Raw genomic sequence first — 72,089 nt, forward strand, 5'->3', positions numbered from 1 at the left:
TCTCTGTAGTCTCCTTTAATTTGGGAGCATTTCTCAGTGTTTCTTGTTTTTTTCATGATCTTATCATTTTTGAAGAATACAGGCCATTTTCTATAATGTCCCTCTAGTATATTCATCTGCTGTTTCCTCAGGATGAGATTCAGGTTTTATGTTTTCAGTGGTAACCACACAAATGTGTGCCCTTTTCAGGAGACACATGATGTCTATTTGTTCCACTATTAGTGATGTTAACTTTTGATCACTTAAAGTGGTGTCTTCCAGACTTCTTTACTTTAAAATTACAATTTACTTTCAGACAATGTAAATATTCAGTTTTTCATTAAATTTTCACCTATTAGTTTTAGCATCCACTGATCATTCTTGCCCGAAACAATCACTAGTGTTGTGGTAGTTGTCAGATGGTGATTTCTAAATATAGTATTCCTTGTACATTAGCTGTTATTCTATTTTAAGGAAAACCTTTCACTTTTTCCATTGATTCATTCATTCAGTTCTATCTGTATGAACTCATGTTTTCTTGCCTCATTCAGAGTTATAATTCATTACTATAATTATGTTGAAGCTCGATTGTCCCAGATTAGCTGGTGGGATACCCCACAATCTGTATCTTAGTCATTTCCCCACCATTCTTTCAGCACTTCTTTACTTTCTGGCAGAGCAAGATATTTCAGGCTCGTTTTGTGCCTTCTCTGCCGCAGCGCAGGAATCAGTAATTTTTCTAAGAAGACTTTTTTTTTAAAGTAGAAAATTTAGAAACCAAGATCTGAATGTTAAGTATTCTCATTGTTACTGGGCTGTCATTGCTTCTAGTCCCTTTTAGAGGACAAAATTAGCAAATATATATATATAAACATATATATAAATAAATATATATAAAAATATATATATATTTCTATAGTTATTACTATTAACCTATATGTGTAAAAAAACCATGAGTTTATAGTGATGTTTCCAATTCCAATCCAATACCATAGGGGTAGGGAGAAACACATCATTTGTTTTCTTATGCTTTTTTCAAAAATGTAATTTTAGTTAACCATAAGCTGATGCAGTGGTAATTTTGTTCTTAGAATCCCCAGCCATCGGTAGCTGCCTCTGGGCGCAGCAGCACTGCTGATAACTGGAGAGGGGGACCAAACTGAAGGGGCCAGGCTTGTGTCAAAACTCCATGTGGTGACAGCAGCAGCACCTACAAAAAGCACGTCACATACACTGGCTTATGCCAGGAACAAGAAGAACAATGATCCACAGGGTGGGGACTTTAACGTACTTGTAATGATTAGTGAAAGCTTCTTTGAAAGTGATATTTTTTAAATTACTTTATTAAATATTATATTCAACTTAAAGGCTTTAACTATCCATAATCACCATGATACAATATGTGTGTGTATGTGTGTATAAAAATAACCACTGGACATGCTTTAAGAAGTATAATTGTGTTTTGAAATCAACCCATGTGATGTGAAATAGGACTTGATATAAAAAACGAATTAATCAGAAGCACAAAAAACGGAAGGTTTTAATAAGACCCCATTGCAGATTCTGGAATGACTGTTGCATGCATGTCCCTAGTCATGTTGGACTTCTCCTTCAGTTTTGATTGGAGTAACGTGTGTTCTACAACGCCGATTCTAATGTCCATCTGAATGGTTTCTTGCTTCAGCTTTGTTAAGCTCTGTTTGATCTTCACCAAAGGAGCTGCAGAATGAAAACAACATGGAATAAAAATATTTATTTGGAGTATCATTATATTACAGAATGGTATAACATTTTCCTCACTTGGTCTTACGCCAAAAATAGGGTTAAAAACACAGCCAACAACTTACTGACATTCACATAATTTTGCTGTGGCATTTTAAACACCTGAGATGTTTAGGATGGGAAATGACACAGCATTTGAAGTACTGAGGCTGAACTCCCTGACTGTCCTAGAGGAGAGCTGCTAAAGGGATGTTTAAGGATGTCTTCAATATATTTTTTTTAATGGGCTGGTACCTCTGTCTGAAGGTAAAGGGGACGCCATGGGTGAACAAGAAAAGGAAGAATTACCTCTGAGATACAGACAATGGACTCATTCAAACATACTGCAAAACTACTACACATTCCATTTTGAAAGATCACTCAGTATACGAGCATCCCATCAGAAAAATCTTTCTAGAGCACAGAAAGGCCTTAAGCAATCACCACTGGGCCATGTCAAAGTAATGATGGAGGATGATTACTAGAAGATTATTAATTCTTCTCTCTTTGACCTCTGCCCAGTCAGGTCCACCGGGGAAGAGAAGAAAACCAGAGGTCATCTGATCACTGCCTTTGTGTCATTTGGGCATACACTTAGAGCTGTTTTGTACATAAAATGGAATAATGACTGTCTCTATTAAACCACAGTCAAAATCCATCACTGTTCAGCTTAAGCTTCCAGTGCACACCGCAGCGCTCAGGCACCTACACTGTCCATAAAGTGGTCCCCCAATAAGACAAGTGTCCATCGGATACTCTACAAAATCCTTACAACATTACTAATTATACTTCCTAAACTGCCCTTCGTAGACCCCTGGCAATTTTGTGGTTACCGATTGTACTTTCTAATCCCCTCAGCCTGTCCCCCATCCACACTGATGTAAATAACAAATTATTTGAGAAAAAAATCTATTAAAATTCCTCACAGCCCTTAAAAAAAAAAGGAATAATGAAGCTCATTTGATAAAAACAGAACAAAATATTTATTTAAATTGGCACAACAAAGTGTATATTTAAGTATTTCCAACTCTATCTCTGAATTAATACAATTTGAATATAAAACAATCCTAAATTATAGAAAAAAATACATCTCTTTCCAGCTGATTTATAAGAAAAACAGTATACTGATTATATGACATTATTTTGGTACCAGTACCTCTTCTCAAACAAATTCATTTTTAAAAGCAGATTCCTTATTTATTAATACCATTGTTACATAGATTTCTTGAAGAGACAGTCTTCTCTTGCTCATTTTCTCCTTACAATGAGTGTGTACTTACCACCATCAGTCATACTGCTGCCTTTTTCTTCCATTTCCTGCTTTACCTTTTCTAGTTCTTCTGTAACCTTTCATTGAAAACAAAAGTTTTCATGAGCATTGAAATTTAATGAATTTTCAAAAATTTTGAACGATGTATTAAGAAAATTAATTTAGATATAATACATACATAAAGGGATATAAAGATATTAGGAGTATTCTGGACACAATTTGAATAATAAGATAAAGTATACAGCTATGCAAAGCTTTTTATTACCTTTTGAGAGTTATCCTAAGGTTAAACTTCACTAAATTGCTTCCTCATTAACTTTTTCAGGTGGTAACATGATAAGAATAAAAATGACCTAAGTTGTTTTAGATATTAGGCACTCAAACCTTGCAGTTATCGCATCTACTGTGCCAGTCTCTAATAATCAGTTATTAATTAAAATTGTATAAACATCCTAAAAAGATTTTGGATTTATAAAGGTTTATAGCTATCTTTCTTAATATTATAGTTTTATAAGAGAATATGCCATGCCACCTGTATCTCTACAGGACACTAAAAATAATGTTTATACCATATGGCTATATATAAAAATATTCTAACTACTCTATCCAAACTATGAATTCCAAGAGGCATACTGGGCTGTCATATTGGCTCTTATTTGTACTCCACATCATACTCAATATTATACAACTATTACGCACAAAATTCCAAGCTAGCATTAAAATTGGTAGGAAATACCATCTTTAAAAAATTGAAAATGTTGATATGATCTAAAACTAAGCAGTAATTATTATAACTTAATAGCCTTTATTTTTTATCATACTAGTGAGTAAAAACTTCCTTGGGAATAAAGTGTTCATCCAAGTAAAGCAAATTAATTTTTTCCAAGCACCTGAAATGTTACAGCTGAGGATAACGACCTACTCCAAAAAAACTAAATGGTTCCCTAGACTCCCTTCAAGTGTTAATTTACCCATCCCACGTGAGCACTTTACTTCTATATAATGCTTTATTTGCGTAGAATCACCACAGGATTAGAGTCTAAATATTTCTAAAGTTATATTTTTAGTATTTTAAAATGACTATTTATACTTTAAATAATCTCTATAAAAGATGCTCAATTCTATTATAGAGAAGAAAAGTTTGTGACAATTTTGCTGGACTGTAATAAAAAATAAAGTTGGATTTTGGTCCCACATTGGCTACTGATCTTGTTTAAGGTATTTTTTTTTTCTCTCAGTTCTTTAGTGAAAAATAGGAATATATATTAGGTGTTACTTCTCTTGCAAGATGATGAAAATAAATATAACAATATATATAAATATTCCAGAAGTGCTCAGAAAAAATGGATTACAAGCCACTCCAATTTTGCGACAGAGAAATACTCAGGGTCACACACAAGTTATTAACAACAATCAAAAACAAATATTATATCTTGCAGACTAAAATTAAAATTTGTTACAGCTATTTAAGCTAGTGCTTTACCTACTCTGCTACATTTCAATTGTAATTATTATGTTTAAAAATATTAAGGAAGGTTATGAATTTCCTAATATCAGCAGGACGTATTTTGAATTTAATAGAACAACTTAAGGCATTTTATGGAAACAAGTAGTATATATATACAGAATTAATTCCCTGGTAAGAAAATTAGGGATTTTCTCCTACAGAAAAGGATTCAAAGCCACAGGAAATAATTATTGAAACAACCCATGGTTGTAGCCGTATTAAAGCATCAAGGCTGAACAGCCGGGCCCAGCTGACAGGTGAGAAGCTGGCAAGAGCACACAGCACGTACCTCCGCCAGCAGTCTGGTCCTTTCAGTTACTCCGCCATTTCCTTGCTGGTATCGCTCCCTTGCCTGAGGGAGAAAACATTTTGTTTAATGACAAATTCAGCACAGAAGCAGATTACTTAAATATGACCTCTTTGTGTTTGCAATTTCTACATATCATTTTATGACAACCTCCCTCCTCATTTGCGAACACATTTATGAAAGTGACATTTAACTGTAACACTTTTATGTCTCTAATAGGCACCATTGTATTTAACTAGATCACTATAAAATGATGAACTACCTTAACCTTCATATACTGACTGTGTAACTCGCATGGGCATGGTTCACAATAAAAACTGTCTTCAGCCATTCTTAAACAGTTTAGGAGAGTGGCTCTTGGTTGACCTAATTTGCATGCTATGCAGAGAAGACCAGTTCTAAAAAAATCAATCATAATAGAGCATCAGAATAAGCAATTAATAAGGATTAACAAACAGTATGACAGTATGGGCTATATTCTTGGGAACTAATCTAACAATCAATTACTTAATATTAACGTTTGAGAGCTACATGGTGGCTTTAATCAGAGATTTTACAGCATTTTAAAAGTAAAAATATCCATGAATGGAAGTACAGATGAGGAAATTAACCAAATAACATCGTGTTTCCCTGAAAATAAGATCTAGCCAGACCATCAGCTCTAATGCATCTTTTGGAGCAAAAATTAATGTAAGACATGGTCTTATTTTACTATAAGACTGGGTATAATATAATGAAATATAGTATAATATAGCATAGCATAACATAACATAATATAATATTGGGTCTTTATAATATAACACATAATAACATAACATAACATAACATAACATAACATAACATAACACTGGGTCTTATATTAATATTTGCTCCAAAAGACACATTAGAGCTGATGGTCCACTAGATCTTATTTTTGGGGAAACATGGTAATTAAAAAGTGAAGATTACTGTTTGGTCTTTGAGAATTTCTGAAAGTACAGAAGTATCTCAAGTTTATTTCCATTTTTCTCCTTCTCACCTTGTCTGCTGAAAGGGAAAAAAAAAAACATGCCTTCAACTGACATTTATTTGCAAGTGTTCATACTGGTCTTCAACATGAGGAAAGAGGGGCATAAATCCCAGAGGAAAGCTTTTAGATCCCTATTGCTGGGACAAAGAATTGCTGCTTTCAAAGGCTGAAGGTTTTATTTTAGTTTTTGGTTGAAATTCTAAAACTCCGCAAGGATTAAAAATTTTGCTCATTTAATTAATTAAGCTGCTTGTCTTTGAACATGTCTTACTTTTCATATTCTTTATTATGGGTTGTAAGCCATTATGGAAAAGATGTCTTCTCCCTGTGACACATGTAAATGCATACTATTCTTCTTCCTCCTACTCATACAGTAAATTAACCACAGACTTGGAAACAAAACCAGGTGTCCTGACACTCTGCTCCTGTTCTGAGCCATGTTCCCCATTTATTTAAATCGAATGAAGAAATGCATTTAAAGACTTCTAAGAGATAACTTCTATCACATATAAAATGGAAATGACAAGTTTTATTGCCTCGCATGGCTTCCCAAAAGGGGCAGAGAACTGATGTATAGAAAGCCCTCACTTAACGTTGTCCATTGATAGGTTCTTGGAAACTACAACTTTAATTTTAGTGCAGTCTAACTGAAATAAACAAGAGTTAAGTTCCTATGACATATTTCCGTATATCCATTAGCTTAGGGTAAAATTGGTTTTGTATACATCGTTTTGCTTAAAATTGCAGTTTCCAAGAGGTTATCAATGTTAAATGAGGACTTACTATACTGCTGTTTGTAGAACACATTTCACAATTGTCAAATGAAAAACGTGCTATGTCAAGTTTAGGGGTTAGGGTTATTAACTGGAAGGAAGTCCCTGGATATCATTCTTAAGTTACCTCGCTCAGCTGAGCTTGAGCTGCACGATACTCTTGAACCAAGTGCTCAAGCTGATTGTTGATGTACTTTTCTCGGCTGCCGATCTTTTCCAGAGTCCTAGTAATTTCATTATGGAGTTTGTCCAAAAATCCCTAGAAATTCCATGGGATTTTAGTAGATAATTCACAAATATATTTTTTAAAAATAGTTGAAAATGGGTTAAATCTCCGTCAATCCGTCCCACAAATTCTCCACCACTTGTGAAAAAGAAGAGTTTAACATTTTCAATAGCAAAAGAAGTCTGCAATGAGAAAGTTTGTTCATACTTTGCAAAATGTTGAAATTAAAAAAGTACCTGAAAGTGTTAGCCAATTTATTTGTTTTTATGCTATCTAAAATGGATGTGAGTGGAATGTGCATTATATGAAGTTCATAGCCAAAGTAGGTAAGAGAATAACATGACTTCCTTGTAACACAATTCAAAGACAGCTGGAGTATTCCAGTTGGAAGTGGGTCATTAAACTTATAGTTTTAACTTGGGACCCATAACTTCTCATTCCAATTTTGCTTCTTTGTGGTATTCTCCAAAAGCCCTTATTTCTGACAGGATAGCAAGCCTGGAGGAAACTGTGGATTCTAGGCGTGGCTGGCCTGGTGCTCTGTTATCTCTTAGGACTCAGAGAGGAAAGAATGATGAAATGTTTTTCTCTGATACACATATGCAAATAATATTACATACCTAATATAATATATATTATGGTGTTTTTATATAAAGTTACCTTTCTTTATAAACAAGAGTTAAGTTCCTATGACATATTTCCATATATCCATTAGCTTATGGTAAAACTGGTTTTGTATATATCGTTTTGCTTAAAATTGCAGAATTTTAAGTGGGTTTAAGTGTTCGGGCAGAATTTAAAATTGCAGAATTTAGTGGGTTTAAGTGTTCGGGCTGTTGAAATGTAATATGGTACATTCAATCAGTAAGAACCTCAAAGGCAAGGATTGTGTCTTTTTTTTCTTTCATGTTCTCCTTTAATAGGTGTTTCACAGATGAGTAAACGTACATTGATTCATCTGAAGAAATTCACATACCTTGGTCTCCTTTAGAGCAGATTCAATTCCACTTTTGTGCTGGTGCATTTGGTCAACATGGATTCTCCAATCCTACAGGCATAAGAGCATATAGGAACAAGTCAAAAATACATTTCCTTCTTTTCTCTACTTTTTTGAAGTTGTAATCTTTATTTTAATTACTTTGGTTGCTGCCCTATTTCAGATGGAAGAGTTTTATATATAGCTTGCAATCAGATTAGAAAGAAATATGTGTAGAGCACTTTAGGATAAAAGGTTCTAAATAAATGTAAATTATTTTATGTTCACAGAATGATGTCTGACAATTTGAATATAAATTATTCCTGCACTGCTGGTGGTTAATATTTATGACTACCCATCAAAATGAAAAAAAGTCTAATTACTAAAAAAGAAATACTTGTTTAAGCAGTAACTATTATGTTCAACAGAAGCAATTCTGGAATCAAGTCTCATATATCAAATATTAGTTTGTCCCTTGGAAATTAAAAAGGGGCCCTCTTCTTCAGTAATATACTGGAGCCTCTTTCTTAAGAAAGGAAGTTTATAATAATTATTAGAGCTCATAGATTTTAAGATGTATTGTACCACTATTAGACTGATCTGAATTAGTGTGCATATTTGACATATCCTCCAACATTTCAATTTCCTGTAAGACATCTCCACAACTGTTTGGTTTACGTTACTAAAAGTAACAATTTTGAGACTTGAGAAATACCTATCATAAGAGAAAAAATATTATGGTAAGTTGAAATGATGGAATCAGGATATTCCTCAATCACACATATCTATTTGCATACCCAGATTCTCCACTTTGTTTATCTACAATATTTTGTGAAGAGAAAAATATTTTGTTACTAATCCCATTCTACCAATTTCCTAACTTTGAAACATGGGCTAGTGACTATAGGGTAAAACATCCTTGGGTACTTCACACATACCAATTATAAAATTATTGAAAAGCTGCAAAGAATCTCACAAAGCGTTTAGTCTCACCTTTATCATTTCACAAAGAAGCAAACAGAGGCCCAGTGAAAGAAAGGGGCTCACCCAAGGACACCCAGGTAATGGTGTACCTGGATCAGAAGCCAAATGTCCTAATTCCCACACAATACATTTTGGCCATTCAGAGTTAATAAAAGGAGCAATTGGTTACTTGACACCAGTGAAGGTGCTAGAGCAGAGAAGAAATCAGCACTTTCCTTTGTCCCTAAGCATTTTTCTGTCTCAGGAACAAAAGATATCTCATCAGAATATGAGAACTGGAAAGGACCTTAAAGATCATCTACTCATCTATTTAACAATCATCTAGTGCAACGTTTTCATTTTACAGTTGAGTGGGCTGTTCAGCACATGAGACTGACTAGACAGATTTGGCAAGGAAACAGGCCCCTCCAACTCCGCCAGTCACCACTGGAACAGAGAGGAGAAGCAACTGGCTGGCCTCCTGCAACTGTACCAAATATTGTTAAGCCTGAAAATGAACACCTGTTTAAGTCCAAGCAAGCATCTTCATGAAAGAAAATGAACCGAACAAGTTTCATTTTAAATTACTTTTTTTAAAAAAGTACTCATCCTGCCTTATTCCAAAAAGAATTTCAGAAGCTTAATAAACACCAAGCTCACGTATTCCTATCAGTCTGTGTCTCTGCCCATATATATATATATGTATTATATATATATGGACAAACACACACACACAGGAATGACAATTAAGTTCACGAACCTGTTGCAACGATGTTGCTAACCTTTTTTAATATCAGAGGGATTATTCATTATGAATTTGTACCAACTGGACAGTTAACCAAGTTTACTATTTGGAAGTGCTGAAAAGGCTGCAGGAAAAAGTTAGATGACCTGAACTTTTCGCCAACAATTTATGGCTTTTTCTTTTTGTTTCAGGTGTTCAAACAGTGTAAAAGTTAGACATTTATCATTTATACCCCTCACAAAGTGATAACCCCCCGCCCCCAATCTGACACTGCATACAGCCATTACATTTCCACTGTCTCTATTCCTTATGCTGTACTATACTTCCTGTGACTATATATATGTATATATATACATGTATATATGTATATATATATACCGCGTTTCCCAGAAAATAAGACCTAACCAGACAAGCAGCTCTAATGCGTCTTTTGGAGCAAAAATTAATATAAGACCCAGTATTATATTATATATCATATCATATCATATTATATAAGACCCGGTATTATATTATAGTGAAATATTATAGTAAAATAAGACCGGGTCTTATTGGAACTCCCTCCCTATTCACCTGATTTGGCCCCCAATGACTTCTCTCTTTACCTGAAGATAAAGGAAATATTGAAAGAAGACATTTTGATGACATTCAGGATATCAAGGGTAATACGATGACAGCTCTGATGGCCATTCCAGAAAAAGAGTTCCAAAATTGCTTTGAGGGATGGACTAGGCACTAGAGTCGGTGCATAGCTTCCCAAGGGGAGTGCTTCGAAGGTGACCATAGTGATATTCAGCAATGAGGTATGCAGCACTTTTTCCAGGGTGAGTTTGCGAACTTAATTGTCAGACCGTGTGTGTGTGTGTGTGTGTGTGTGTGTGTGTGTGTATTTTATATAGTTTTTTTACGTATTGTAATTGATGTGTCTAAAATAATTTGTGTTCTGCTTTTTCTACCCAACATTATTTTTGACCCAACAAGTGTAAAAAATACTTTTTTACTATGTTTTCACATTCAAAGTATTTCTAGGGAAGCAAATGTGCCTGACTCATTTACGTATAACTATGATACATTATATTGATGTTAAACTCCATGGAGGAGCTGGCATTTCAGTGGAACCTTGATGTATGAGTAGCATTTCAACAAGTAAGGTGGAAAAGAAAGGGTATTCTAGGCTGAGGGAGTAACACGAACAAGGAAATATAGGAAAGTACAGAGGATGCCAAAAAAATGTATACACATTTTAAGAAAATTAAAAAAACGTATTAAAAATGTAATACTCAAAATGTACCGATAACAAAAGATGAATACAAGTCATGTGTACACATTTTTTTGACACCCCCGGTATATAGGGAGCAAGTGGCTAAGGCTGGCTAGAATACTAAACACAAGGTTTTGGGATTGGGAGGGGTGGAGTGGGTTGAGGAGGATGAATCATGAGGAAACAAAGCTGGAGAGGGAGGTTATATTAGGCTTTAACTAAGGAGTGTGGATTTTATCATGTGGATAATGGAGAGCTATCCAAGATTTTTGGTATCAGTTTTAAAGATAAATCTGTGTTTTGAGAAAGTAACAGAATGAAGGACTGATTAGAGAGGCAAGAGACTAAGACAGGTAGGAGACCTGTTGAGAGGTTGTGTAACAGCCCACACGATAGATTACCACACGATGAATTAGAGCAGTGCTTGCAAGAATGGAAGAGATGGATTCAAGGGATCCTATACTACTTAGAGACAGAACTAGCAGGACTTGAGGAACAACTGAGGGGAAGTGTGGGGAGGCTGAAGTGGAGGTGGGGGAGTAGAGAGAAGGTGTCTTTAAGGTTTCCAGCCTTAGGAACTAAGAGGATAGTAGTATCACAGCGTAACAGGACAGAACAGATTTCTGGAAATCAGACATACTGAGGAATTTGGTTTTGGACATTTTAATTTGATAAGCCATTGGGACATTTGTGTATCTTACTGCCTTTAAAATGGAAAGCTAGTAATGATTCATAATTATCTGCCACACAAATCTGAGTGTTTTATTAAAACCTTCAAGATGGACACATCTTCAAGATATACAGTTATAAATAAAAGCCTTAAAAGTGGTTCTTAACCTTTAACCCAGCAATTTCATGTCTAAAAACTATTCCCAAGGAAATAATTGGGTATGCACACAAAGATTAATGTACAACTTCTCTGTAAAAGTAAAATAGCAGAAAAGTCTTTAAAAATCTAATGGTAGAGGACAATTTAATATTCATTTCACAACTAAAAATAATGCAGTATGATACCATTTTTACAAAGCTCCAAACCAAGCAAAATACAGCAATACACTATTTGGCAATACATATGTGAAAACAGTTTAAAAAAAAAAAAAGGTAATGACAATACACAAACTTGAGGACAGTGGTTACCCATGGGTGGGCAGGGGCAGCAACAGAGGAGTGCACAGGTACACAGGTGACTCGAAGGGTGTTGCAATGGTCTATTAATAGTTTTCGAGTTGGGTATGTAGTGGGTTGCATTATTGTTGGGCTTCATAATTACATATCTATTGTATATTACATACATACATTTACAAGGGGTAATAAAATGCTAATTTCATGTTTTAAGAAAATACATTAAAAATCAGCAAAAATGCATGTTAACCACATATATAACAGTAAAGTGGAAAAACATTCCCAAGAGTATATGCATTAGTTGGCCAATTTAGTAAAAATTAGTATTGTGTATATTTTTATGTCCATATGTATGTGTGTGGATTTGAATATTGGTGTTTTAATTTTCTTCTTTATCCTTCAAAAATTTCCAAATGTCCTACAAGAGAATTATATCACTTTAATCAGAAGGGGAAAAAGTCAACAACCTTCTGCATGCAAAGACGTTCTTGAAAGAGGTTTAATTAGTTATAGTGGATAACATAAATGACTATACTTGTAACATTTTAAAAACATGAATATAAAAAGGCAAAATACATAGCTTTTAAAAAATTACAACTCAGATGATTAAAAACTTTAAAAGTGTTTGTGGTAAGAATAAAGAAGTGATGCATTTTAATGATAAGGACCTGATTCCCCAAATAACTAACGGAAAAAAGGAACTGTTCAATAATAATAGCTCTTAGGTTAGCAGAGAAGCCACTAGGTTGCAACACACTTTTATATACCTTGCCTTATTTGATACAAAGCTTTGGATGCTGAGCAGGACTGTTCACCTCTTTTCCACCTCTACCCATGCCTCTAAGATGTGATTTGCTGGCTGGCTATGGGAGGAGCATACTTCCTGCTACCATGATGCTGGCCTTGCTATTGTCTTTGGCCAGTGGACTGATGGTGGACATGGCCTATGTCAGGGCAATGCAGAAGCTGTTAAGAGGCATCCATCAGCTCTCCTGCGCTTTCTTTGGGCCCTGATATAGGCATGCCCCATGTAAGGGTTATCCCTTCAGTCTGGGTCTGGGAATAAGAAGCATGGAACACATCACAGCTGGGGTAGAGCTGCAGCTAAGCCACACCTCAGCAGACATGTATCTTGAGTGAAAATAATGTGTGTTCTTATTATTGTAAAACACTGTGATGGGGGGGGGTTGTTTGTGATACAGAAAAACTGACTATATATATTTTACAGGAGGAAAACCAAGAATTAGACAGGTTAAATGACCTTTCCAAAGTTTGGAAAATGGAAAGCACTCCCAAACCAGTGCATTTTCCACATAGTATATGCTTTTTTTCCTTTGTGATAAAATGAATTATCAAAGAGTATCTAAGGTAAGCCAAGAATTCTTTTTGCTATATAGCAAGTGAGACCCCAATGGCCACTGGAGTTTACTGGTCACCTATTCCGAAGTGCTCTAGGTGTGTTTATTAAGCATCATCTCTTCCCTCTATCCAAGTTGAGGTTTTCATCTCTCTCTATGGAAATGAGAATGCCAGTAATGATATGGAATATCGTTTCTGTAGACTTTCTAGTTTTCAAAATCTTTTCTTATAAAATCTCACGTATAATTCTCCCTGTCACTCGTGAGGCAAAGTATTGTAACCATAACCCCCTCCCCACTCCAAATTCTTTAGCATCGAATTATGTATCTCCCTTTTTCAGAAACTGGAGAGCTGTGATGATATATCTGCAGATGGTGGTTCACAGCATACCATAAAACTCAAGTGTATGAAATTTAATTGCAGCTGTTAAGGTGACTGGCAAAACTATATGGTTCTCTGGGTTTTGCTTCCACGGAACAACATCTGAATGATTTCCTTTGCATGTGTAGACACATTTTGTTTCTTTGTCTAGCTCACTTACTTAAGGCTCAAAGCTCCTCTCTGAATCCGCAGGGAAAGAGAGATGGAAACATGAGCTAGGGATGGAGAGGCAGAGTGTCAAAGGACTCTTGATAGAAAAAGGCACCTTTGTGTGTACTGGGACTTTTTTGTTTTTTCCTGGGCTCAGGAAAAGTCCATGCCAGAGCACAGCTCACTCTAGCAATTCCCGGGTCTAAGGCCCCTTTTCCTCCAGCCCCCAGGAGCAGGAGCAGGGCCCCAAGGCTCTCCTGTGTCTTGAATTGCCTATAGCACAAAAATGTTATTATTTCTGCCATCTACTCTACCTTTCTCCTCTATTCTTAATGCTCCTCCCTCAATTCTGTTGTGAATAACTACTAATGGAATCTTATTTCAATGTTCTGTTTTTTTGCAGTCTTATTTTAGTGAACATAAAAATATTTACAAGGGCTCCCTTCATTTAAGGTGCCTAACCCCATGTTTTTCATTAGGTGTTTGTTTCCACTCTGAATTCACTTTCTCTAGGGATTTTCAAGATCACTCTGAGGAGGAAATCCTGTATCTCCATTTCACAGATTGGGTAACAAATTGAGGTTGTGTGATTTTTCCACTGTTGATCACAAAGTAAATAGCAAATCAAATGTCCTTTTTCTCACTTACAGATTTTCCATTACACCAAGCTGCTCCTTTCATTTCCTTACTTTGTCACCCAATTTCAATAAGAAGCACAAAAAACTCTGACAACTCCCAATTCAAGTTTGCACATTAAATAAATGTTTCCTAGCTCGGTTGTTTTGTAAAGCATAGATGCTACTGGAGGTTTGCTGTTTCTTATCTTCCGCGGATGAATAACCTGGATAGCCAACCTTGTTAGAATAATCTCTCAAGTAAGTGTATGTAAGCTCCAAAGGAGGATTTATAGGAGACTATCCTATCAATAAAATGCATAAGCTTTAGTACAAAGTTTTTTTGTGGTATCCATTTTGGCTACCAGAAACTTTTTCTAGCTCCTAGCATGGGTACAGAGTAGTCCCCCAATAGGCATATCCATTCTGAGATCTTTTTAAGTCTACTAATAACAACTTCAATGTTAATATTCAAGGAATGCTTAGTATTTTTCATGCACTATGATAAAAAACACTGTCCATACCTCATCACATACAATTCTCTTAAAAACCCTACTACGATGAGGAAATTGAGACATAACTGCTTTTAAATAGACTGCCCATGCTCACATAGGCAAATCTATGGTACAGCCCAGATTTGCTATCTCATATCCCTGATGAAATATAGTAAAGTAGAACTTAAAATTTTAAGGGGACAAAGATTAAAAGAGACTTTAGTTTTATCTGCAATATTTGAATTTTTACAAGAATGTATATATCAACTGTATTATGAAAAAATGAATTTCAAACATTTTAGGATAAAATTATGGCTTCATTAGTGAATTTCCCCAAATATATGAGAAATAACAAGCTTACACAAACTCTACCAGAGAACAACAACAAAAAAAAGGAGAGTAACTGCCAACTTGTTTTATGAGACCTGCAAAGTATTACACTGAAATCTGACAGACACTTAAAAAACAAGAAAAATGACAGATCAATACGTTTTATAAACATGGATATAAAAATCCTCAACAAAATACCAACAAATTGAATCCAGTAATATATAAAAAGGATAATATATCATGATTAAGTTGGATTTATTCTAAAATGCAAGGTTAGTTACTCAAAAATCAATCAATATAATTCACCATACTGAGAAAGAAAAAAAGAGGAGATAAATCATATGATCACCTCAACAGGTGAAGAAAAAGTCATTTGAAAGACTTAACTCCCATTCATAATAATAACAGCAAACTAGGAACAAAAGAGAAGTTCCTGAATCGATTAAAGGATATTTATAAAAGTCATAAAGCTAAGATCATAATAGTAAAACTGAAGTACTGAAAGCTCTTCCTCTGCTAATGGCTCTTACATCCAACAGAGTTCTTAACCAGTACATCAGATAAGATAAAAGAAATAAAAGGGATAAGGCTTGTAAAGAAAGAAATGAGATTGATGTTCTTCACAGATGATATAACTGTATACACAGAAACTACAAAAGAATCTACAAGCCTATTGTTAGAGTAAATAAATGAATTTAGCAAGTTTGCTGGACATTTGTGTACCTATACACACACGCACAAGGAACTGTATTTTTATATACAGCAACAAACAAACAGAAAATAAAATCTAAAAGATACCATATTGAATAGGATTAGATAACAAGAAATAGACTAATGTAATAAAATAGTATCCAGACACAGACTTATACATACCTGCTTGCTTTTTATGACAAAGCAGAGCATTGGTAAAAGGATAATATTTTCGATAAACTGGGTCAGTTGCATACATATATATGAAAACCAAATAAATCTTAAATTCTACTTCACTCGACACACACAAGAATCAACGTAGGTGGACTGCAGATCTCAATGCACAAGGTAAAGCAATAAAGATTCATAAAGAAAACACAGGAGAGTATCTTCCTAACACGGGGGTAAGCAAAGATTCTCAACTAAAGCATAAATGTTAGCCATATTCTCCGCCCCCTAAAAAAGATCATTTTGAGTATATTAAAATTAAGCCACTGTTTATCATGATACACCAATAAGAGTGAAAAGGGAAGCTAAATAGTAGATATTTGTTAATATATGTATCAAAGGACTCATACCCAGGGTATATAAAGAACTTCAATAAGTCAAAAGAAAAGGCAGATAACCATACAGCAAAAAACAAACGAAGATACCCAAATGGCAAATAAACATATGGAAACTTCATTGGTCATCAGGGAAATGCAACGTAAAACAACAATGAAACATCACAACATACCTATTGTGATGACTAAAATAAAAAAGATTAAAACAATACTGAATGTTGATAAAGAGGTGGAGCAATTGGAACTTTCATACACTCCTGGGAGGAGTACAAATTTATATAACCACTTGAAAAATTATTTGGCAGGGTCTGCTAAAGCTGAACATATATACATATGCTATGTCCTAGTAGCAATTCTACTTCTAGAAGAAATTCCAGGAGAAATGTGTACATATGTTTGCCAAATTACATAAAAGAATTTTCAAAGCAACAATATTTATAATAGTCCCAGCCTTTATATAAACAACTCACATAGGCCCAGATGCGGGCTCCTCTGGAAGGGCATGACCTTGGGTTAGGCAGCCCTTTGCCACTGTCGGGACAGCTGGAGGTTGTCTACTGACCTGTCTACACTCTCTGTGGCTATACAGCAAGTCCTTGCCTATAAGGGGATCTGAACAGTTCATCCTGTTTCAACCACAGGGAGAGAAACTTAGTGATTAAAATTGTAACTGTAGCTGCAGTGGTAGAGAGGTAGGGCCAAGTGCGAGCTCCAGTCCAAAAATGGTCACTCTCAAAATTTCAACATGGAATACTAATGTTCCTGTGACACGTTTAATGCCCCAGCCATGTCAATGATAACATTCTTTGGATACCTGATGGCAGGAAATCAGGTTAAGTGAGAGAGGCAGAGAAGACAGCTTGATAGAAGAAGCTGTGTATGTCTAAGTTCACTGTAGCAAATATTTCTGGGACAGGTCGATAATTTATCCTGCTTTCTGCAAGGATGTGAGTGCTGTACATAGCTCCCTCCTCCACAAGAACACTCCCTTTCCTTGTCACAGAACTCATTATGTGTATTTTCTTTTTGCCTCTTTGCAGAAGCAGTTTTGCAGTCTCTTCTTGTTTTGTTAGATTAATTTTCAGCTTTGATTCACTGCTCACATTTGCCCATGTATTTGTGTGTGTATGTGTGAGAGAGGAAGAGTGAGATTCTCCATTAAATTAAATAACTTTTTCATGAGACTGAATTACTTACTTAATGAAAAATGTCCATAAGGTTGTGGAATAATTACAGATTGTGGCTTCCCTGAATTTTTAAATGGGACATTTTTCTTTCATTGCCAGCAGCTTAAAGTCATCTGTGGTATGCCCTTGTGGTGTGAAAGCAAGATTTTTCTTTATAAGCGTTCAAAAAACTAAACATATGACTTAAGAGTTGAATATGTATGTGTGGTTTGTGTTGTATGTGAGTATTTGTTGCAGGGGGTGTGGGAATCATGATTGCTAGAAATACTACATGTTTCTGCAGGAAAGTTCCGGCTTTCTAGACATTCTGCTTGCAGAGAAAATTAAGACAGTATGCATAGAGCAGGGGTGTCCAAACTTTTTTCAATGTTTTTCACCAAGGGCCTTATGTGGTAAAATATACAAACAGCCGGGCCACTCTCTCGAGGTGAAGTACGTATTGCCTCACCTGGTTAAGTAAACTAAATATATTTTTGCAAATTGCTGCGGGCCAATTAACTATGGATCATGGGTCACAGTTGGCCCGTGGGCCACAGTTGGACACCCATGGCATAGAGGGTTAGCAAAGGCTATCATAACAATCACTGGTATTCTCACACCTGACTATAATTGAACTAAAACTGGGGAATCCATAATTTCTGAATAAAATACCTTGTTAGTTAAATAATTACATTTCTAAGGTGTGCTCAGAGATTATCTTTATGGACTACCACCTGTTCCTAAACCGTTTTCATACGTTGACTCAGCCTTATAATTCATGCTTACTCCATCCATCCCCCTTTTATATGACCACAGATCTTCTGAGTGTAGATTTCCAGACTTTAGGAAGAGTCACAAGCCCAGAGAAGAAATTTGGCAAGGCAGATAAGGAGTGAATAGGACCCTTCCTTCTGAGAATGCAGGGACACTCTTAGGCCAAATCAGAATGTACTTACTTCACAGGACGCTGAGTAACCGTGGTGGATAGCTGGAAGTCCCTCTTGACAGTCCCTCTCAACTTAAAGAGTCTACTAATCAAAACTTTGATCTCATACTGATGCCCCCCAAATAAATAAAAAACTGAAAAAATAAAGTCATCGGTATATTTGAAGAACCAAAAAATATAAATTGTTACCTTGATATAAGGAAACAATAAAATATAATTGGATAAAAACTATGGGAGTAAAATTTGTCCAGATATTAAGAAGTGTGTGATAAAACACAGTGATAGTGAGAACTACTCTAATATCATTGACTGGAAAAAGAGTCAAGCCCATTAAAAAGTACATTTTATAGGGAGGTCCACATGACAAATGGTTTCTGCTTCAATTCATATTTTATATTAAGTAATTTAAAGGAAACATTAAATCATACTTTGCAATAATGAAATATTTAGGCAGTCTAGAAATTTTAATTATAATCAATATGTATTAATTCATTGCTCTCGATCACAAATGTCTAGTTGAGGTATATCTGCCGTGAGGCTTTAGTAACTTCCCTCTACCGTATTTATATAACACCCAGTCTTTAGTGGTTATTTCATTAAAATCTGCTACCACTGTTGATACTCTTTAGTTAGAGCTGATGGTAATCTCTGAAGCACAAACCCTTGTTCTCCTATTTCCACTTGTGATAAATGAAACCTTTCCCCGATCCAGTTGAAACATTTATCACACTCAGGGTAAATAGGAAGGAAGGCATCATCAACTATCTTTAAACACAGGATATCTTGAATGCTCAACAAGTCTATGACAGAAGCAGCTAAAAATCTTTTCCAGTTGCTTAAGTACAGGTGGGTTTTTCTTCACCCCTTTGCAGTATTTTTTCACATGTATAATTTTAAGCATAGCATTCTTTCTCACAGCTCTGATCATCTATCCATGACACACTTGCTACAAAGGAAAAAAAAAAGTTGACCTTGCGAATACAACTTTAAGTCCACAAAATAACATCATGCTTTAAAAATGATACAAAAATCAAAACCAATTTTGTTTTGTGTAGTCTCTTTTAAAGAAAGCTTGCCTGTACAAGTCTGCCAGTGAATACTTCCCTCATTCTCTGAGATGACATGGCAGTTGAGTAATCATGCAGGCTGCTCTAAAAATGTATGTGTGTCTAGTTAATTTAGGCAGTTTATTTTGATAGCATTCACCTTTTTGATTATAGCAGGTGTTTCAAGGATAAATTTGCTAAAAATTGTATTTTGTTTAAATAATAGCAGTATGTACATTTATGGCCTTACTATATTAAAAACATGTACTGTCTGGCAGCAATAAATATAATTATAAACATTCATGACAGTAATTAGAGCTATTATTCCTGCATGGAGCCTCATGAAGGCCAACTTATAGCTACCTGTATTTACATTTGTTACTGGTAATTGTAAAAGCTGATTTTTAAAAATTTAGTGCCTTAATTTTTAAAATTACGTGAATACTTCTCAACAAAATGTCTACCAGAAAATCTATAAGAATTATAAATACAATTTCTCCATTATTAATATAACAGGCAGAATCTCATTTTAATGACTAACATACACATGAAATGTATTCCTGTACCTTAGCCCACAGATTATATGTTTTTGCTCATGAATACAAGAATCCTATCAATATAGCCTATCTAATAACCAGAGTACAAGTCTTAAGAAATGCTCTTTATTCCCAAACTATAACAATTTATAAATCCCAACAGTTCAGAAATATTTAGAGAGCTAAATTTTATTAACACTTTTCTTACACTGCATCCAAATACAATGATGGCTGATGGTCAAAGCAAATTACTCTCTCCACCACTCTGGAATGAGAAAAATACCTTCTATTGCTTCCAGATACAGATTTGTCTACAATAGTAAAAAGAGAAACCTACCATTGTACATTTCTGCAAGACTTGGCTTCCAGTTTGAAGAGACTTAGATCTAATACAGCAATTCTGTAGTTCCTCCAGGTTCATTTAAATGGAATTCCATCTGCTGATTAATGAAGGCCTCTTGCCTCCCTCTTAAGTTTTAGCTCTGAAAGTGACTGGAGAGCCCAAAGGCTCAAGACTATTGCTGTGATTCCATCAGCACTATGACTCTTCTAGAAAGGTGTCCTGCTGAGAAACACCCAAGGCAACACCTGTACGGCTTATTTACGTTAAAACAAAATCCAATTGCTTGGAGTTGAAATGTAAAGTTTAAGGTTCTTTTTACAACTGCACCCTGAGAAAGTCAGACACTGAAGAACAGGCAAGGGTGTTAAAAATAAAAGCAGTTCGGTGAACCAGGGCTTGACATAATTAAAAATACATGCTGTAGTACTTCCAAAGCCTTAAAAAATTTTCATCTAAATCCCTTTCAATGAACCTAAAGATTTACATAATGACTAGAGACTTTTTGGTGAAATGAAGGAAGTACCTACCCAACTAACTTTTAAAATAACAAAGCAGGAAACATTTAATTATAATTTGGGGTAAAAAAATCTATTTAAATGATTAATCAAAATTTTAATTACAATATCTACAGGGCATTAAAGCATGACAGAACATTTGTTCACTGCATTAAATACCTAACATTAAATCATTATAATATACAATCTTTTAAGAATAAATACTGTATAATTTGAGAAAAGGGCCTATGAAAGGTTTAGTTGAAAACTGATTTCACACTTTCTGCTTTATTCCTGGGGAAGAAGAATGAATATTATTAATATTTACCTGGTTTCTATTGTGGTAAAAACCCTTGACTTGAAAAAAAAACCACCACATCATTCTCCTGATAAAGATTAGTAAGATAGGTCATTTTAAAAAGCCACTTTTTCTTGGTTCAATGAATGAAGTTGAGAGACTGAATACAGTCATGTGTTGCTTAAACAGGGATATGTTCTGAGAAACGTGTTGTTACGGGATTTCATCCTTGTGCAAACAGCACAGAGAGCACTTACACACACCTGGAAGGTACAGCCTACTACACACCTAGGCTACATGGTACAGCCTACTGCTCCTGGGCTACAAGCCTGTATAGCACGTTACCACCCCGATATTGTAGGCAGCTGTAACACAATGGTATTTGTGTAGCTAAACATAGAAAAGGTACAGTAAGAATACAGTATAAAAGTTTAAAAAATGGTACACCTCTACAGATCTTACCATGAATGGAGATTGCAGGACTGGAAGTTGCTCTGGGTGAGTCAGTGAGTGAGTGGGGAGTGAATGTGAAGTCCTAGGACATTACTGTACACCACTGTAGGCTTTATAAACACTGTACACTTAGGCTACACTACATTTATAAAACACCATGAGATTAAATCGAGAACGAGAGAAAATAATGCAATCAAGAGATGCAGTAAACACAAGATGTATGAGTCTGCTGCTGGTGTAACACAACATACTGTTTTACAGCAAACTGTATACACTTAGGCTAAATTTATATAAAAAAAAGAAATTCTTTCTTTAAAATAAATTAACCTTAGCTTACTGTAACGTTTTACTTCATAAACTTTAATTTTTTTAACTTTTCAACTCTTGTGATAACACTTAGCTTAAAACACAAACATGTATAGCTATCCAAAAATATTTCTTTATAAAAATCCTTATTCTATAAGCTTATCTCTACTTTTCACTTTTTCTTTTTAAACATTTTTGTAAAAACTAAGAGACAAGCACACACATTAGCCTCGGCCCAGACACGAGGTTAGGAGTGTCAGCATCACTGCCACCACCTTCCCACCTTGTCCCGCTGGAAGGTCTCAAGGGCAATGACACGCAAGGAGCTGTCAGCTCCTGTGATCACAGTGCCTTCTTCTGGAAGACCTCCTCAGAACCTGCCTGAGGCTCTTTATGAGAAGGTGTCACTCTTTTCAGAAATATTACCATGGAGGTTTGTTTGGTTTGTTTCTTTTTTTTTTTTTTCAGTCATAAGATTTGCTTGTAAGCAGATAATGCACCATGGATATTCCTCTCTATTAATGACAGCTATGACATCCCTAGGCAATAAAAAAATTTCAGCTCCATTGTAATCTTATGGGACCACCATCGTATGTGTAGTCTGTCATTGACCAAAATAGCATTATGTGGTACATGACTGTATACAGAGAAACAAAACGACAATAGCCAGACCATCATACAAAATAGAATTCTGACCCACAATCTGCAGCAACTAGTTCAGGAAGCTAACCTCTAGTAATCAGCCCAAAGTGGTCAGGAGTTAATAACCGCCCGATTGCCCATTTCATATGCCCCCCACCCCCTTCCAATGTAGGACTAATCAGACAAAGCCAAATGTCCTCCCCTAACCAATCACATAGGAGGACCTGCTTATAGATAGATCGCCTCCAAATTTCCTGTCATATCTGAACATATCTGAAGCCTTCCCTTTTTTCCCACTATAAATCTTTTAAGTTGTCCTGCCTGCCTTTGAGCCTCTGCCAAACACAAGTGACGGTGGCTGGCTACCTTGCTATAGCGAACTGAATAAATAGCCTTTACTTGTTCTCATTTAGGTGGTCTCTGTTTATTTCCACAAAGTCATAAAGGCTTCCTTATTTATAGTAAAAAGAAAACTCAAAGAGACAGAATAATTTTCCTCAAGAAACAGCACTAAGCATTTATTTAGTGATTCAAAATTAATCAAAAACACAAAAAGTGAAATCTATGAATGTACATCCACATTTCCTATTCCCACAGAAATATGGGGCATATGGAATTCTTAGGCAGCTCTGTTTCAACTACAATTTTTATTCAACTCAGCAACTGTCAATTGATTCACTTAAAAGTTAAAAAAAAAACTATTATGGAATAAAAATATTTCAATCGTGTAGGAAAATATTATCCTTCAATAATTGTCATCAAGGACCCTGAAGAAGAGCCCCTTGTTGAAGAAAGGTAACAACAGCAACAACCCACAGGCTGGTCTGACTGTATGCTCTTGGAGCAATTACACACGATTTCTAAATCTAATTTTCTTTTAATTTTCATTTCTGCCTCCTCCTCTCCATGTTTTGCCTTTCAACTGAACTCCGACCTTCAACAACCACTTGTTTCTCTAAAATGACTAATTGGTAGATTCCATTTCTTGCTATTGGTCTGTGTTCTCAGATCATATGGTCCCTATGCTTGCCCATATTCTAACCACCAGCTCTCCCTCTGTCATTCCTCCACCCAGATCTAGACCTCGTGCTTTAACCCCAAACTGCTTGGCCAATCCATCTCTGCATCCTGGCAGTCGGCTGGATATTGATGGTAACCTTCCAGCACTACAGACAGCCATCTAAAGTTATGGTTTATAATTTTTAAGGATGTTTGGAAATGCTCATGATGGTATGTTATGTTTTAAAAAAAAATGGTATAATCTTAGCTGTATACATAAAAGCACACAGAAATAGTGGTCAAAATAGTTTAATTCCTCTGGCACCATTTCTAAGTGCTTTACGTATGTTAATTCATTTAATCCTTTTAATAACCCTTTGAGGTAGCTTTTATAATGAACTCCATTTGATAGATGAAGAAACTGAGGCAGAGTGGTTGAATAACTTGCCCACAGGGTCCAAGAGCTAATAAGAGTTAGAGCCAGGATTTGTATTCAAGCAAACTGGATTCAGAATTTTTGCTTTTAAGCAGTATGTTGTATTGTCACTACTCAAATAGGTAAGAGCCTGGGTTGCAGGTTCAAGTATCAGGTCTGTCACTAGGCAAAGGCAAGTTACTTAATATCTCTGTGTTTCAGTTTCTTCAAATGTAGTAAAAGGTGCCTTGCATCTCATAGGGCAGAGGAAAGGATTAACGAGTTAATATATGTGAAGTGCTAAGAACAGCACTTGACATACAGTAAAGACTTGGTCAGTGTCAGTGATTATTATCATAATGTTATATTAGAATGATGTATCAAAAAATTAGAATGACTTATCAAAGTGCTGCTTACATGAATCTGATTACATCTGCATATAAGAATATCAGGCTGATGTTCATAAATACTCCCTTAAATGATGGAAGCATTAGAGCAGAAATTTTATAAATTCTTCCTGAATACTGATATAGGCACTGAATATAAAGGGCTATGATAGAAAACAGTAATATTACCACAACAATATTGTAACGTAACAATAATTAACACTTAGTAGGCATTAACTATGTGTCAGACACTGTTCTTGGTACAACAACTCTGTGAGGTTAGTCCCATTTTACAGATCAGACGAGGAAAAGGAGGAACAGAGAGGCAGAGTAGCCTGTTCTGGGTCACACAACTAATAAGTAGTGTAAATATAAATTCTGGCTGCCAAGGGAAGGTGTATGAGACAGGCTCTGTCTTCTTTGGGTCTTTATAGCTACCACAGTTCCACTAAGTTTCTGAAATTTTGGTTCAATGAATCAGGAATTGAAAGTGGGACTACATGTGTGATTGCTACCTTCTAATTCACAGCACACTACCTGCCCTCTCTCCCTTTGAAATATTGCTTCCATATTATTTTTGTAATTAAAAACAAAATTGTATTTTAAGAAGACTCAGAGATTAGGCTAATTCTTGACTAGTTACAGATTTAAATCTAGTCTGATTATAATCACATATGTTTGCACTTAGTTTTAAATTCCACCAGTTATGTAACACTTGTGAGTACTGCTGAGTCTAATAAAAAACAATACAAAAGAGATAAAAACACAGCAGAAAAGTAAAGGGTAAGAGAAATAAACAGAAGAAAATAAGAAGGGAAAGAACAAAAGTACAAGATGTAAAGTCACCGTGTACCAACAATACTTGTAGACAATTTCTTTAGCTGGCACCGACATCTACTTAGCCTAGGTGTCCTCAGATTGTCCTCATAAGGAACTGATTCGGGAGCCTTACTACTCACTTGGTCATAACGGAGGCATTAACTAGAGTGGAATGACATAGGATTTGGCTGAATTTATTGACTCTCTTGGCAGATCTTCTGTGTCTTTAGACAGATTATTTCAAGTTGGGCAGACCTGAGTTGACCTTTGGGTGTATAACCACTCTGGAGGTAAACACTGGCAAGGAGTCTCTATAAACAACACGTCAAAGGAAACTACCAATATTGTCCATTCAAGCGAGCATATTAACAAAAATCCTTTATCTCCATTGTGGAACATGTTATTTGTAGTTTTGGCAACATATTTATTTTCCTAATTATAATTTGTTTAAGCTAATATGAAAATTTGTTTGCATTCTTTGAGAAATGCAAAAACAGTAACAGGAAACAGGGATAAGTTAGCCTAGCAATAAAAACTTGATTACAACCTTATGGAGAATATACAAAATAAAATATTGGTATATGATAAGATCTCATCAAAGCATACATATTATAGTATGCAAAAAAGAACAGAAAGGGAGAATTACTTGTTTTGAAATTCCCTGCTAGGATGCATACAAGAAATAAACTGAATTGTTTTGCCTTTGAGGAAACAAAGGCAAAACAAACATCTGACTCAGTGCCAAATAAACATGGGACTTATTTACTACTAACACGAGAATATTTTAAAGAAATTTATAATGGATTTAAATAATGGAGGCCCTTTATTACCTATCTCCCACATATCTATGCTACTTAAAAACTAACCTAACAGTGATCAGTAAAACATGCTGATCTGAAAATAGTTAATTACTGTTTTCCCCTCAGACACAAAGTTGAAATCTCTAAATGTCCTACCTAGCCTTTGTTGAGTAAAAGGTTATTGTTTTGGCCAAAAGTGAAGGAGAGGGTTTGGTTTTGGTAGAGTCAGGATTTGGGGAAGAATGGGATCCACCATGATGCTGGGGTCAACCTCTTCTGATGAAGGATAACGAGTTTGTGAGGAAGCTCATACGTAACCAGATTATTTTTATTTCTGAGACATGAAAAACATTTATCTATTCATTAGTCCCTTATTTTCTCAAAACAATGTATAATTTTATTTTTCTTAAGTAAGCTGAACATTTGCTGCATCTGAAGTACTTAGAGGAAAGAAAAGCTAGTCAAATACTAAACACAATCATCAAATGATCTAGAGAAGAATTCTGAAAAAGCAGTCAAATGTGACTTTAGGTCAGTATGTCCTACCACAAAAATCTAAGTTCAACATAATATTGACATATTCTAAAATATGCGAAAAAGAAAAATCCAAAACTTGATCTGACATTTTGGAATCTTGCCTATAAAATTGGATGGTGTAATTAATTTGGCGCAGTATTTTCTCCTAAGATCAAGGCTGGTAATGTATGTCATGAGACTGAGAGTCCAACTTTCAACTGGTTAAGTTTTCCCCAAAGCAGGAAAACATTGATTCTCTAAGAACACAAGCTTTTGATTACTACAATATTGGTTTGTAATAGAATTTGACCTGCACTTAGTTTTGTAAAAAACTATATATATTAGCAGTTACATTTATATTCTTTTTTTTTATTCAGTTACTTCTATTACGTGGAAATCAATAACCGTGCTTAAAAAAACACTCTCTTGTGATCCTATTAGGTTCTAAATGAGATGTTTGATTTCAAGATTTTACTTAGCTTGAAAGTAAACAAATTAAACTTGCTTCCTTGTGGGATTAAGAGGTACTTGAGAGTTCCCAACCACACAGTTATTTTAACATGTCATTCTAACTAGATTCCCAATAGAGATTTTTAATTTTATGAAGAGACTTTGTTCTGAATAAAACTAAAGAATCAGAAATGGGATTTTTAGAAAAAAATACATTTTTGCAAACGATGACTTGCAGGACCTAATTAGCGAAGAAATTCTTATTAATACATATTTATATGAGCACATAAGAGATATGGAAGCAATGAATTCGCCCCTAATGTAGTCAAATAGCTATCCTCCATAATGATTGGGTAAATACATGGTAAACAGGCTGCAGGATTTGCCCACTTACCTTAGATAACGTTTGTTCCACAGCTATTCACAGTCTGCTAAGACCTCTGCTGCCGTTATCCTGTTCTAGGACACCCTACAAGTCTAGGCTACTTCTTACCTTCTCTAGGACACAGTTCTACAAGCCCAAATCTGGACATTCTAAGAATGAATTCGCTTCCAGGGCACTCTGAAAACAGCAATCTTTGCAGGGCTTCTACTTTGGGGGCCATATAGGACCACATTTTCAGAGTGACACGCTTCCCTGAAACCTTGTTCCATAATGCAGGGGCATGTCCCCAGACTCAAAGGCTGAAACTTCCTTAGTTTCATTACCTAGATGTCGCTCTAGCCCCTTTTGTATAGATGACTATATTACAATACTAATGAGAATAGTCTTGTCTAGTCAGCTATTCGCTTGTTCTAAAGTTCTTACTCATAAATTGTAGGTAAAACGGATGCAGAAACTTGATTAAATGGACCAGTTCATCTGGCCTAATTCTCAAATCTAATTGCATATGATTTTTTTTATTATTTTCTTAATATTTAACTTTTAATCATATGCACAGAATAGATTATGTAAGGCAACTTCCAGGATATCTTCTGTTTTGCCATTCAGCAGAATTCTAAATCATCTTCTAACTTTACTCAATTGGTATACACTCCTGTAATTCTAATTTCATTCATTATTCACCTAAGATGCATTCCTTGCTTTTTGGATTCTATTACATTGTTTATTCATTCAATGACAATTTATTAAATCTCTAATAACACAAAACACTGGAACCTGAATCTTAATGCCCTTCTTAAAATATTGGTGTAGTGGGAGTACCCTTGACCCTGAAATTGCCTTATGAAAATCTATCTGAACAAAATGTGTTTTCTCCGCTATACCTTATTGTCGGTCCTAATCGTGACTTTCAGTTGTGGTAGTACACGCTCCACTTCTAGACTCCATTCTGCAGCATCTGTTGTGGATTCTAAAATATCTTCTTGTTTGGCAGACTCGTTCATATCCTAAGAAAGGAAAGATATCACAAGATTGAGAGTTTATAAAAAGAAGTGGTAAATTTTTGAGGCTTTTTAGCAGCACTGCACAATTTACATCAAGCATGGCAGTATTAAAATTATAGTGGCAGAAGAAATTCTTTTTTGTCCTCCTATCCATGTTGAACGAAAATAATGCACCAACCTGGTAGAATAGCAAAATAAGTGTTTTTTTAAAAAAAGCAAATATATGATTCAACTATTTTTACAAAGAACAAAGTTTTTGAGTTATCAGAGTGAGCTCATTGGGGGATACTATCAATGGACAAGCCACTTACACATGTTAACTGGTAACAGTAGAAGAGACACACACGTTTGGTAAGAAAACACTGTCTTGGTTTGAATGTACTATAATGAAATACAAACCCAAAATCTGAAAGACAAAAACGGTAAGATCCCAGAAGCAAAGGGCTCATTATTTATAGATTTTGTATTCATAAAGTGATATTTTAGTTAGGTAAAACTATAAGGTAGCTTAAAAATGTGATTTAATACAGCCCTATTTGAACTCAAATAGTGTGGGGGCCTAATTTCTGCATTTGCTTTCTGCTGTTCAGTAATAAAGTCAATTCATGCCTGTTTTGGAAACCTTTCTGTTTTCCCCCATTTTCTCAGCTTCTCACATTTCAGCATTAAGTATGTATGAATCTGAAAATGTAGAGAATGCACAAATTAATTATTTAAAGGTAAAGCCTAACATGTTAATTTTGATAGCAACTTCTCCTTTTAAGCCTCCTTGATAAATTACAAGAAAATGTAAGGAAAAATTTATTAATATGGAAAAAAAGAAACCTGAGAGACATAAACAGCCAAATACAACGTCTGAACCTTATATGGGCTCTAATTTGAACAATCTGTAAAAGGACATTTTTGAGATAATCAGGGAAATTTGAATGTGGAAGAGTATTAGACAACATTAAGGAATTATTAATATTATTAATTTTATAGGTATGATTATAGCATGGTGGTTATGTTTTAAAATAGGCCTTATAAATTAGAGATAAATTCTGAAATATTTACAGGTGAATTGACATGATGTCTAAAATTTACTTTAAAACTACGGGGCAAAGAAAGGAGGGGGTGTTTGGAAGAAATATGATTGACAAAATGTTAGCTGTTGAAACTGGGTAATGTTGCATAAGGGTTCATTATCATATTCTCTAATTTTGTTTAAGTTTGAAATAGTCCATGATCATATTCCATGATATAGTCTTTTAAAAATAAAATGCTATGTAAACAATCTCATGGTGAAATTACATTCTCAATGTGAATTTATGTCACTAATAGACATTTCTTAAATGAAAGCTCATTAGACAAGTCTTTCCAATTTAGTCTACCACGAAGTACAAGAATAACCTTAAATTGGGATTTGTATTTTGGTTAGAGCCTGAGGTCTTTAGGGGCTTTGAATTTACTCCTCACTGAGTCTTTAGGGCATTACTAATGGAAGAAAGCACCTCTCTCCTGCCTCTTAGCTCGCATTAGCAAGTTCTGAACAGAGCCTTGTAACGAGTATATATTACTGTTTGTTCAGAAATTCAGGGGGCTATATAGTTCTAACCACACAATTAGAGAATGGATAACTAAACATGCTTTTACATTTTATAATATGTGGTGTGAATTTACTTATTCACATTTTATTTAAACAACCAGCAGTATTTTTTTAAAAAAAGCATTACTTTAAGAAAACTAAAATGTAGAAACTCTAAGTGAAAAGTGTTCCAGATTATATTTTAAACATTACAGTTCTCATTTAGATGTAGAAACACTGTATTATTTTGAGTATTTAACAGAATGCTATGTGTGTCTATGTAAACTGAATCCAGGGTAGCATAAGGGCACCATAGCTGGCGAGAGGTTGCAGATCCACGAAGTAGACATGTGTGACGTTGTATCAGAATGTATGTGACAGCAGGAGAAGAGATACTGGGCCTCGCAGTTGAAACCTAAAGCCACGGGGAAAATTCATGTTATGTAACTCCACATTGGCACCCGTAAAATGCATACACTTGGAGGAGTGAGGTAATTGCAACTCGTTGGCGTATCCCAATATCTGTGCAGCTCTAGGAGGCTCAATTCTGACTGACTCATTTTCCAAACCAAACAGGATAGACTTGTGGGGATGGGGGTAGAGTGAGAGGATGTATACACCACCAGTGGTACATGAGCCCTGACACACATTTGGGGTGTGTGTGAAATATTTACACAGGCTCGCTCCTGCCAGGTTATGGGCCCCCTTATCTCGCACCCGCAGAGCCAGACTGAGCCAAAGGGGCACATCCCTTCAGCAGCAGTTTTGTATGATTCTTAATAGAACGTAGATATTCTGCTCACTGATTTAAAAGTAAGTTTGATTTACGGGACCAGGGCTTGGGTGAACTGAAGGTGGATGCTACTGATGAAATGTCTGAGCCAACGCTCCTGACCCCATCCCCTCATTCCTACCCCTCCTTCTCCCATTCCTTACAGGAAGGTGGAGTCCAGCATCACCAAACTAGGCCAGAGAGGCTACCTATACGCATTCTCAAAGTTTTTTCAGGACTGAACATAGAATTTTTCAAGTTGTGCATAACATACTCAAAAATTTTACTCAAGGATGGGCACATTTTTCTAATTTTCACAAGGAAAATGGATTAGCAGTGGTCCTGTTTGAATCAGACTCAGAATCTAAAAGTAAGGTATCTGGAGATTAAACACTGCATTTTGATATCCCAGTGCATAAGGTACTATTTGTTTTTTATATGGGGTCCTTTAGAAAGTTGCATTTACCCTTCTTAGCTTATTACTAAGTGTAGTTGCTCCAAAGTTTTCCCTCACTTCTAGGCCATAGTTAATATATGAGGGGAAATGGCCGTCATTAAATGAAGAAAGGGCAAAAAGAGGACATTAGGCTTGGTAGAGCAGTATTAACTTATTCAAACTATACAGCTTCTTTCTACTTCCATGTTTGCACATCTATTTCATAACCTCATTCCTCACTCTAAATTTCCTAATGCCTAATAAGTGGATACATTAACTGAGCAAGCCCTATATAGGAAATATAAATCATTTAAAAATTCTATACCATGTCTTGGTTATAATACTTTGAGAAAACCTTTCCTTTCCAATTGTTTCTCCATTTAACAAATGGTATTTTATGTGGCTCAACGAGTGTAAGATAAATACATTGCTGTTTCCATTTAATCAAAATTTTATAACATCATGACAAAATCCCTCTCTGAAACATTAACTAAGATAAAGCAGAGCTCTTGGGAAATTGTGTTTTCCAGTTAATGCTGCTGAAGAAACAATTAGCTCACTAAGACACAGGCTATCCAGAAGTCTCATTTATAATTAATTAATTTACCAATAAGCCATTTGTTAAGCTCCCATAACATGCAAGGTAAGAATCCTGGCACTGTGCTCAGTGTGGAAAGATAAAAGGATTTAATCCACGACTGTAAAGAGTTTACAGCCTATTAGGAAGGGTCTGAGGCTAGTCAATGGGGTAATAATTGGATTGATCCTAAGAAAAAGAAACTGATGATAACTGACCCTAACACCGCCAAAGGAAGGGTGGAAGATAACAGCCTGAACTATCCCATAACAGCCTTGGGTTCAAATAGTGGGGTATACCACCAAAGTAAATTCAAGTATCAAACAGGCAGTATTAATATTTCCCAGGTAGTATTAACGAAATACTATGTTCTATACACGGGGGTGCCAAAAACTTGTATACACATGATCATCTTTTGTTATCGGCATATATTGAGTATTACAATTTCAATCAAGTTTTTAACCTTTCTTAAAATATGTATACATTTTTGGCACCCTCTGTATATGCATATCTACATATGACGTATACATATATGTATGTGTATGTATGTACATATGCATACACACGTATATATATATATGTATATATACATATATATGTGTGTGTTTCCAAAACTAGACTAATGATGGATACCCTACAATACTGCCCTTGATCACTGATTGAGAAACACCTCGTGTAGTAAACATATTAATATATGGCTGCATGAGCAGACCTAAGAGTGAAGCTCAAGGCTCAGGCATCCATGAGAAGACATTTCCTTGGGAATGGAGACTACAAGTTGGAAGATACAGAGAGACCCCAAGTTCAGATGGGAATCTGGCCAGGAGAATGTAGATCACAAGAGCCTGGGCGGAAACTGGATCCAGACTTTCAGGTGAAAACGGGAGATGAAGGGAGGGCCAAAAGGATCCCAGCACTGAACTAGTAATGAAGCAAGAGCAAGTGGAGGTGCTTGACTCTTCAATTACCAAGCCCAAATCCCTGCCTCTCAGGAGGATGCGGCACCACTGTCCGGCTGGAGACTGGTAAAGGGTGACATTTACCGACCATAACATAATCTTTTCTTGATGTCGCTCATTGTACTATTCTTTATAATGATGCCCCCAGGGCTGAAAAATCTGGATATGACTGATCCACACTAAATGATCCCAGATAGCTATAATTTTTTTTTTTCATTCCTGTGTCTGTTTTTAAAGTGTTCCTGCACCTTCTCTTGTTAGCCAGATACTAAGGATTACCCTTGGATGTCTCTGATTGCCTATAGCATCTCTTCCTCCTCTTAAACTGCTGTGAGTTTAAAAACCTAATATCCAAGCTGGTCACCGCAATAACTAATAATAATAATAATAATAATAATAATAATAATAATAATAAAACCCTCTAATATACAAGCTTGTTAGAATTTAGGTAAATATGGGGGAAAAGTGAGAGCTCAGGAGATGGGGTTCGGGGGCTGAGATTGGGACTCTTCATAGAAATTTTTTTAAATGGAAGCAGTTATACTTATTTTGGTTGCTCAGAGGCCTGTTTTGCATTATTCCTCATTTGATGCTTTGTTCAAGATAGGATAGGTGGCCAAGAAGCTATGCATCAAATATAATATATACATATATATGGTATTACCATGAATTAAGCAGATACTCCTAAGAGTATCTGGTGTCCCTCTTTATCATATATCAATAAAAGAAAAACTAGATAGAGGGATAAATAACAAGTTATTTCAATCAAGAAGTGTTCCCTCAAAATCCAATGACTTTAACAAATCACATTTTAAGGCAGAGAATGAAATTCTTTCATGTCTCTACAAGTCAATTCTTCTTCATGATTAAAGCAGCATAAGTCATGAGTTGGATTTACTGTTATCTTTCCAAATTAGGTTTTACACGATTTAACATTATTACCATGAAGAAAAATGTTTAATAACATACGGAAAGTATTTCACCTTTGTTCTGAAATTAAATCCTGGCTATAATGTACTGAAAGAAATAGATTGATGGTAGCCTCTGTCTTTAAATATATGAAGTTCATAAAAGTTATTTCTTAAGTTCAATTTTGAGATTATCAAAAGAAATTTTATCCTGACTTAAAATGTGAACTAAGATTTGAATAAATTATGCTCCTACAAATTAAAAAAGTTAAAAGAAAGCTCTCCAAATTCACACAAAGTGAATTTTTCTAATAAGAAATCCGAAATTATTTTCCAGTGAGAATTCAACTTCCAATATTATCCTGTTTATCATATCAAATACCTACCTTTGCTACGTTAGCTACTTGAATATACACTAATGCCAAGGTAAAATCATCTCTGATTTTTCACTTTTCTTAAAATAAAAGCAAAAGTACTCCAAGAAGTATATATCGATAAACTACTATAGACATTATGTTAGTGTTGTAGATTATGCAAAAATAAATTCAATTCTTTATGGCTTGAAATTCTATAAGGTTTCTTTTACCTGAGATGGCAACTTCATGGATATACCAGGGCCCAAATACATTTGAAGAGCTCAATTCATATACCTACTGAGAGGGACATGAAAATCCAACTAATTGTCAAGATTAAATATGTAATCCCAAGAGTCTAGGAAAAGAGAACTAAGTTGTCTTGAGAATCACCATAGTATAGTGTAAATATAAAGAGGATGGGTCTGAAATCCCATCTCTGCTCAATTCTACCACCATCACTTACTATGTGTTGGTCAATGTTACTTAACCTCTCTAAATCTCAGGGTTTCTATCTGCAAAATGGGGATAATAGTACCTTCCTCTTTGGAAGGGTTGCTGTGAGGATTAAATTAGATGATGTATTTAAAAGGCCTGTGCAGTGCCTGGTACAAAGTAAGCCCCCAATACACTACTGCAGTTATTCTTATCATTATGTGCCCAGCATGGTACTAGATGCTTTTACATATGGGTTAGATGGCCAATAACACCATAAATCAAGGAAGTCTTATTCCCATTTTTGCAAATGAGTAAAGTAAGGTACAGAACAGTTAGGTAATTTTCCTAGTGTCGCCTCATTAATATGTGGCAGAGCCCAGGAAATGTTATTCTACAGCACAAACTCTGAAACATCTCACTATATGTCTATCAATCCTTTATCATAAAGGTTACAACTATATTCCCCCAGTTTATCACTTGTCTTTAAACTTTATGGTGTTCCCTACCCAACCGTCCATATATAAGGTTTTAATTTTTATGTATTCAGACTTATCAATATTTTTCTTTTATGGTTTTTAGTTTTCTTGGCATGCTTTCTCATGCCTATTTCAACCCATGAGCATAACACTTTGCACTCATATTTTTATTTCTTGTGCCTCATCATTTTTTAAATTTGTTGATCCATGTGGGGTTTATTTGGGTATAAGGTATGAGGGACGAGTACATCTTTTTTTTCTCCGAATGAATAGCCTGTTATCCCATCACCATTTAAGTGAATAGTTCAATTTTCCCTACTGATATGCATTGCTTCATATACTGATATCACTATATATTATTTGGATTCTTTTATGAACTCTGTCTGCACTTCATTAACCTATTTCTGTGCATATTTTTTTTTCAGAATTACAAAAAATTACACAAATAACACAAAAAATTCCCATATATCCTTCATCCACACTCATTAAATGTTAGCATGTTGCATAACCTCAGAGCAATTATGCATAAAGGGATATAATGTTTATATCTGGATGCTGTGATTTGGAGAAAATTTCACATTTTTCTTTGGACTTTTTTGTGCTTTCATTTCAAAAAGGAATATATTTTACTTTGAAAAAGTATAGAGTATTTTCATTAAAAGCAGGTGAAATTATAAATTTGATTAACTTCCAAAAACTATTGAGTACAGGTGGTAAATGCTTTAGGTATTAGAATGAGAGAGAGCATGTTTTAATGGTGATATGAGGTTTAAATTTAACCTTACAAAGATGTATGGAATGTAAGTAGGCAGAAAAGAGACAAGACACGTGTTACAGTCAGGAAAGCATCATAAGCCAAAATACTGAAATAGGAATAAACGTGGCTTGTGAAGATCACAATGAAAAGAGAGATGAGGGGCTTAGAAAGGTGAATGTTGGAGAACAGTAAAAAGAGTTGAATACATTGTGACAGGCATAGAAGCTAGGCTGTCCTCTAAGGCAGAGGAGAGGCAAAGAAGAAACACAAGCAAAGCACAATGACTTTATTTATCCAACAGATCTTTATTTAATGCCTACTCTATGTCAGGTATTGCTCTATTCCAGGGACGGAGAGTAAAATAGTAGAAATACTCATAAAACATTCTAGCTATGTTTTATGAAGATTTATAGGTCATAGGATTAAATGACACTAAGGTGATTAAGAAAGATGTCACTTAGGAAGTGGAATTTGAGCTGAACCTTGAACATTTAGAATCAGGCAGAGAGATGATGCGAAGGCATTTCAGGTAAGAGACAAAGGAGAAGAGGAAGGATGGGATGGGAGCAGACATGCCTGTGAGCCTGTGAGGTGTTTGGAAACCTATGAGAGGATTTGCTTACCTGGAATAAATTTATTCCAGGGGAAGAAAATAAGGCTATGTGGACAGTTGTCAAATTGCTAAGGGTCTTGAAAGCCAGGCCAAAAAATTTGTTTTATAATCTCTATAAATGACCCTGTAGGCACTGAAAAGCCATCAAAAGTTACTTAAGTCAAAATGGCCTAATAAATTTCATGTTTTGGTAAGATAGGGGAGTATGGTGAAACTATTTTGGAAAAGGGTGGGGGTGGAATTAAAGGATAAGGACCAAAGACAATTCAGGACATTACTGTTACATAACCCAGACAGATGAAAAGGACCTGAGACAGATGAAGGGACAGATGAAGGGATGGATATGAGAGATATTTCAAAGGCAGCATCCACAGGTCTTGGTGACTAACTAGGTGTCCTGGATGACAAGGAACCATTCATTAGTCAGATATGCAGAGCACTAACACTGCTACAGCTAGAGCTGGGTGGTGATGGGGGTAGGTGGGTTTAAAAATCTTTAAACAGGTTTATAGAGGACTGAAAAAAAGTACACATTCTGGGTATCCGTCTAATATGCTGAATTACATAATAAATATCTGCTATTAGTGTTGATTTAGGAAATATAACCTATCCATTTATAAAATGACATCTCTCAAATGATTGCTGGAAAATATCATTATCTTACTTTTCCTTAAATTCTCCTTAGTCACTTCTGTAGGGGAGACCTTATGTGACGACAGATTTAGTCTAGTGTGCCTTCAATAATAAATCATGTGACAGATTATGAGAATAAAACCATGGTAACACCAGGGCTTCCTTATTTCAAAATGGAAGCTTCTTGATAACTTATATCCCATGTAATAAGCTTCTTACTCAAAACTACTCATGGCAATATAGAAACTGATTTGTATTGTGCTACTGAAGCTTTTTCTAGTCTCCCACTGCACATAATATTGGTACCTAACCCCTACCTCTAAGAAAAGTGAAACAATCTACACAATAAGAATTATGCACCAAGTTTATGCATTAAGTGCATAATCTCTACCAGCACCACACTAGGGGCCGTTCACAATTTAGGTTACGTTAATCTCAAAACAACCCCGGGAAGAATTATGTCCCGATTGTACACATAAGAAAGCAGAGTCACAGAGAGGATAATTCACTATGATCACAGGGCTAGAGTTGCAGAGTTAGGATTTTATCTACAGCTGCTATTTCCTCCATATCATCTGCCTTGAAGGTATGCGACTCAGATTTGGAAGGGACCCTGAAAAGTCCTTGACCTACTTCTTGCTGGGCTTCCAATAAAACCAGGATGAAAAATAGGGATCTTTCCTATTTCAAGTGTAGATTCAAAAATGACATTAAACATCAAGCAAAGCTCTTCTTTTATACCCAGGAAGAACTGCTGTTTGAGCCTCCTCCAAGCAGTGAGGAGTGCTTTTTTCTCTAACCTACATTTCCTATTCACCTCCAGATGTAAAACGGATGGGGTGGCGCAGGTTAGTTACTATAGAATGAAAAGCATTGACTCAGTCATATTGTGTTCCATCACATATACACATGTGGCATTTTAATTGTTTCTCCTGTGAAAAATAATAGACTTCTCATTGTCACAATACAGATAGTAGGACTAACATTCAAATGTTTCAGGAAAAAAGACAAAAACATTTTCCTCAAGCAGGCATCTGAACCACTGGTAACTTATGGGGCAAGTTATGTTGTAGAACAGTATTTTTTCCCTACATTACCCAGATAGGACATTTTGTTGAGAAGTGTAAATTATACGCAAAAATGAAGAAAATTTAAAGAAGTTATTAACTGAAGTAGATCCATCTTCGTTTTTTTTTATGACAACATTGCAGACTTGCCATGATGACACTTTAAAACTGAAATGACATTTTTATTCTAAGCCCACATTTTTACTTCCTTACAGTTTTTGCTTTTTAAGCTAAAAATTCTCTCCTTGGTACAATGAATTTTTGCTAAGTAATTAAAAACCAATTGTGTTTAAACCTTTTGAGATAGTTGGTTTTATGCTGTCTAACTCAGGAGTTGGTTTCTAAAACCTCAAATTTAGCATCTCAAGGAAGAATGGTATCTATGGCATGTTTAAAAAAATGTTTTGAAATGAAGTGATGGGCATTTAAAAATAGAATTCAGAGAGCGCACAGCTTCCCTCCCATCTTTTTTTCAGTGGGGGAGAATGACACATCTGCGTTATGCTTCCAGAACACTGTCACTGTGATTCTATTGAGCTTTAGAATGGAGGGGAGCTACAAAGACCACTCATAATTACAGTGTTGCTACCATGAACATACACGCAATGTCCAATGGACACAGTCACATTAGGAATAGAAATGACCAGGACACCTCCCTCACACCTTGCCACCAGAGCCTTCCTTCCCAGCTACCACCCCTCACATCTCTGAATATTCTGCTGGACCCCTAACCATCATAGGCCCTGCCCAACTGTCACAGCTTTAATACAGCAACAGTGATCACTCGTAGGGAGGTTTTGGCTAAATTTCAGATTTCAAAAACATTTAGGAATCAGAGGGACAGAGAGAATGTAAAACTTCGTGGGATAACCTTAAGGTCAAATATTCATCCATAATTTTTTCTTCTTCCAAGAAAAGCTACATCAGAATTTGAATAACTAACCTGCAAATGAAACCTTGGAAGATGAAACAATCCCTCAATAATTGCAGGAGTTACCTTCTTGAAAAGTACACTTGGCAAAACCATAATTGGGGTAAGAGAAGTAGATGGGGAAATCACACAATAAGAATGGCTTTACATATGTTTTTTAAACTTCAAAGTAAATAAATGTTTTGAAAACACCTGCTTCCAAAACAAACCAATTCCGTCATTGTAAACTTTCATTATCGATAAGAGGAACCATTTTCTTAGAACACTGTTTTCAATGTACATGAAACAATACTGCTGTGTCAGGATCCAATTAGGCAGACATTTCAAAGTTTAATCAATGGCCACACAGTCTCTACAAATTTCTCAAATTAGTGGGGCTTCGAGTCTGTCTTGGTAGTCAGGGAGATGGACCACCAGGTCACCTTCCAAGGATGTGCTGCTCAGCTATGGGAATGTGGCCAGCAGAGAGCTTCCTGCTGTTAGCTCCCTCGGGCTCTGCCTTACCTGCAGAGAGCCACATCACCTGGGGCCATGTCCTTCCCAGGGCAGCCTGCCTCCAGCAACTGAGCCAATCAGGCAATAGTTGCTCCAGAGCCTTTCACCAGTTGGCCAAGGCTTTGTCAGTCCTGAATGGCAGCGAGACTTCACCCTTACACCAGTGCCTTATTCCCACTTCCTTTCACAGTAAATAAATTGCACTCCAAACTGTCAATGTCGACTTCCAGAGAACACAATTGCAACACATGTCTTTTTCATCACATTCTCTGTTGCTCCATTTACCACAAATCTCAGGAAAATGCTTGCATATACCCATTTTCTGGAATTATCGAGATACTTAAGAGCACATTTTTCAGGGTCTAGACTGAACATTATTTCATGAAATAAAGGAACATAAGTAGATTCTTCCTGTGTTATCCTGCATGGTACATAGAATAATTATTGTTGAGAAGTTCTATTCTCCTTAAAGAATAAACTATACCTTGCCTATAAAATTCTAAATATAAAATAGCATTCATCCATGCATGTATTCATTCAACATTGAGCACTTTCTACCCATCAGGCACAGGTGAAAAAGCAGTGAAAAAAGCTGCCTCTCTTGAGGAGTTTGCATTTCGGTGGTTCAGACAGACAATAAACAAATCAGAAATTAATACAATGCCAGGGTCTGTGAAAAGAATAATGCAAGATGAGGGAACAGAGAAGGATTTGAGAAGCATATATTGTTTCTAAACCACAGGTAGAGAGGGACTGTTGTAATCCATACATTGCTGGGCTGGCATGGTCACGTATACGTTTAGTAGATAGATTTCATATATAGTATACATCATTCTTGTTCTAGTGAAGAATTCATCACATTCATTCAACTTAAATGATATTTCTTCTGCATTGTGAGTACACCTGCTGCATGAAATAGAAAATCTTAAATCTATGTTATTAACCTATATAGCAATTCTGTCTTGGGGAAAGAGCACCCGAGCCATCATAAGCTATAGACAGATACAGCTGTCTCAGGCAGATGGCTTCATGGGCAACATACTCATGAAACAATACTGCCAGATTTTTTAAAATATGAAAGGGTTTTCTGCCTCATTAGTACTTCATGGCTGACCAACCACAAACACCTGGCATTCAGACTTCTTCCTCTTGTGAAAACGCAACCCTTCATAGTCTTAACTCGAAAGGGTATATGTGATATAATTTTTATCCAAAGGATATTATACTTAGATGATGTATAAAGGCACAGGCAGGGGGAAATCCCTTCCTTATGTAGCTTAACTGAAGTGGAAAATTGAAATCTGGACCAGTAGGGACAGAGTAATGGTCGAGGCAAATGAAATGACTTTGCTCCTTCCCAATACTCAAACTACTTGGTCCAGAGGAATCCCAGGTAGCCTTTCCAGGTCTCTATTTATATCACCAATATAAGGATGAATGACACAAACGACAGGCTCTTTCTGAGGATAACTGCGTATGCATCTCTGCTTTCATTTCCCTCACACTTTAGAACTTCGCCGGCATCATCTTCAACACGTAAAGGACCAGCAAGCACCAGGTGCCCCTACTGAAGGCAGGACTCAAACCATACCTACCCTGCTGAACTCCTGTTATGAGGCAAAGGGAAAAAAAACAATAGACCTGAGAGTCTGGAGAAACTGAATTCAAATTTAGCTGCTGTAATGTAGTAGCTTTTGAAAACATTAACTGTCTCAAGGTTATAAATTTCAGTTTTTGAATCTGTAAACTGGATATAACAACACTTCACAAGGTCAGTAAAGGATGTGTTTTAAAGTACTCTGAAAACTATAAAGTGATCTGTGAATGTATTGTTACAACTGGAGTTTGTTTAGATTTAAATGTTAATATATTATTCTAATATAATTTTGAATTGAGGAATAAAAATGCATTCATTCATTTAAGAATTATTCAGTATTTTTTGTGTTACAATATAGAGAGTATAAAAAAATGAGTTATCCTTGTTATCAGATTTGAGAGAGGGAATGTGGAGGGAATTTGTGATTTTGCTTTTTGCCAGCACTTAGTGAGCACATCCTTTGTGCCAGACATCGTCACACGTAGTAACTATTTTATTCTTTAAAAACCCTGTGAAAATGTAGTATTTTTATCCTCATTTTACAGATGAGGAAGATAGGCACAAGAAGTTTGGAAATATGCCCAAGGTCAGACACCTAATAAATAATAAAAGTATTAGAGTCAATTCCCACACTCAGGCAACTTAGATACATTGTAGTGCTGTTGGGATGGTTTTTCCTGCAGGCCCCCCGGCTAAGAGCTCCGTCCCCTTATCTGAACTGTCTCCCGCTGGTACTATGGTTAGAGACCTCCCTGTCAAACAATGTTGAGAGATCACAGCTGCTAGGGACAGACCTCCCTGGCACCCCGGCCAGATTTCTCCCCCAATGGGAGGCCTAATCCTATAGAACAAAGCTCCCGACCCCAGTAAGCGCTCAGTCTTTGGGAATAATCCCGCTGAGCCCATCGGTGTAATAAAGCTGTGTTCTCCCTGATCTCTGCCTGCAGCTTGAGTCTCTCGGTCCTCGTCATTCTTCCGCAACAGTGTTATACTACAACTCAAGTGGGGAAGAAAGCACACACATATTATTAATAATAACAACTAATGCTGAGTGACAATACTAAGGCAGTAAATGATAAATGAAGAGGTCATCCTAGGGCGGGGTGACCAAGGGACTCTTCATATGAACCCAAAAGCAGATCCAAACTTGTTTGTAAAATTCAGACCAAAAAAAATTATGTAAAGGAAAAATAAATGTATTACATTCCATATGTACTTTTTTGAGTGTACAATAGGTATTACCTTACTGAAATATAACATACATATAGGAAAATACAAAAATTTCATATGTACTTTTGAAATATCTCCTTCAGTGGGATCTCTTTTATAGACTGGATTTATTTCCTAATTAAAACAGAGCAAAAACTGACTAAAGCAATGTCTGCTTACCTATCCATATATCAGCCTTAATATAGTTAATTTTATTTCAAAGAATTACCATTCAATTTAATTACCATTTAATTATCATTTCCCTATGATCAAGACCATTCAATACTGGCTCACTATAATGAAAAATAACTTGAAATCAAATGATATATATGCTTCCATAATAAAAAATGACATAAAGCAAATAAACTATTTTCAGTTTACCTGAGAAGTACTGTATCGATTTTCCATGGTACAGATAGGAGGCTGCCCCACTTGTACCCCTGGATTTTTATGTTTGCTATCAAATTTTACATATAGGAAAACAATGTGGAGAGCTACTTCTCAAATGACACACTAAACAATGGACAAGAATGGTTTCTACTTGTTTAATTTCCAGCAGAAGATGTGTACTGATTGTTTGTTGGTCCTGCATATATACCATGCAACTTACCAAGCGATAGGTCTGGGCCTTCAAAACGTTGAGATCAATAAAGTTTTCTTCATTGTCTGTCTCTTCTTCCTTAGGAAAATAAAAGTTTTAAAAGTTAATAATTATAAAAAAGTTATAATTTAAAAAATATATTTCCAACTTTCATATAAATCTAAGTTCGAAATAAAGACTATTTCAGGAAAGGGTATTTAAAAGCTTACTAATGTATGTAAAGTTATTAGCAGTTCATCTGTTTTTTTGAGGTTTTGATGGTGCTATTTATAATGGGCTTTTTATTATAGTCAGTGAAGAAAAAAAAAAAGCAGAAGGAAGGGCGCCACTGCTGTAGAACTAGGGACAAATAAATGTAAGAATAGAACAAGAAACAGTCCCAAGTAGCTTATCTGAAATTGAGAGTGTGGTAAAAGTTAACGGAAATATTGAGTAACGTGACTAAAATGGACAAAAATTAGAGGCTGACCTAGAATATTCTCACCTGTTCCAGGGATCAATCACATTAAGGCATACTTTTGACATCTCATCTCTTATATGCTCAAATTTAATAAGTTAATAAGTTAAGTCACCAGTACTGCTTGGCTCATGGCCTCTAAATCTATTTGAAGATATTAAATATTAAATATATTTAAAGGTATTAAATATATATATATTTAAGATGTTAACCTTGCAGATTAGATATTAACTATCTAAAAGGATATTTCAGGTAGATTCCAAGCTAGTCCTGATCCCTGGGCCAGTTGGTGTGGGGGGTAGGGTCAGGAGTGACCCTTTGAGAGGGAATCCCTTCTCCAACACATAGTAAATATGGAGGCTTAGCAGGTTATATAAGCATGTTGGACAAAACATTAGCTCCCCTTTCTCTTCAAATGTCCTTGTGGTGACAAGTGACATAGTGGGTGAAACAAATTTAACAAGACTATTCCAAGCTTAATGATATGGTAATGAAGCCAATGAAGCTTGGTCCTCAAACCTTGTAAAGAAGAAAATAAACAAGTGGGAGTTAATTGATGGACACTTCCACATGTAGACTTGTATAAAAGCAGCAGTGGTAGATTTCCAAGATAATCGGTACCTACAAGAATTTTAGAGTACGTAAGACAGTGGTTCCCGAAAGGTGGTTCTGAGACCAGCAGCATCAGCATCACCTGGGGGCTTGTGAGAATGCAAATTCTAAGGCTCCACCCTAGATCTACTCAGAAACTCTAAGTAAGATGGGAGAAGGATGCTAATATTTGGGGAACTGGAAAGACTGAAGTAAAATATAAAACAATATAAAGGCAGACTCCATACACTCACGTACCGTTTGCTTTTAGGGGGGCAGTGGGGCATAGAGGTGTAGACAAAACTGATCTATTTACATCTTAAATCTTAAGCATATATGCAGAGCACACCTTTGAAAAGCAGCTAGTCTATTCTGTGTTTGCACTAATGATGGGCTACTTACCCATGAGAGTAAATGATTGAAATGCCAATGACTCAATGCCCCTGGGAGAAGAGACAAGTTTATAATGCTTTTACAATAACCTAATCAGTGCTGTTTACATAGACAAGCAATAGGTACTTGTTGAATCGTACTGGACTGACCGTTAATAGGTAAAAAGCTTTAACAGTAGGTACTAGGAAAAGGATTTAAGTTACTAAACAGTATTAAGACAGCATTCAAGGGCAGCCGGTTAGCTCAGTTGGTTAGAGTGCGATGCTGGTAACAAGAGGTTTGCCGGCTCAATCCCCGCATGGGCCACTATGAGCTGTACCCTCCACAACTAGACTGAAACAACTACTTGACTTGGAGTTGATGGATCCTGGAAAAACACACTTAAAATAAATAAAAGTTAAAAAAAAAAAGAGCATTCAAAAGAAATTTGAACATAAACAGACTAAGAAAAAAGTTTTAAAATAAATTGAGGATTCTAATCTCAGGAATTTAGAAGGCACTCAACAATTTCCTATCATTTCTTTGCCTAACATGCACGCTCTTACTTCTCTTACTGCCAATTACTAAGGATACGATTATATACAGTAGGTGAGAATATTCTCCGTCCTGATCCATACTTTTTTTTTTTATAACAATTATCAATGTGTCTTATCGTGATCTGGTCAGTCCAAAACTGAAGTTTTCTAGTTTCCAGATGATTATTACAGAACTTCACTCTGTCAGAAATGATCTTTACTATCCTTGAGCCACCTCACAAACTCTGGCAACAAAATGAAATAATATCTCACCATCCGAAGGCATTTTAGCACTGATCCTGTTCTCCTTAGCCAGAGGAATGGGGGAGGTAAGAAGGGGCCCCTTAGAATAATATGATGGCAGTAAGGAAGAAGCAACCCTTTGGTCTTATGACAGCAGAATGTCTTTACCTCACAGTTGCGGAGAAATGTGCAATGAGACTGCTTTCTAGTTTGTTTCTCTAATTTACACACCTAATAATGCTGCTTTGAATTTTAAAGGGTTCTCAGAAAAAAAAATTAGCTATAATTTTTAAAAGTTACACAGCAATGTGTTAACAGATGATTCTGTGGTCAAGTATTTAATGAACACCTATTATGCACCAGGCAATGCACACATAATAAACTGGAGATACAAAAAAAAGGCCCAAATTGGTTCTGCCCTCGTCGAGTTATCTTTCTGACTAGTAGGTTTTCATGCGTTTTCTTCCTGAACTGGCAGTTTTGAGTTATGTGTCGTTAAAGATAAATGTTGATGCTGTAGGACGAGGTACCTGTCAATACACTAATAACTAATAAACAATTATTAAGACAAGATGAGAAATATACCTGAGAAAAATAAATAATTGGGAATATGTGAGGTCTTAAAATTCTCTGGGTCTAAATGGAAAGATCTATTGCACAAAGAATAAAGTCTAAATTCCTAAAAATGCCCCAAATGATATGGACCTGGTCTATCTTCCCAGTCCATCTTAAGCCACCTTTCACCTTACTCAGGAAATCTGGCCACAAAGGTTTTCTCTCGTTCCTTGATATGCTAAGCTCCTTCTTGCCTCAGAGCTTTGTACATGCTGTACCATCAGGGTCTTGCCCAGTGCGTGCTACAGATGCTCAACAAACACAGGTAGAATGAATGAATGGATTTTTACCTTAACTTTTAAAATGTATCACGTTAACAAAGATAGATTTTAAATTGATTAGTTTTATAATCTTTTTTCCTTCTATAAGTATAATTTTGTATAAATGACATATTTTTTACATATACGGTTTACAACATTTATATTGCGGATAAAATACATTAGTTTGAAAATACAAAGCATAGAAAATAAAATAATAATTCACAATCCTTCTACCCATATGTAACTAATATTAACGTATTGATTTTTTTTGCATATTTTACATGGTTGAGTTTATGCATATAGTATGTTACCATCCCCATGTCACTAACATGTTCTTGAGAACAATTATTTCAATGAACCAGTCTCTATTTATTAGAAAAATGCATATTTAGCCCGTGCCACTGCTACACAGTGAAGAAGTACTTCATTTCTGCAAATGACTGCAAAACCCAGTAAATTGACTACGAGTATATGTAACTAGTGGTACATATTCTTCAGTGGGATGAGGAGAACAGGGTAGAGTTTTCAAAATTTATTTTTAATTATAGTTGACATACAATATTATATTAGTTTCAGGTGTATAACATAGTGATTCTACATTTATATATCTTATGAAGTAATCACCATAAGTCTAGTAACCATCTGTCACTGTACAGTAATTATATTATTGACTATATTCCCCATGCTGTACATTACATCCTTGTGACTTTATAACTGGAAGTTTGTACTTCTTACAAACAATTTAAAAAAAAATTTTTAATGGATACATCATATTTTATTTGGATATAGTCTAAGTTCTTTAATGTTCATTTCTAGCATTCACTATAAAACAATGCAGTGATTAACATTTTTGTACCATACAGTAGCTTAATATATTAAGCTGAAATATAGAATATAATTATTATATATTAATTTTAGAAAATCAACTGGAAAATGTAATGGTTTATGAGAATAAAATACACTATAGTTTTTTCCCTGACATTTTGATTTCAGATATCTATACTTCCAAAAACACTAGGGTTCATCCATCTCTGGTTCTGAGAAACAGGTCTTTGTTTCTACCATTTTACTAGTCTAATCTTTTGTAGACACTGGATCATTCAGCTTCACACTGTAGATAGGATGTTTATTATAGAATGGGGAAAAGCCCAGATGCTGCCAAACAATTTAAACAATGTTGGTATTTGCAAGGATTTTTTAAAGTTCCAACACTTAAAATTTTAAAGTTCTAAAATTAGTACTCATCCTAATTTTAGAAGCATAATGAATGGAGTTCCTGAGAAACGGTGTTCTTATGAAGCAAAACGTATTAATCCTAAATTCTATTGTTCTGTTCTAAATCTTTATTATGTATAGCCTATTTAAGATCATGAATGGTTGTTAATAAAATGCTGACTCATATAACTAGTGGTCTACTATTTCCTGTCTACAGTTTCAGAACCTCTGCTAAAATTCAGACCTCAATCATTAGAGAACATAAGCATTAACTTAACTAAAGGTCTAAACAACTGAACTTGGTACTCTATTTAAAAGCTTTTCTTCTCTGAAAGAAATTAAATAAAATATACTCCAAAAAATGGAAGATTGGGGGAATTAAGGGAAGGAAAAGGAATCCAAAGGTGAAAATGAGCAATAAATTCTGTAACACTCATACCACAAATTCTTCATCCACTTTATTTAACGTTAATTCTGCCTCATCTTCTGGAACAGTTTCTTCTTCTAATTCTTCTACTGGGTATATTGGTCTAAAATAATAAAGTTTAATATGAGACGCGAGTTAAAAACAAAACATTTTAGTAGGACAAAAAGGCATAATGTGAATATTAAGGATCTCCTCTACAACAGATCTTGTCCTTTTTCACCCCTCTTCCATAATCACTGTTAAATGTATTCTTCCTCAAATGTTCTATATAAAGAAGCAAAAACATTTACCTCCAAATTTAAAGAATGAATTTACACAAATGAGATATACCATTATCCAATATACTTTCTTCACTTACTAATATATCACATTCAAACCCCTGTACATCTTTCTTTGTTTATCAATGCATGTATTCCATTTAATAGCAGTACCATAATATTAATTTAACTAACAACCTCTGGCTGAACACTGAGGATATTTCTAGTTCTTTTTAATTAGACAATATTGCAAATATCATCACTGTACATTTATTATGTGTATATCATTAGAATAAATTTGTACAAGTAGAATGGCTGAGCCAGCAACTTTGTATATTTTATTATTTTGCTAGATATTGACAAAACCAACTTCTAAAATGTTACCCTAATTTACACTCCCAACAGCAGTGACTACATTTACATATGTTCACCAATATGGTAAACAAACTTTAATCTTTGCCAATCCTTTAAGTGAAAATATCTCGTTCTTGTTTTAATTGCATTCTTTCACATGAGAATGGTTGAACACCTTTTCATGTTTTAATTGGCATTTGTGTTTCTTTTTCAGGGAAATGCTTATATATGCCTTTTGTACATTACGAAAATTAATACATGGCCTAACCTGTGTTAAAATATTTTTCTAGTTTATTACTTACAATCTTGGCTATTCAGGATTGTTAGAACTCTTGTTACATTAATTTGGCAATGTTTTCTTGCATGGATCCTAGCTTTAACATAAACAAAACATCCCACACCTTTTGGTATTTTAGTATTCATATAGTTTCATTTTTCACATTTGCATCTTGGATCAATCTGAAATTTATTTTGATAGCGGTAATAAAATGAGCTCTAGCTTTATTTTTATTTCCAGTATTTCTTATTCAGTGGTCCTAACACTGAGTACTGATCAATCATTTCTCCATCAAGATTAACAACATGTATTTCCCATATTAAAAATACTCCAAAGTAGTTGGGTTTACTTCTGGAAACTTACTTTAAAAATCCATATTTCAGACAAGTTAACAAAATATAAAAATCAACATTTAATATTAAGAAAGAAAACTACTGCGAACCAAATCAATCTTCTTAAAGAATAAATTTCCTACTTTTTAATTAATTAGAACTAGTATCGCAAAAGCAATGTTCTTCTAGGACTTGTTTTGGCATATTTAGATATATAAAATAATCATCTATAAATATATAATTTCTATGTAATTTACATATTACATAGCTGATATATTATTCTTTAATGTCTATTTTCAATGTTTTTCACCACTTTTTATTACCCATGTATACAAAGTCCTTATAAATTATCCAAATCACATTGCGTGGCAAAGAATAAGATACATCCAAAAACAAAGGAAGTACAAAATTAAATTGTGGTTGAGATACCAATAGCTTCTAGTGAATTTAAAATACATTGGGCAATAGATTTTAAAATTTTTTAAAATACTAAATGGAGCAGCACATCTCACAATTTTTCTTGGAATCTAATAAAGAAGTAATGTGGATCATGTAGTCATTCTTTATATTGCGCTAAGTGGTAATGTTTGGGTTGAAGCACTGAAATTGTTATTTTTCAGTTAAAAAATAAGCAAGTATCAGTAATTTCATAAGGTTCAATCAGATGATAACTCAAGTAGGGTTAAGTTTTTAAAAATACCTATTAATAGGGAATATTTACTGAAGAGAATGTAACTGGATACACATTAAACTATTAACAGGAAACAATATATACACCTTTCTACAGAAGTTACTCTAATCAAAACCACTGCTTACTGACGTTTTACCTGAATAATGCCTTTCCAAAATCTCTAAACTATCAATAATCCCAATCTTCAAAGGACTAAGTTTTACATATTTTCTAATTATAGCCTATATAGACAGTTTCTGAATATTTTATTTCCTCATCCATTTATTGAGCATCTATGATATACCAAGTGCTATGCTAACAGCCATACAGTACATATGAAGATTTCACAATTTCTCTCAAGAAAGCAAGACCTCTAAACAAATGACTTTAATACCATGGGATAAACAGTAATAAAAATATAAACAAACCACTGTCAGGTCAGAGAAAGAAGCAATGACAATGTCTAAGAGAGTGCAGTAGGCTTCTTCAGTATTTTTCTTGCCCAGTCACTTTAAGCTAAGGGAAAAATCCCATCTGAAGCACTATATTAATTTCCATTTTTTCCCTTAAATCTGCAACTATCAATTATCCATCCACATGCATATAGCACGTTTGTGTTTATAAATAAATATATGGGAAAGACTTTTAAAAATTTCCTAAATTTCCAACATATAGTTACAGTTAAACCTTTAATAATTATGTATTTGAACTGGCAAGGGGCACAATAATATCAGAACTGAAGACACCAGATATTACAACTTTGTCTATAATGACTTTTCTAATCATCTGTAGCATTTTCATTTTAGAATAGTCCAGAGGAAATACTTCTTATCTGTTCAATTAAGTAGCTCTGAACCCTTAGTAGAAAAAGCCATGTACATAAAACTACTATTGCCAGTTTGGGTAATTTTTACCTTTTCCAGGAGAAACCAATGTATTTTAAGGCTTCTTCAGCTAAACAGTCAAGAACATAGCATACATGCTCTCCACAACCTGACTTTAATTTTGAAGGAGGAAAATCTGCAGTTCTCCCCTGAAATACAAAAGATAAACAGGGTATTACTTATTACTTGTTATTTATATTCCAAATGTCAAAATATTTTAAGTACTGCTGAATAAATTCATCACTTCTCTATTTTTCAAATGATTTAACATAACTGCAATTTCATTGCTTCTTAAAAATTCAACTCTTCAGTCTTTTTTAATCCATTGATACATAAAAAAATAAAGGAAAAGGAAGACATTTTATTGTCAAAAGTATCAAATTCAGAAGCAGTAACACCTCATGACAGCAAGACAAATCTCTTTTACATTACATTGATATTGTTGATGTAAAAACCAGTAAAACTACTAGCTTGGTACCATATGATCAAACAACCATACGAAGGACAGTGAGTCGCTTGTCAAAAATTAATAACAGGTGTGCCCAAAATTCTTACTGCCTAGCCTCAGAAAAAGTTAGAAATGAAAAGTACCCAGGAAAAGTCAGAAATGAAAAGTACAACTGATATTATGGTCTATTAAATCAAAGTTTTCTTTCGAAATACAGTGTTTCATCTTCCTTTTTTTAAAATCATTTTTTAGAGAACTGATTATCCATAAATTTACCCTTGAGATATATCAAGATTAAGAAAAATATTATTATTTGGGGCTATAAAGGGTGTACAGTGGACATCTTTAAAAGTGGCATTAATGTTATAATATCAACCATTCTGATGTTTTACCTAAAAAGAAATCCAGATGTAATTTTTTATAGGTATAGATAGATAGATATAGTTATTCACAGAGAATTTATCTAAAAGGCTAGCATTTATGTTGTCGAACTAACAGTATGAAAATTCATAACTTGAGAACATGCAGAAAGTAGAGTTGTTTACACTTACAAATGATCGAAGCTCAGATAATATATTAGATATTGTTGCATTAGGGTCATCATATTCCTGAGGCTGCTCAAAGGGGCGTCCTGCTTTGCTAATCAACCAAGCAGCAAGAGTGCAAAACATGTAGAACTGTTGACCAGGGTTGGTAGGCAGTGCAAAATAGTGTCTGTTTCAAAACAAGAGGGGAGGGTGGAAATATTGAGAAGTCCATAGCAATTAAAGGAGCTAAGTCCAAAATTGCCCCACTTTTTTTTCAAATGGCTTTATAATCAAAAGACATTGATAACTCATTCTTTGAAATTTCTAATAATCCACAGCACTCCCATTAAAGTTTTTAATCAATAGGACTAGGACAATAACTACTGCATAAAAAATATTAGATCAAAGACCTTACACGCCAAAAATGCAGGGCATGTTAAAAAACTAAGCATATAGAACCTTTGACAAAATAATTTGTGTATCAGGAATAATATCAGAGTACTTCCTGAAAATGTAATTTGGAATCAAGAAAATCTTAGAGTTTAAAAAAAGACCTTAATGATTATTCATTATGCATTTCTACATTTTTTACATCACTGGTATCTTTACTTACTGTTGTATCAGTTAACAGTTGTTCTCATCTCGGTTGCATATTTGAATCAACTGAGGAGCTCGTCAAACCACTGCAACTGGACCAAACAGTTCTTCCCTCATGAATTAAATCAGAACTTCTGAGAGTGAAGTCCCAGTACAGGTATGTTTTGAAAGCCACCTAGCTGGCTCCAAAGTGTAGCCAGGATTAAGAACCACTGAGTATCACATCCCCAGTCTAACAAACATTTGTTGACTGTTGTAAAATCCCTAGCCTACTAAAAATAGTCCTATGAGGATCAATATGATGTATACTTAAATATGTTAGGAATAAAATTTGCTAGCCACAGCATTCAAGTCAGTTTGACTAAAGATCTCATTTTGCTTTTTACATGTAGCTATTATGTTCATAATTGTATTTATAGCTATTATAGGTATTTTCCATAAGAATCAGCAGTGAACTCATGTTTCCCAATTTCTTTCCTGCAGGATCAATGTAAATGTCCTAGAAGATAACAGAAAAAGCTGGACAGAAAAAAAGGCCCTTTCGAAGCACCTGCTGGTAACAACTCATTTTTTTCTCATTGGCTGATAAATCCAAAATAGAGGAATGGATACTGACACATTCTGTAGACTTAGAAAAATGACTCTCAAACTTGAGCATGCATCAGAATCACCTGGAAGACTTGTTAAAACAGATTTCTAAGCCCCACTGCTAGAATTCCCGATACAGTAGACCTGGGACAGGACCTGTGAGCATTTCAAATAAGTTCAGAGGTGATGCTCATGCTGCGGGCCTGATGATCACACTTTATGAACCATTAAATTAAGATACCTCCACACAAATTCATTATTCAAAGTATCCTGCTGAACTCCTGAGGAAATAGTACAGAGGTTATATCAATAGAAACTTAAGGCCATTTTCTTTTAGTTTAAAAAATATATTTGGGAAAAATTCATTTTTATTAACATAGAAAACGTTGCTTGTTTATACTATTCTGATCAGTTAATTTCAGTAATAACTCCCAAGCCTACAATTTCCATCTTGGATTAAGCTTACATATCTTATAACTCAAGTTACTGGAAGAGAGCAGGGAATGAGATCAAAACTGTCAAGAGAAATTATTTGAGCCTAGCTATAGCCATTCAGAGAAAGAAATAAAGGTTCATAATCTAAAGTAATAAACAAATCTAAGTATGTATTCATGTAAAGGAAAAACTATAAAACTTATTTACCTCTCCGTGCTAAGCTACACTGATTGGAAGAGAAACTGCTGGCTGTCCATTATCCTCAGCAACTAATGACCTGGGCTTCCGGATATGATGAACTTTTCCCCACCAGACGGGCAGAACTTTAGCCTCTATGAGAGACAGCTCCTACAGTTGTCATTTCATTTGTCTTTTCCACTTTTCCACTTCTTTAAACCATAGCAATTAGTCAACAAGTTTACTAACTGCATACAAAGTGCTAAGCAAGGTCCTAGGTATCCATGGTTACCACCTGTAGGGACACGTTCTTGCAAAGGAAAACAAACACGAGAGAGAGATCTAAAATGATCATGGCATTTGTCTTTGGGGATGAGATTATGGGTGATTTCAGTATTTTTCTACACATTTTCTTGTGTTTTTCTGAGTTCCCTGCAAGAGGAACTTGTATTACTTTTATACCCAGAAAAAACAGTTGGTGATGTGTGGAGGTGTGTGCTTTAAAGACGAGGCAAGCTGCCTTCCAGGCCTTTCTGTCGTTCCAAAACTTTCCTCTTCCCTAAAATACCAAGTATAAACTCCGTGAGCCCCACAGCCCTCCGTCGCCACGTTTGCATGAAGTACCCTTTCCTGACTAGGCGGCCACGACCAGTGCTGGCTACCCCGCGCCGGGCGTTCCCCAGAAGGCCGGAGGAAGGCCTCTCCCCAGGGCCCAGCAGGCACCCCTGCGCCGGGGACCAGGGCACCCACCTGGACGGGGGCTTCAGGTTGTTCTTCCGGAGGAGCTCCTCCTCATAGCGGAGTAGCTTCAGCTTCTCCACCAGGTCCTCCATCACCACGAACATGTGGTAGGCCGCGCCGGGCCCCCGCTCCACGACCACCTCCCCCGCCCCTTCGCCGCGGGCCCGGGACGCCCCATCCTCCAAACCCGACGGCGTGACCACTGCCGCAGCGGCCGCCATCGCAAAACAAACAGAAACAGCCCAGCGTGGGCTCCGGCCCACGGATCTCAGCGGCCTGCGCAGTTACAGCCAGGACCGCCGCGACCCGTTACCAGGCGACCGACAGGCAGACCGTCACCAGGGAAACTAGACTCCGCCTCCTTCGCTGAGCTCTTCTAAATTCCCGCCAACCAAGGCGAGCTTTCTGGGCTACGTCACGTAGGGTCCGCCCCTTCCCCTGCCTCTTGGAAGGAAGTGGCGGGGAGGCAGCCCCGCCCCCGTGGGGGCGTGGCTCCCAGCGCCCCACGTCCGGCCACGCCTCCTACCGCTGCAGTTTAAACGCGGAGGAGGGGGCGTGGGTGTTTTTGCTGTGTTTTCCAGCTGGCACTTAGTTTGCTGGAGGTGGGTTGGACCTGGTGGTTACCAAGGGCAGCTGAGCTGGCATCCGCATCAGCCGGTAGCAGTTTAAAAGATTAAACAAAAAGAAAGACGAGCAGTGTGGAAGGATATACTAGCCCCCTGATTTTTTTTTTCTTCTCACAATTGAAAGTTTTCACCGTTGTAAAGGTAGTCTATATGCTGAGGATTCTTTTTACCCCAGCAACCTTCCAAAGAGAAGTTTCTTTCCTGTTTTCCCCCCTTAAACTTAGTCTTTCTCTCATTAGTGGATGCAGTGTGTGATCTAACACTATGTTGTAAAACTGTTAGTATCATTTCCTGCTATCAGCGCTAGGACAGGGGTTGTTGCTTGGGAGGGAGTGGGGAAAAAGAATGGCAGAGGATGAGCAAAAAGGAGGCAGTGGGAAGGATTTGTTTCACCTCTTAAACAAGCATTCTAAACTCACATCCTTCTCCTAATCTGTTTCAAGCCCATTTCATTACATGCATGTTGGGATTCCTTGTTAAAATCAATAAAATAAAGGAAATAATCTTGAAAGGAATTTATTTTCCTGTGCTATAGCTCTCAGTGTGGCTAAAGACAGTATTACTCCTGTATTGTACTGTGCAGCTATTAACAAAGGAAAAGCAAGAAAAGGGGGCTTAACTTCCCGTTCTCAAAGAAGTCTTGTGTGTCAAGAAGCTTTCCTAACAGCTATTTAAAAAATGAGGTAAGTGGTAGGTGCCTGGAGGTTTCCTGGGAGAAGAAAACTTGTGGCAAGAGGTTGAACATACATTTGTGTTTATAATGTGTTTTTTGAGGGATCTCTGATCTCTTATATCTGCTACTAGAGAATAGAGAAGTCACATTTTTTGACATAACCGAAGTGTGAAGTTTATCTGTAATAACTTCGTTTTTCTTAGAAAAATGGGCAGAAGAGCACTTTTCATTTTAATATCAGTCTAAACTTTCTGATACTCAGAAAGGTATCAAAGTGAAAAATCAGAAAGGCAAATACCTTTGTATTTACCAAAGAAAGTAAATACATAAAATAACTGATTTACAGTATGTAGAAAACAATCCAAAGGGGAAGGCCACTGAGAATTGCTTTTTAAGTAAATAACATTATCTGCCTCCTACAGTTATTTAACCAGCTGCTTTTAATAAAGGTGAGTGGGAAAATCGGATATGGCTCTACCCCACTGCCAAATTAGTCTTTTTCTTTGCCTCCTTGGAACAGTGTTTCTTCCCCATACATCCCACCCTAACCACCACATGTATGGATGAGGGATATTGTGCTATGCTTGTATGACTTTCAGAGTACAAGATAGATGAATAGCTTTTTAGGATTGAAAAATATTAAAGCTCAGATACATGCTTTGGGGTGCTTAGTTAAACAACAAGCAACCTGTGGCTTTTTAAATGGTTTTCAAAAAGGTGTCAGACTTTACAGGTAAATTGGTCACACCCAGGGAGATAGACATTCATTCAAGGCTTGCTACCCACATAAGAAGTTCTGACATTTTCAGAAAGTATATATAGCACTCAGGATGAAAAAGTCAAACATTGTTTTTTGGCTGATGAGAAATCCTCCAACAACACATGCACTTTGGGGAGAGAAAAACTCCTCCCAGAGCCTAGCCATTTCCTTCCCAGGCGCAATGGGGGTGCAGTCTGTCTTGAGGCAGTATGAAGAATTATTTTCTTAAGTGTTGTGAGGAAGAAAAAACACTAAAATATAAAGTATTCCCCTGTAACTATGGCACAGAAAGAATGAAAGAAACAAAGGAAAAGCCAACTATTCAACACCATTTTCCCCACAGAAAAAAAGATGGGAAATAACACTGAAATGTCATTTCTTTGTTATAAGACCCCAGGGATTATTTTTGCTAAACCTTTGTTTACCCACAATAGTTGACAACGCTTCAAGGGGTCTTTTCCTTAATGGAAGTAGTTTCTTCACATGTGTGAGAATGCACACTCAAATCCTCTTTGAGCTGTCTCAGCCACTTGGAAGCTTTGGAGTACATTGTGTTAGTATTTTTGCAGGACTAGCTCATACATTGACTAAAGAGTTAGATAAGAGCTTGAAGAGAGTGGAATGTTGAGGCGTGTTCATACTTCCTTTCAAGAATCTTAAGAGAGATTTATCCCTGGCTTTAAGTGTTGACCACAATTATAGTTGGGCTTCTGACTTTAACTTTTATCTTTCTCAAACTATCTGTGAAATAATTGGAAGTGACTTTTAAGGCCCTTAAGATCTTTCTGTTACTGGGCTAATCTCTGAAAACTGAACAGCATACCAATCAAAGGTGATTTAAGCTAAATGGATTTCACTGAAAGATGTTGAGCAAGGCTGGGGGTGAAAAGAAGACAGGTTCAAAGATGGAGGCTGTCTTTCCAGCTGCATCTCCAAATAAAAAAGTCCTCCAAAAAGACTGGACAGGCTTAAAAAACAAAACCGTGTTTTGTTAGAAATGGCTTGGTATTACCCATGAGGTATGTTAAAAATTTAGAAAACCGTTAATTGAATAGAACTTCCTTAACCTAATAGAAAGTATCTGCCCAAAATCTTGAAGAAAAAAAAAGTCATACTTAAATGTGAGCATTAGAAGCAATGCCTTTTAAAGCCATGAGCAAGGTGAAGACATCCACTCCTCAAAACTATACTAGAGATCAGAGCCAGTACACTGAGACAAAAAAATTAGGAGTAAGTTTTACAGAAGAAAAAAACTGTTGCAGGTGATAAGATAAAGTAAAAAAAATCAAGAGAATCTATAGACAAGCTCTTAAGGCAGCTCAGTAACTTGTATAAGAGATCCAAAATAAAGAAAAGTTACTTACTGGTTGGAAGAATCAACATATGGCAGTTAAAACGGCCATATCACCCAAAGCAATACACAGATTTAATGCAATCCCCATCAAAATCCCAATGGCATTTTTTTTCAAGAAATAGAACAAAAATCATCAGATTTGTATGGAATCACAAAAAGACTCCTAATAGCCGAAGCAATCCTAAAAAAAAAAAAAAGTGATAGATATTAGGAAAGAGATTCAACAGAACTTAGTAATGGGCACCATGAAATGTTCTCTGGGGCACCGATGGCACCACAAAGATGTTCCACATTGGGGTGAGAAAGCTGGCCTTTATCCCCTTTGTCACTGGGTCACTGGCTGGTGACTAGCTCAGGCATCTCTGAGTGAGGTGGCTTCTGTTAGCCAAGGGTAGTTTTCTGGAGATAAATGCAGCTGTGAACACTGAGCGGCCAGTACTTCTACTGTTTCCCCAAAAATAAGACCTAGGTGGACAATCAGATCTAATGCGTCTTTTGGAGAAAAAAATTAATGTAAGACCCAGTCATATTTTAATATAAGACTGGGTCTTTATAATAATAATATAATATAATATAATATAAAATATAATATAATATAATATAATACCAGGTCTTATATTAATTTTTGCTCCAAAAGATGCATTAGAGTTGATTGTCCGGCTAAGTCTTATTTTCGGGGAAACACGGGTAGCAACTTGGGAATGGGTGCATCAACCTGGGTAGGCACTGGCAACTTTTGCTGCAATATTTAACATTAAAATGCAACACTTTGAATATCTTTATGTGAGATATGTTCTGAAGTAATGAAGATGGTCCAGTTGGCAATGTCTGGAGACCTTTTTGTTTGTTACAGCTATGAATGGGTGCTACTGGTGTCTAGTGGGTAGAAGCTAGGGATGCTGTTAAACATCCTATAATACACAGAACAGCCCCTAACAACAAAAAATTATCCATCCAAAAATGTCAATAGTACTAAAGCCAAGAAACCTTCACCTACAAGAACACATCTAAAACCCTTCACCATGGCACAGAGGTCTTGCGATGACCTATTTATGTATCTTGGAGACTAATCCATTGACATTAGATGGGTCACAAATATCTTCTTTCTTCATTGTTTCTAGAATCCTCTTTTGTATCTAAATTCTTAATTTTGATGAGTTTCTCTTTTCTTTTAAGTTTGTTCTTTATTTCCTTTAAGAAACCCTTTTCTACATTGAGGTTCAAGATACTCTATTTGTTTCCTTCTAAACATCCCACAAGTATTTCACATTTCTGTCTTCAATACATCTGAAATTTATCTACTGAAATTCAGAGATGTAATTTGGTTTTCGTATGGATAACCCATAGCTTAAACAGCATTTATTGAATAGTTCTTTATGTATTTTGGGTATCAGCCCTTTATTGGAGGTATTGTTTGCAAATGTCTTTTCCCATTCATTTGGTTGCCTCTTTGTTCTGTTTATGGTTCCTTTTGCTATGCAGCTGCTTTTTTTCTTTTTTTTCTTTTCTTCTTTTTTTTTTTTTTAGTTTGATATAGTCCTGTTCATTTCTTTTTGCTTTTACTTCCTTTGTCTTTGAGGGCAAATTCATAAAATCCTCTGAATCCAAGGTCCATAAGTTTAGTACCTATGCTGTCTTCTATGTAATTTATTGTTTCAGGTCTTATATTTAGGTGTTTGATCCATTTTGAGTTAATTTTTGTATGTGGTGACAGCAGTCTAATTTCATTCTTTTGCACTTGGCTTTCCAATTTTACCAGCACCATTCATTCAAGAGGCTTTCTTTTCTCCATTGTGTTTTTTGGGCTCCTTTGTCGAAAATTATCTGCCCACATATAGGTGGGTTTATTTCTGGGTTCTCAATTCTATTCCATTGGTCTGTGTTTCTGTTTTTCTGCCGATACCATGCTGTTTTGATTATTGTCGTTTCATACTATAAATTGAAATCAGGGAGTGTGATATATCTGGCCTTGTTTTTATTTTTTAAGGACTAGATTAAGAAGATTCAGTTTAGTTTATAATCTGGGATGGATTTTTCCACCAGGGAAAAATTAAATTCAAGGCAGAGTAAACAATAGATGCCACTAGAAAAAGTTTTCTTAATTGGGCTGCCTAGAGCCTAATAAAAGCAAAATCTGCTAGATGCTACACTTTCAAGCTACTACTCTGCATTTCAGTGCACAGTATGCCCGGCTTTTTGACGGCCTGTTTCCCAAATGATTACTGGACCTTGTCTTGAGGCTTTGGAAACTGTTGCGCAAACTATTAGATGTTAATAAAACATTAAATTCAAATGCCCCATTTTAATTCCTAGCTGTTTAGTGAAGATGATTTCCTACCCCATAGCTATATATTTCGCTTCATGAATAGAATAAATAATCCATTCTGCCCTTTGCGTCTAATGAGATTTAGAATGAAAAAACTTTGTTTCTTTCTTTTTTTCCTGAAGGTGTGATTGTGAAAGCCCAAATTGATAGATCCAGCGATCAGTACTTTCCTTTTGAAAACCACAGAGAGTATGTCCTGGATTTTTTTTTTTTTTTTTTTTTTTTTTTTTTTTTGTGCACAGCAAATATTGAGTATATTTAATGTGTTTGGCACTGTGCTTGGGGATGGTGATACAAAGACTTAGTAGCCTGTCTCCGTGCTGAAATATCTCATACTCTAATGCAACATACACATGTAACTGGCAAGTGCAACCTAGGATACAGAGAAGTAGAGTGATGTTTTGGAAGAAGACTCTCCAAGAAACCTTGGAGATCCTACCCCTCCACAAGACAGAGTTGGTTGTGCCTCTTCTCTACTCCCATAGCCTATGATACTCTCTGGAGTCCCATTTTTCTCCTAAGCTCTGAAGGGTCGGGAAGAATTAGTAAGGGGAAATTAGTAGGAGAACCAATATGACTGAGAGAGACCTCTCGCCTGGAGAACAAGCTTCAGGGCAAAGGTGTCAAATGTGGGGGCTGAGGCCCTTTAGCCTCTCGCTTAAGTGTGCAGGGGCATGAGCTAACTCTCTTTGCCTGGGGATTTTAGCAAGGGGTTTATCATATATAGTTAGTCAGGTATTTTCAGAATCTGGAGAAGATATGCATCTATGGCTCATCCACTAAGAATTTGAATTAGAATGTGTTTAGTTCATTCTAAAGAACTCACTCCAAAAGTAGCCCAAAATCAAGAGCATAAACTGAAACCTCTTTTTATGACTTTCTAACAAATTATCATTTTTGATAAGTCTTTGTGCTTGATCCACATGTCGAGTATAGATTTTTCTTTTTTTAATTATAGCTGCAGAATTCAGAGAAATACTCATAAACTCTATGTAAGACTATTTTCCCTTCTCCGCAATACCCCAAGGCAGGGTGTGGATTTGTCATAGTAACTTTCAGAGGAAGAGTAGACAATTGATGTTAGATAATGTGGTTTAAACCACCAGGAAGAAGGAAGACCTTTCCCATTGTTCCTCCAGAGAGTAGGAATTAATGGTTGCCCTTTCACCTCATAGTGCTGTGATAAAATGACTAACCACATACCAGCTCATTTTTCCCTATTAACGTGAAATGTTTACACTTATTTGGTCCATTTCCAGGCTTCAGACTTTGAACAGATTTCTCTTGGCTAATTCTCACGCCTGTAACACTGTTTTTGTTTGTGCAGCTTTAAAATAAGATTTACTCTCTGATAGAACAACCTGCCTCTCTAAGTCTCTCAGTCTTGATTATCTTATGTTTGTTTTTGAAGATGAACTCTAAATTTATTTAATGTTAAAATATGTACTCTTACAGTACTTTTTATAATATGGAGTTTACCATTCAGGGATATAGCATATACTCTACTTGAATCTCTTGTTGGTTTAAAAAGCTTTCTGAAAAAAACTGTTCTATTTTTGATTTTCAATCTGACAGTCAATTTTTAAAGAAATTCTTGCTATTTTTCCTATGCCAGTAAGTTAGCATTGTTGAGTATAAAAACTCCCTACTTTCTGAAGAAAAGGACAGATGGTTACATTGCAAAAGATTTGAATCTCCTGGGATTCTTGGAGGAAGAATAATATTTCTGAAATGGGAGGCAGGAAAATTTTATAAAATTAAAAATGCCCCAGAAGATCTTGCTCTTTCAAAGGAAGCAGAAGTCCTTTTATGAAATAAAAGGAAAACGGTCTTTATTCTTGCTAGGAATACAGTGACAGTTTCCTTCTAGTTTTCTCTACAGATCTGGTCCTCTTTCATGCCTTTGTCTTCATTGTTCCCAGAGTAATCTTTCTAAAATGCAAATATGGACATGTCACTGGCCTACCTGACATCCATACATAGATCCTACCTTTGGGAAAACGTCCAAATTTTTTATCCTGCTACACAAGCTAGAGACAGATTCAGACTTTATGGGACCTGAATATTATGCAATTGGGGATGGGGGTCCTTTTAAATAAAAAGAAATACAAAATTTTGAATTCAAAATCAGCTGCAGGGCCTTCAAAGGGACAACACCAGTGAGGCTTCCTGGAACATAAATTTCACTAATTTCTTGGTGTATCTGCCTCTACTAAGGGAATTGTTTTATCATTGCAAATAAGATGAGGTTCTTGGGTCAGTAAATAATCACCAAGGTAAAGTATCCTACCAGCTGAAGTTAAAAAAAAACAAACACACCTTTTTCCTCTACCCTTCTAGATTCTCTGGCTCAGGCCCTGCAAATTAGACTGACAAAAGACAGATTAACAAGAGAAAAACAAACAGAGTTTATTAATATGTGCAGCAAAATTATATGTGTGGAAAACTCAGTGATAAGTAGTAACTCAAAGGGGTGGTTAGAATTTGGGCTAATACAGCATGGCATCTTAACAAAGAAAAATAAATTTAGAGAGAGTGCTAAGACAAAGGAAAAGGATGTCGGGCTTCCAAAATAAATATATGGGGGAAACTTATGGAAGACAAGGGTTGTTTTGGTAAGGCATGTGATGTAGGTTCCTCTCCGTGTTATGCCTGGGCTGATAAGAATCTCTGGTAACTAAGAGCCAATGTTTAATTGCAGGCAAATGTAGGGAGGGCAGAGATATTTGCAGGGGGAGGGGTGTCTGCTATTTCTCAGTTGTCTTCTGCTCAATATAATCTTTATGCTGCTAAAGTGGCATATTTTGGTGTGTTGTAGTCTGACCCCCTAGTCTGACCTAGAGATCTCTGACTAAAACGCAAAAATCAGTTGGCTACCTTATGGGCAGGATGGTTCTTCCAAACATGAGACAGATATGATGAGCCTTTTTTGTAGTCACTACAATAAAGAGAATATTAAGCCCACAGTTTTCAGACTAGGTTGGTTTCAAATAGGTTCAAGTTTGACACTTAAATTACTGAATTAAAGAAAGTTAGTTAAATTACTTCCCTGTGATTTGAGATTGCAACTCTACCTGGCAGTAACTAACTTCTTTCACTAAACTTGCATTACCTGGTTGAATTATTTAACAGTCTTCCTGTCTGGCTGAAACCGCAGTGGTTCTGGTTTCTTCTCTTCAGTTGAGACTGGAGAGGGTGGGATGATGAGAACTGCTACATAGACGCTCTTATTTTTTCCATATAACCATCTTCTTCTCACTCTGTAAATTCAGTTCCTCCCTTTTGTTTCCTCTAGATCCTCTTTTCAAAGATGGTACTGATTTCCTTATTATTTAGGTGACTTTTCTCCGGAGGCTGAAATGGGATTAGACATGCAAGAATTTTATTCGGCTATGTGCCTAGGATGGAAAATGGGAAGGCAGCTGGCAAAGGCTGGGTCAGCAATCAGAGCTTCGTGCAAGACTGACCCCATGTGAAGAATAAAGAGAAGGAAGAGTTCATTCCACACTGCTGTGCAGTCTAAGCGTCCCACTCAAAGCTGGCAGCTTTCTGTATCACCCAGTATGTGTGTGGGATGAATATTCCCAGGTTTGTAGTGCGTGGCCTCCAGATGCCGAAGAGGCTTTCCAGATGCTTTGCTTCCTTCTATGTATAGGGAATGCAAGATACAGTAATTTGTCTTTTACTTTGGAACATGTCCCAGCATGCTCTGATCAGTGAGTTCTCAAAACTTGGCTGAAGGGACTGGCACCAGAATTTTTGATCTCTCAACCTCTAGAGTAGCATGCGTCTTACTGAGGCCTCCAGCACACAAACCACCTCTTGCTTCTGCTCAGTCACCGTTATGTCACGGATGTAATGGATGGTGTCATGTTCTGTGGGATGTCCTGAAGGTGTATCTCTTTGGACTATGACAGAAGGCAGAAGCATTAACATAGCCCTGAGGAAAAAATGTAAATGGATATTGTTGTCCATCCAGGTGAATGCAAACTGTTTTTGATCTTTCCTGATTGTGATTGAATAAAATATGTTCACTGGATTAATGGCTGTATATTGTGTACCTGACGCTATATTAATTTGCTCTCTCAACCATACCATGCCTCGTATAGTCTACAATCTAGGATACATCTTGGCTGACATTTTAATAGTCTATTCTTCAGGATCTTCCTGGCTTTTGAAAGAGCCAGAGTATCAAATTAAATGGGGATATGGTAGGAGCCACCATTGCTGCCTCCTTCAGGTACTTAATGCTGGTACTCATCTTTGTCATACCCCTCCATGGGTGATGATACTGTTTTTGAGTTACTCTCTTGGTGGGGAAAGTTTCAGAGATTCCCATTCGACTATTCCCATTATAATACCTCTAACTCCAGAGGCCAGGGACATAATGTGGGGATTATGGCTCCACCTGCCAAGTGTATCCATTTGAATCCGTACACAGACGCTATATTGTCATGACATATACTTGCCATGGTGGCAGAGTCCTTCCTCCTAGGGCCCCAATCCCTTCTTTAGTTAGTGGGTTACAGATGTGCAAATATGTTCTGGTCTGGGAACTCAGCAGCTTGCTCCTCCATTCTTGTCTTTCTTTGGCTGCAAGGTGAAGCAGCACCCTTGTTAGCTGCCCATCTGTTCTGCCCCTAGAGACACCATGGTCTATTAACCATCTGTGAGTCAAGCAGCCTTAGCTGCCCTATGGGCTTGCCAGTCATTTTGGTAAGTACAGCCTCCTGGCTTCTGACAGACAAGAGCTGCCATCTGGCCTCTATGACACCAAGGCTCCATCATCTCCTTGGGTATTAACCAACCTAGCTCTGTGACTGCTTCTATTACCAACACCCCTGGCCTGTAGAGGAAAGCTATCACAGGATTTCTTAGTGCTGCTTGTACCCTGCTCACCAGTGCATTCCCTATAACCTTGATGAACAGTGCTTTCCGGGCCCTTCTGTGGCATATAATCTGGTGGGGCTTCTGGCTGTGTGTTATACTGTGTTTCCCCGAAAATCAGACCTAGCTGGACAATCAGCTCTAATGCGTCTTTTGGAGCAAAAATTAATATAAGACACGGCTTTATATTATATTATATTATATTATATTATATTATATTATATTATATTTATTATATTATATTAGACCCTGTCTTATATAAGACCCAGTATTACATTATATTATATTATATATTATACCCAGTCTTATATATTATATTAATTTTTGCTCCAAAAGACACATTAGAGCTGATTGTCCGGCTAGGTCTTATTTTTGGGGAAACAGAGTTATGTCCATACCACATCCCACTTCCCTCAGCTATTTAATTCCATCCTCAACCTTCTGTGAGGGCAATTTGGATATTTCTGCCTGATTGAGAGTTAGCCAGGCTTCTAAGAGCTACACTAGCTGTAAATTTACCTATCCTCTGTGGTCCTTGCTTAGGGTGTTAAATCCTGGGGCTCCATAAAGTGTCCTCAAGTCAATGAATTCTGGCTTATTCAGTTGTACATTCTGTCCCCATTGATCAAACACTACTGGAAATGGCATTTCCTGACTCCTGCTCATTTGTATAATTCTTTGTGTATAGTCCCTTTCCTCCTTTTTGAGGCTCAGCACATCTCCAGCTGGGAGGGATTTAACCCTACTTATTGTCCTGGCAGTCAGGAGAGGCAGGAGGGGAAGCCTGTGTCACTATCATGTAGTTACCTTGTCAAGGTGAAACTTCTGTTGTGCTGGGAGATGGTACAGAAACGCTACTTCTTATGGGGAGAGATATGCTACTTCTTTGATCCCAGAGGGTCTGGAAGGTTACGATACCTTGAGGACATCCAGTCAGATGTCCCTATCCTGTTTCAGGGTCCAGGTTTTCCCCACCCACCAGGTCCGCACAACTGACCTTCCATGGCTGAGAATTGAAATGTCTCTGGAGCTCTGGAACTTTGACAATCAAGTCATCCGCCTGCTGCTCAGCTGTGTCTGGCCTCCCAGCCAATGGGCCTCTTTATAAGCTGTCACCTAGGCTCTCTGATCTCATATTTAGCTTCTAATTGCTTGTTTGCAGCCCTCATCTCCCGTTACCCCTCTGCAGGGTGTTAATACAACTTCTCAGTAACCAGCCAACTCCCCTACCTTTGTAAGCATTGTTCCCCCCATAGTTTTGAAATGCCAGCATTCACCTCCACTGGAATATTTTCCAGAAAGCACACCATTCACCAAGGCCACCAAGAATGCACAGGTGAGAGGTCACTGAAATCTAATAATTTAGTCACTACCTTTTGCCAAAAACTTTGTGTGCTCCACCTACCAAGCAGAACAGTGCCCTCTGTCTGCCTGGTAGTGGGTGAGCCAGTACCAACCCCCCATCTTGCTGCCTGTGTTTTGGACCACTCCTGGTACCACTGGTGTTTGTTTAGGTCCTATTATGATAAGAAACCAAGACTGGGTTCCATATAAAGGGATTTTATTAGAGAAGATGCCTGTGTGAGAAAAAATGATGGGGTAGATGAAAAAGGCTGGAATTGCTGACAGATCATGGGCAAGTCTGTCCTGGGTAAGGAAGAGATAGAAGTAGGGTTGAGTGGAAGCATGTCGTTACAATCTAGGGGAAGCTTAGCAAGGCTGCCAAGGAAGTCCTCAAACCAAGATCAACTATCCGAGGAGTCCCATGTCTCCACAGCACTCAGCCACTGCCTCTGCACAAACGGGGCGATGATTTGTCATGTGGCAGCAATGAGGGCCTCAGGTCTATTCCAGTCATTCTCGTGGCCAGCACAGCTTACCCAGTGTTCTAGTTACTATTAACACATCACAACATACACCCAAGCTTAGCAGCTTGACACCATTCTATTACATTTGTGCTGTTAAAGAAGAACCAAATTGGAGACCACAGTTTGAATACCCCTCAGACCAAACACACATAGTCATGTAACCAAAATTCAAACTGTCCTGATTTCCCTGAAATGCTGATTATGATGTTAAACCAAACTTAAGCTTTCTTCATGTCACTGTGGCCTTACGGCTTCCTAGCCATAAATAAGTAAACTTATAGAGTGTTACTACCCTAAAAGGATGCAAGTTTCTAGTAACCAATCACAATAGAAAACAATGTACTTTCTCATTCAGACTTTGTAAACTAAGCTCTAACTGCTGAGACCTGAGCTTCATACTGATTTTGGTTTTGAAATCACCCTGTTTGCAACAGTTTGTTTCTTGCTCAATAAAATATATCAAGTAAAACTCTCTGAATTTTCTTTGGACAGTAGATTCTATGGGTCAGGAACTCAGATAGAGCATACAAGTATCAAGCATGGCTTGTCTTTGCTCTGTCGTGCTTAGGGCCTCAGCTAGGAAGACAAAGGCTGGGTTGGGGCTGGAGTCCTCTGAAGGGTTATTTATTCATAATAGGCACCCGGGCTGTGATGGGGTAAGGATTAGGGCTTCCTACAGTGCCTGCACATGGCCTCTCCCTGTGGCCTGGCTTCCTCACAACATGACTGTCTCAAGGTAGTCAGACTTCTTATGGGGTGGAATTGGGCTCCAAGTGTAAGAGTTCTAGTGAACAAGGAACACCTTTTATGATCCAGCCTTTACTGTATGGTATTGGTCAAAGCAGTCACAAGCCCGCCCAGTTTCATGGGGCGGGGGCAGCCCTCCACACATTTTGATGGGATAAGTGACATCATTTTGTATCCTTTTTTTAAAATTTTTTTTTAAACCACCACAACAGGTTTCTGTAAGGAAGGCTGTAGAAAACCTGCAGCTTACTTATGTAGTTGCCATTGCAGGCTTCCATCATAACACTCTTCAACTTTAATTGTAATTGCCTGTTTACTTCTGTTTCAGTCTTCCTTGTGCCCTGCATCTGGCACCCAGGTGCTTAACAGGCATTCAATGAACTGTTCCTTCCTGAAATCTGCTTTGGGAGCAAAACTAACATATACAATAGTGTACAATGTAGGCCAATAAAATTACAAGTTCATGCGGTTCAAGTTGTACCATAAGAGTTACGTTTTCTTTGATCCTTCATCAAAATCCAAGTTGATGAAAACCAGGAATTATCCAAATAGCAAACTATGGAGAGCTATTTCAGGAGTCTTTCTGTTTCTGAGGTGGTTGATAAGTATTTCAGCTACAGTCTGACATATAATTCTGAAATAATAAAATCCTAACTTGCCTCCTGAAATGGCCTTTTGAAACTGGGAATTTGGGTGATGAGTTCTTATCCAAAGGCAATTAAATGACCTTAATAAGTAATTAATGACTTCTTAAGTATGTCCTCAGTCTATTCAAGGGCAGTGTGTACCACTATAAGAAAACTATAAAAGAACTACAATTCTTTAACCTTTCCCTACTCATATATCCCTTTAAAAATGTTACCAAAATAAATGAAAACTATTAATATTAGATAATAAAATGAATCGAAGTATTTAAACTCTATCTGCACAATCATTAAAATGTAAAACAGCAGAAAAAGCAAGAGGGAAATGAACAAGACCAAACTAAAATACAGCTATGGCTGTGTGTCAAATTACCCTTGAGTTTGTTAATCTCTATGTGATTTTATATATGAAGAGCCAGTTATTCTATGATATTGTTTGGAGAACTCAGAGGTGTCAGAGTGAAGGCAGTTTTTCCAGACTAAAATGAATTGGGAAGATAAGAAAATCTACCATTTAAAATAAATTGGCTCAGGGACTAAGTAAAACTCAGTATAAAGCTATATTACGAATGAAATCCTTATTGGAAACTTAGCTTTGACCTATCAGTAAATATACAATTCCTATTTCAGTGTGGTGCAGCAATTAGATATCATTCATTTATAATTTTGATTTTGCCTGTGAAAATTTGCATAGCTTGATAAGAAATTTACAGAATTTTAAGGAGAAAACAAAAATCCATTGAAATTAGAAAAACAGCTTTTTTTTAACAACCCATGCTTTTCATCATTGATCTGATAAAAGAGTAGGTTTATTTTGAATTCCGTAGAATCTAATTATTGGACTTGGGTTTCTTTCTTGAAGATTGGTGGGATTACACCTTTATCTTTCTTGTATCCTCGTTGGTTTCTGTAGTCAGACAAGAATAGAGCAAAGTAGACTGCTTTCTCCATGGTCTCCCTGTCTCCTTCTGGCAGGTGAATATGATGTGGAGATGAGGGATAGCTCTTTAACTTCATTTTAGCATAAACTCCACTGAGTTGAAAGCTTAAAATAATAGTGAAAACTACAGAATGAGTCCAGAAAGATATGGTTGGGTAGGTATATCCTGATTAGAAACCAATTCTAGGAGTTATGAAAAGAGGGCAAGTGAGGCACCTATACTGGACATCAATTAAGGCTACAAAACTAAAGAGAAGATTCTTTAGTTTGAGAAATTAATTGAACTTACTGGAGTCTTAAGAGAACGTAATCCATATACATCAATAATATATGTATTGTGTGGTACTTATTTGTCATTGGTAGTTTCCACCTATAAAATCAAGGTAACTAACTGAGGATTAATCCTTTTAGATACCAAAACTAACATTTGATGGGAATCTTTTAAAATGTGTGATGTATGTGATCCTGATGTACTAAAAACTAGTTCACTGAACAACAGTTAGCAGTTATGTAGCTGCTCTGAAGATGCCTGTCCCCCACCAACAAGGATGTTTGACTTACTGCAATTTGATGGAGTTTGTATACCTATTTGTTTAAAATCTCCACAGTTGAACCTGAAATGCAGAAAGCAGTTATATCATCCTCCCAGGGAAATTACTGCTTCTATTTTACATCAGGTTACTATGGATAAAAATTCAGAACTACCTTCTTTCTTTTTCATGCAATACTGCTTATCTGATTAACTCCACTACCCTATGACATTTTGCAATGTGAATTTTCCTTCCTTAGTTATCACTCCACTTCATCCATCTTGGGCTTCAACTTCCTATTAATACTGTTCCACCTTACAGTAAAGATTTTTCTCTTTTAGGAAGAAATAAAACCAAAATTAAGCAGTTTTGCATCCTTTCACTGGATGATATATATATATATATATTTTAAATCACGTTCTTCAGGCACTAAGTTCTATCCAGTCTTTATTGCTTTCTTCTTTTGCAAATCTAATTTCGACTTCCTCATGCAATCGTTACTGTTTTGGGTTATGTGCCTGTCCCCTGAAACTATAATCTGAGTTGTTGAATTTATGTACATCCTTCCCTTTTTCTTTCCTCTCTTATCTCCCAAAGGATTCAGAGTTTAGTTTGAGCCTCCCATCAAGCCTGAACTGTCATTCACAATAACTGTCTGGCATTTGAATGCTTCTAAATGCTTTGAAATAAACCTTTCTAATAATATCTGGCAAACCGTTCACCATGAGCTTGATGCTCTTTTCTCTGGTTGTAATAGATTCTGAGGTGTTTTCACTTTCTCCCAAAGTTTCTATTACTTTTACTTTAAAAAGCTTTAATTTGTGTTGGTTAGAGTGAAATTAATTCAAGGAAAGCAAATACTTTTTTCCAGAAAATCCTCTTCTTAAACATCTTGCTTCATCCTTTCAGAAGGATTTGTCAGGCAAATCAAGAATTTTAGAGTATATTTTTTCTCAATACCCACTCTATAGGAGGCACTCCTATATCAATAGTATAGGCACTCAAAGTTTTATGTAAACAGAATTTTTCTATTAGTTTCTACAATAGAAAAAAAAAGGAATCAACTAACATGTCCAGTGGTACATAGTTAATATTCCATTGTACATATGGGCTCTAATTTGGGCAACATCAAAAAAAGATGTTTTAAGATATTTAATGACATGGAAAAATACTCATGCAATCAAAAAGTAGGTTTGCAAAATTGCATATAAACAGCACAATATCAGTATTCTAAAAATATATGCATATAAAAATAAGATTAACCATCATATTAACAAAAGTTATTTTGTAATGATTTCATTATCTGTTCCGTTTTTAATTTTCCAAAGTCTCTATAATGCTATACTACTGTAAAAATAAGGAAAAGTTATTGGACCATTTTTTATCATACATGTATGCCTGTTAATGGATGTCTGCCTTGGTGGGGTTTTCTATCACTTTCACATCTTGTTTTAGAATCTGTTTAATAATCACTTATCAAGTGCAATACAGGGACAGAAGAAAGAGTTGCTTGCTGAAAAAAGTTCTGATTTCTTTCTCCTTTATGATAGCTAGCACTTGAGTACTTACTGTGTGCTAGGCACAGTGCCAGGGGTGGGATGTACACAGTGTTTTATGTACCTAATTTAGGCACTACCTACCTCACTTAAGCCTCACGAGAGATCTGGTGTTTTATATACGAGGACACTGAAGCTCCGACTGTCCAAGGTCACACAAGTGATAATCGGTGAGCTATATTTGACTAAAACTAATAATCTTTCCATTATAAAGTAAACATTACCAAGCTTCCACACAATCTTTCCACAGTATTTGGATAATATAGCAGCCCCTAACAGAATTATTTATATATACAATAAAAGTTCTCCATTACCCAGCTCCTCAGTTAGATGTTTTTATTAAATTAAACTTTTTATTTTGAGATAATTGTGGATTCGCATGCAATTGTAAGAAATGATACAGAGAGGTCCTATGTACCCTTTACGTAGTATACCCCAATGGTAACATCTTGTAAAACTATGGGACAGTATCTCCATCAGGATATTGACATTGATACAGTCAAGAAACATCACACAAGGATCCCTCATGTTGACCTTCTGTTGCCACACCCATTTTCCTCTCTACCCACTGAACCCCTGACAGCCACTGAACTGTTCTCTGCGTAAGCTGTCATTTCAAGAATACTATATAAATAGAATCGAACAGTTTATAACCTTTTGGGATTAGCTTTGTATACTCAGCATAGTTCTCTGGAGAGTCATCCAGGCCGTTGTATGGATGAATAGTTCCTTTTTACTACCGAGTAGTATTCTATGGAATACATATACCACAGTTTGTTTAACCCTTTACCTGTTGAAACATATCTGGTTGTTTCCATTTTTTGACAATTACACATAAATCTGCTATAAACATTACTGTTCAGGTTTTTTAAATTAATTTTTTTTTTCAGTTACAGTTGACATTTAATATTATATTAGTTTCAGGTGGACAGCATAGTGGTTAGACGATTACATAACTTACAAAGTGATCACTCCAATAAGTCTTGTAGCCACTTGACATTATACATAGTTATTACAATATCATTAACTATATTCCCTAGGCTGTACTTTACATCTCTGTGACTATTTTGTAACTGCCAATTTGTGCTTCTTAATCCCTTTACCTTTTTCACTGTGCCCCTCAACCCACTCCCATCTGGCAACCATCAGTTTGTTCTCTGTATCTATGAGTTTGTTTCTGTTTTGTTTGTTTATTTTGGTTTTTAGATTTCATATATAAGTGAAATCACATGTCATTTGTCTTTCTCTGACTTACTTCACTTCGCATAATACCCTCTAGGTCCATCCATGTTGTAAATGGTAAGATTTCAT

The 72,089-nt window shown here is 36.2% G+C and overlaps 1 protein-coding gene across 1 annotated transcript; it reads right to left on the minus strand.

Moving 5' to 3' along the window:
* Window positions 1–1,494: 1,494 nt before the first annotated feature.
* IFT57 (intraflagellar transport 57) lies at window positions 1,495–54,235 on the minus strand. The gene is made up of 11 exons (XM_081029263.1): window positions 53,877–54,235; window positions 51,354–51,516; window positions 50,385–50,503; window positions 47,593–47,683; window positions 42,874–42,942; window positions 28,359–28,481; window positions 7,809–7,880; window positions 6,734–6,865; window positions 4,807–4,869; window positions 3,021–3,087; window positions 1,495–1,698 (listed from the first exon to the last, which is right to left on the minus strand). Exons 1-11 carry the CDS (start codon window positions 54,086–54,088, stop codon window positions 1,520–1,522), a joined length of 1,290 nt encoding a protein of 429 aa, XP_080885389.1. The 5' UTR covers window positions 54,089–54,235; the 3' UTR covers window positions 1,495–1,519.
* Between the last annotated feature and the right edge of the window lie 17,854 nt (window positions 54,236–72,089).

Source organism: Rhinolophus hipposideros (genome assembly GCF_964194185.1).
Source record: "Rhinolophus hipposideros genome assembly, chromosome: 2".
NCBI classification, from domain to species: Eukaryota; Metazoa; Chordata; class Mammalia; order Chiroptera; family Rhinolophidae; genus Rhinolophus; species Rhinolophus hipposideros.

Excerpts from the sequence above, each read along its gene's own strand:
- IFT57 (XM_081029263.1), bottom strand. The coding sequence starts at position 54,088 with ATGGCGGCCGCTGCGGCAGTGGTCACGCCGTCGGGTTTGGAGGATGGG. Across the intron at positions 28,482-42,873 it reads AGGCCCAGACCTATCGCTTG|GATATGAACGAGTCTGCCAA; the intron begins GTAAGTTGCATG and ends TTCCTTTCTTAG. Across the intron at positions 1,699-3,020 it reads CAGCAGTATGACTGATGGTG|CTCCTTTGGTGAAGATCAAA; the intron begins GTAAGTACACAC and ends TTCATTCTGCAG.